We start from the raw sequence: 60,948 nt of genomic DNA, 5'->3' as shown, positions 1-60,948 counted from the left end.
GGACATTTCCAGCAATTTCCCACTGGATTCCCACTGTAATATTAAGTATATCTAATCCCAATGCAATGTACAGACTAGTTTGGGACAGTGGCACACGTAATAGAAAGCTTAATAGCAATACTTAAAAACAACACTTTTTCTAGTTCTTACATGTACTTTCTAATACTCCTATCGTTAAAGTTTAAAGTTTTGGTCAAGGGTTGTAGAGATGTACAAGAGAATAACATCACACAGTTTAATGAAGTAGGCTCCTTTCATTAAAAAATGCATAATATAAATCAGAACATTTAGGTAGACACCTGTTAAAACAATCTACTACATTTGCAGAATATAGTAGTTTTCTTAGGGGTAAAAATATTCTTTTATCATATTTCACCTTTACTACTTAGAAGAAGTATACCCGAACACTGGTAAGGTCTGACTGCTTTCATTAAACACTTACTTAAAAAATAAAACTCTTTCCTCACATCAACCTTGTGATGTATGTAGTCTTTAATTTTACAAACTGCAAAAATAGGTACAAATATTAGCCTTCCTTGGTTCACAGAGTATATCCAAACTGCTGCTATGACCTGGGTCTAAAAATATTCACACACCATCCAGTATTAAGGGTCACAAGTCAAGAGAGGTTTTCTGAGATGATTCTTTTAATTACAACTCACAGAGAAGAAATAACTTTTTATAAATTTATAAACAAAAAGCTTAGAAGCTAATACAGAACTGTTTTTTAAAATAAGTTTCCCTCCAAATGAGAGGATTATAAACGATGCAAATCTACATGTGATTTAAAATGGAAAATATAAATTATACTTAATGTGCTAGTATAAATAATGGTATCCATGACTGAAAAGTTCTTCACATGGTGTCTGGTGACCACTTGTAGAGGGGAAAGGCTTTTTCTCTAGAGTCCAAAGACAAGATAAAAAGTCTCTGATTTGAAATCAGAATCGGTCTGCCACTCTGCTAGCCACAGCACGAATATTGCCATAAACCTTTGATGGAGGATTTCCTGCAGGAGAAAATAAAAAAGCTTATCCACACGTATACATATAGATGCTACATGGAAAATGGTCTGCAACTCTACAAAGGACAGGGACATTTTCTGCTGGATCTACCTTAAATCAACAAAAGAACCATAAAGGAAACCACATAAATATTCTCCAAAGAACATTTTAAATCCTAACAGCCAAAGACACCGAGTTGTCAAAATGTTTCGAAAAGCAGCCAGTCAGACCTGGGCACAACTGACCTGGGCACTGCGGCGAGTCCCACACATTTCCCGAGCAAGCGCTACCACCCACGGCTCTGACCGCAAGTGACTGTACTTCGTGGTTTGAAACTGGGACTAAGTAAGTCAATTAAGATGACTGACTGATGCTGCTCAGCAGCTCCCTTTTGGCTGAACCTAAAACAGTGCTGCCTGCTATTCTGGAAGGGCTCCCTAGTGCACCTCATCAGGGGACGCAGCGATGATGTAAGCAATGTAATCCAATAAACCCTTTCTCTCGGGTTTGCAGATGGAATCCAAGCAAAAATATTCCTGCTTTCTCTCTGGGCCCACATTTGTCAACCCCCAAGAGTTTCTGCTTGCTACCTTTATCATCACCCTGACCCTAAAGTGACCTGCAAATGTGATCTGAGTTCCTAAATTCCCTGTTCTTTTCAGAGAAAACAACATAGGAAGAAACTGCTGTTACCCAGGATGAGGTTGCAAATAGCAGTTCTTGCCATCTTGATGTTCTGGAAAGAACCAAGGATGTGAACTTTCCTGCAAGAGATAAAGTGAGACAGGTTAGCAACAAAAAGCATTTCCTTAACTAAGTCCCATGATCCAGAAACTCTGGAAACTCACGATAGATACAGATGCCTAAATAAAGGTGGTGGTGATGGTTGCACAACTCTGTAAGTATACTGAAAACCACTCTGAAGGGGAATGATAAGTGCATTATATCCCAGCAGAAAATTATGAGGGAAAGACATAAAAATTAAAAAACAAAATTCAGTTCTTTAAGACCCTTGGTGAACAATGGCTCCTATCCACTGAGTGCTCTCCAACACGCTAGGGCTTTACATACATGTTCTCATTTAATCCTCGCATGAGCTTTATCAGGCAGAAGTTATGCCCACTTTACATACGAGGAAACAAGTTAGTGAGAAATCAGAACACCTGTCCGAGATGACACACTGGCAGAGCTGGGAATATTAAAGTACCCAGATGCAGGTAATACTGTACCTAGTTAAAACATACTTGTATTTTAACTGCAAAGCTTTCTAAACATTATTTAGGGACTTCCCTGGTGGCGCAGTGGTTAAAAATCCACCTGCCACTGCAGGGAATACGGGTTTGAGCCCTGCTCCGGGAGGATCCCACATGCCGCGGAGCAACTAAGCCTGTGCGCCACAACTCCTGCACTCTAGAGCCCCCGAGCCACAATTACTGAGCCCACGTGCCTAGAGCCCGTGCTCTGCAACAAGAGAAGCCACTGCAATGAGAAGCCCGCTTGCTGCAACTAGAGAAAGCCTGCAAGCAGCAATGAAGACCCAACACAGCCAAATATAAATAAATAAAAATAAATTAAAAGAAAAAAAAAAGATTTAAGATTCTTTAAATTTCTTCACTACTCTCTGGAGATAGATCATCCAGACCTTTTTAATGGGCATTCCTTGCCAAATGGTTCAAATTAGACTGGCAATATAGCATTTTGCTTTTCTGAGCCCATCTTCCAAAATATCAGTAAACTTAGTAAACTGACACCAAAATCTTCAGGGGGGATGTCAAACAGAACCCTCTCCCTTCCAAAGGCTCAGGCATTTCTGAAATTGGGGTAAAAATGAGGCTAAAAACAAGAGAATCAGTTAAAGTCTGTTCAGGATGATCCCCAGGTTTCCTTCCCCACTCCGGGCGACCAGGCAACCACCTTACTACCCCTCTGTAACTCTGGTAAAATTAAGGGGTGGGGCTGCTCACTGCAGAAGGTGAAAGACCTGGGGTCTGGACCAGGGGCACCAGGCACAGTGGAAGTAGGAGCACCAGGACGAAAACAGGGGCAATGCCAAGCAAACGTCTGCACAATGAGCAGCGAGACTTCCAACTGTCTTCCGTAACTGGGCTCCAAAAGTCTGTCAGCAGAGAGACTGGAGAATGCTTCTCTGGGGAACCTGGCCTGCTCATTGGGAAAGACTAAAGATACTGACATCAGGGCTTCCCCAAAGAAACAGGCTGGCAATCATCCTAAGTGAAGCCTACAGGCCACCAGCCCCCCACCCCTAGCCCACCCGCAAGCATCCTGAGCCCAGGTTTCTAGTCTGCTCCTTACGGCCCCACCCTTAACATATGACGCCCACACTGAGGAACCAGAATCCGAGGAAAGCACCCAGTGCAAAAGAGTAGAAGGCACAACCAGCAAGCGGAATAAAGCAGTACAGAAACAGAAACTGCAGGGAGAAAAGAAGAAAAACAAACCAAAACAAACCCCAGAACCAGTGAGACTAGAAAAGCAATTTTCAGGCACTCATGAATCAACAACAGGATGTTAAGAAAACTGAATAGAAGGATTAGAAGATTAAGTTGCAGGAAGGAATTCTGAATGAGAATGATTCACAACAGATTTGTACACTCGGCCAGAAGAGAAGACATCTTCCCAACCAGGTCTCACAAATGTCCTTCCTGTGCTAAGCGAGCTCCAGGACTACCTACACCACCAAAACAAGGAGGACGCAGGACAAAGAATCCAAGAACCGAGGGATTCAAACACCAGAGGGGCAATGGTGAAAGAAGGAGCCGGGATGGCAGCTGTGTGCCAGGCAGAGGGTAGCAGTGCTTCTGGAACAGAAGGCTCCAGGAGAGATTTCCAAAATGTCTGATGCATCTGAGTCCACCAAGCGGAGATACAGACAATGTATGGCTTTCTATTCAATTAGTACGCTGAAATATTGAGAAAGCACACAGAAACGTAAGAATTATTTCTTCACGTGACAACAAAGTTGCAGAGGACAGATAAAGTAACCACAGTACACCACCTGGCTCAGCTGTTAATACCCTGCGCACCGATTTCACGCTCAGGTAATACTGAGCTTGAGTCGAACCAAACCCACAGTGTAGAGGGAGGGGCAAGCAAACGGGACCGCTGGAAAGGTTGAGCATGTGGGCGGAGGTGGGGAAGTCCAAAAGAGAAATCTTCATCTTTCACAGGAGAAAAGCAACAGTGAATCTGAGGGGAAAAAATTAAGCTGCTATACAAAGCTATTTGGAAATACAGAGGAAAAATAATTTTTACAAGTTAGCTAGCTGAACTTGAAGACTTGAAATTTCCTCCCTCAGAGGAGGGGGAAATGGAAGCAGACAGGAGGAATTATTTTAAAGTATGTGTATGTGTAACTTCGATAAAAACAAAATTCTGTGAAGTACAGCATGAAAGATGAGGAGATACAGAAGCAAGGATACATACAGTGTGAGTAGTTTTGCTGCTAAAACAACCAAAGCAATGGGGCAGTAGGTGGAATGGCAAACAGGTCTCAGGACACATAGGTCACATTCTTTCCCATTCGATATCCTGAATGTATCTGGAACAAATGGTTTTCAGTTTTATATTTTGTTCACATCCTACTGTGATCTTTGCCAGGTTTTCAGCAACTCATCAAAAATAACATTTATGGGTGCATAACAGTCCATCTTATGGCTGTATCACAACTAATATAAATTGTTGAACATGTGGATTCCAATTAGCCTATTTACAGCAAAAACTGCAAGACAGTACATTTCGTTGCCAGTACTTGGCACTGAAAAAAACCTACTACTAACCCCCAACAAAATGGAGAAACTTGAAACAACACGCTAATTAAAAGAAGCCATATATCAAAGACTACATAGTGTGTATTTCCACCTATATGAATTTCGAGAAAAGGCAAAACCATAGTGACAGAAAGGATATGAGTGATTGCCTGGGAATTGGGAGGGGCTGCAAAGATGCACAAGGAACTTTTGGGTTGATGGAAATGAGCACAGTGGGATCACAGGACTGCAGAGTATTTGCCAAAAACCCATTGAATTATATACCTAAAACAGGTGACTTTGATTGTATGTAAACCACACTGTAATACAGCCGTTTAAAAAATTAGTTCAATGAGTAAATTTTAAGTTAGCCCTTAGAAATACACTGATACATTTATAAATTATAAACTTAATATGATGCGTTAACCATAACTGGACTAGCAAATCAGTTACATTTTAAAGTTTCTAAATTAACAAAAACGGTCAGGGTTGTTTATGATATTTTAAAGTGTGGTAAACATTTCAATTTTTGAAATTTCTAGTTCAAAAGAGCTTTTCCCATGGCTCCGTGGTCCCAACTCCAGGCTCAAGTCATAAAAGGTCAAAATTATAACACACCTGTCTTCAGGTAAACAGGGCCACCAATGTAGTGTTAATAGTTTTCTATTTACCGTATAAAAAAGTCTAAAATTCAGATTCGAAAATAATGGTAAGCCCCTTGGTTCAGAGCAAAGATGAGATGATTTTAAATAAAATTATTTCTGGATTTAGCAGTAGGCAGGTCCCTCCTCCTCTCAGTCAACTGCTTCGTTTCCCAACTTCACGGCATTATATAATCTCTGTGCCATCTGCCAGTAACCCCAAACTGGCAACAGAGCGGCTTCAACCTCCGGCAGGGAACGGTAATCCCAGCTTGACTTCCTGCACCCTTATTTTAAGCCTGTATCATCTTATTGATGTTCACATATAACTGCTCTCTAGTTTTTCCCACAATGTGCAATGCTCACCTTCCTTTTATGAAAGGCCTTTATATATACGTGCATGTGTGTGTATATACATTTATGTTTCTCTTTTTTAAAGGAAAGCCTCATGATGGCATTCAACACACCTACTCCTTGCTCTCCTCTACTGATTTAATAGATTCTCCTGAGATACTATTTCAATCTTCACCTGTCATGTAATTTCTTTTAACAGTGATTCTAAACATTTCCTTCATTACTAATTGAGAAAAAAGCTATAATATCTAAGATTTTCTCAACTAAATCTGTTTTCAAAGTAGGTAACTATTCACCCAGAACCATATCCTGACAAAGATTTAGTGGCTATGTTATATGTAAAATACAATCTTTATCACTTCTTGAAACCAGCAAACGATCAACTATAAATTATGACAATAATTTTCTCAAGACTACATACTTACACATCAGCCAGAACTATCCGTGTCCGTGTCACGTTCTCGATGGTGAATTTGGTTTTTCCTCCTTTGCCAGCAATTCTTCCTATTGCCCTCGACAGGTGGTCTCCCTTTAAGGGCTTAACTAAATGAGAAAAGCAAGACCTCAGGAGGGAAGCCATCCCAGCATCACCCACTTCCATGGGAAGTTTAATCATTTGCCAAATTTCCCTACTGAAGGACACAAAACACGCATTTTTGAAAAAGCTGCTAATAACACGACTCAACTAATGTGACTGGAAAGCTGAGACTCAGGTACAAGACAAAGCAATACAAAAGTGCCATCTAGTAGTTCATATGAAAAGACCACCATACACTCACCATCTGTAATTTCAAAAGACTCTAGGAAGAGGTCATCCAACCTAATGAGGGCAAGTGCGTCCTACAATACAGAAATACATACTGTGAAGCTCTTCCATTCAGGCACCTGCGAATGAGTGTTAAGCTAACTCTCAAAAATTGTAGAACTACAACACTCAAATTAAAAAAAAAAAAAAGCCCAAATCCATCAAAACAGTCATATGGCGTATTTTCCAAGCCCCCATTTCAGATATCATGAAATCACTCACCTCTACCTGAAACCCAAGAAGAAAGGCTTTCACAAAATCAGCTGCTTTTGTCAGAGCGCTAACATCTTTGGTTTCTTTACAAGTCTGTTAAAAGAAAAAAAAAAAAAAAAGGTGGGGCTAGGGAGCACAAATTATAGCTCGGAATGAAAAAGATAATATTCTAACAAACTACTAGGATTGACCTTTCCAATTATTATAATTTCCTTCACCACCACCCTTCCCCAATAGATTCTCTATGACCCAGTTTTTGGTGAGGTAAGTACCATGTTTAATTTTCAAAACAAAACTTTGCTAACTCCAGAACTGGGCAGTGCCCCCTAAAGACTGTCAAATGACTTACTGTACTCCAAGGCTGATCTGACTCTGGAGTTACCAGCAAGATTCTTCCAATGGCTCCCATTCTGAAGGACCTCCATCCTCAGCCCATCTCCACCCAAGCTGGTCCTCTTCTCTTCTCCTTCAATGCAGTCTCCCTGGGAGTCCTGATCTAATCTCCTGACTTCAACCATCATTCCTGTGCTGATTTTTCTTTCCCAAAGCAATAACTCTAGTACTAATTACCAAGAATGGTTAAAGCAGGGGATCCTACCCTCAAAGAGTTTATTCGATAATCAGATATAGGTGCTATTCATAAAATGGCCATCCCTGTAAATGATGTGTACTACAAAGGTGCTTGACACACTATAGCTCTAATCTTCATGTCAACCTAAATTTAAGTAAGATAAATACTTTTATATTTGAGGAAACTCAAGTACCAAAAAGTGAAAAAATAAGATTTGAACACAGATCTGATTCCAAAACCATCATTTCTCCTCCCCCACACAGACTCACAATCGAGTTGAGAAGACCACATATTTGACAAATTTGAAACCATACAGGGTTGTGTAATAGCACATATAAAACTAGATCCCAGGCGCAATTCTATATGTGACTTTAGGCAAGTCCCATGCATGCTCTAGGTCTTAAGTTTTCTCATCTGTAAAATAAGGAGGTTGGAATGGAAGAGTCCCTACTAGCATTGATGACTTTGGCCAAGAAACTCCTTGGCAAGTTTCCTCACATCTGTTAGATGGGGTATGTCATCTACCTCAAAGGACTGTCCTGAAGACCAAAATGATGTAGTGCCTGCCAAACCACTGCTATGTGTCTGGCACAAAGCAGTATCAACAAATGTCAGTGGAATCCAAATTGATGGTGCTGCAATTCTTAAGACAGTTAAGCACAATAAACGTTTAGGCCCTGAAGACAAGACTGAAAAATGGACTGATGGTAAAGGAGAAAGAACTTGAGCTAGACCCTGAAAGATGATGAAACTGAGGAAGAAGAAGGGAGAAGGGAGGAGAGGGCCTTCAGAGAGCAAATCCATCCATAATGACGGACAGAAAAATGTTCAAAGAGATGGTGAGAGAACTTGGGAATGAGACTCCTACTTGAAAGGCAAATTGTCAAAAACTTTTATCTTTCAGAAATACTGAAGATACCAAGATATCAATAAAACCAGTGTGGTCTGAGAAAATTAATCTGGCTCTGGCATAGAGGATGGGATGGTGAAAGGAGGTTTAAAGCAATGAGGTAAAGGACACTCAGACACTTATAAGCAAACAAGAGGTTCTGGCAGAAAGCCATAAAAACCTGAATGAAAGTGCCAATGGGAACAAAGAGGAATTCTACTGTCAAGTTCTGTATTTTAAACTTTGCCAACTATTTAGACCAGTGCCTCTTTGCTTTATTCCATTATTCTAGTCCTTCAACAGAGATGAGTCTACACCACTCCTGATAATGAATCGTTAAAAAGGAAGATATAATTACTTTTGGTCACTGATTTTGATACAAAATTGGCACCCTGAAAAAAAAACCCCGGCTTACCTGATGGTGCAGTGGTTAGGAATCTGCCTGCCAGTGCAGGGGACACGGGTTCGAGCCCTGGTCTGGGAAGTTCCCACATGCCGCGCAGCAACTAAGCCTGTGCGCCACAACTACTGAGCCTGCGCTCTAGAGCCCTGAGCCATAACTACTGAGCCCGTGTGCCACAACAACTGAGCCCATGCGCCACAACTACTGAAGCCGGCACGCCTAGAGCCCGTGCTCCCCAATAAGAGAAGCCACCACAGTGAGAAGCCCGCGCACTGCAACGAAGAGTAGCGCCCGCTCGTTGCAACTAGAGAAAGTCTGCACGCAGCAACGAAGACCCGACACAGCCAAAAATAAATAAATAAATAATAATTAAAAAATACCCCAAAGTTTACTAATTTTATTTGTCTAACTCCTAGACTGACATCATGGAATGAACAAATGAATAAGGAAATAAACACATTTATACATAATTTACACTTATTCTTAAAATAATACTTTTTTTTTCAAAAAAAATACCACTAAAATATATAGCACCTGTACTGCAGCAAGTACTTTGGTTGCTTATTTAAATACTTCTGAAACATGACAACCTCTTTACTAAGCCTTTTCTCAATTAAAACAGAACATTATTAAAAGTCTTCTAAGACACAGCTGGTACTTTAGTATGATTTCAGGCCGAACTTATGAGTTCAACTAATAATTGTGTTGCATGCAGATTCTGAAGGCATTTGAGAGGTTCAAACACTAAAATATATTAGAAAACTGGAAGAAAATCATTCAACAAAATAAGCCTCATTATTAAGTAAAGTCTATTCATGCCTTTTCATCCCCGTAGAAAAGAGAAACCGCAGTATATTTGAAAATAGTTAATATCATCCTCACCCTGATTTCTATATTCCTCGATTTCAAGTTAAAGCGTATCTGAAGTCCCAAATGCTCCACGATAGGAGTAAATATCTTCATCCAGTTCTCTTTTAAGGGAGTATATCTGTTAGCTGGGACTGGAATTTTTCTGGTTTCTTCTTTCCCACCCTATGATACAAGAAAACACAACTCAGGAGTTGTCTGGAGGAATAGGGGGTGGGTGGAGATACGAAACAACAGCTGATTATCAAAAAGCCCCCTTTAACTGGACGAATTAAACATCAGGAGAGTCACCTCTCTAAGAGCTTCACTCCAGAAGAAGCTTCAACATCACCCAGAGGCCACCGTCCTGACCCGCCTCTGGCCCCTGCCCCGTTCCTGTCCCTCGGTCCCCGCCAGTACCAGAAACCCGTCCCCGGAGAGGGGCGGGAAGACGGGCCTCTTGGCGGGCCGGGCCTCCTCGGTGTCCATGCGGGACGCGTCCCCGCCCTCCTCCGGTGCGGACAGCTGCTCAGCCTGCCGTTTCTTCGCCTGCCGGCCACCTTTTCGGGTGACCTGGGTGAAGCCGGCCTCTGCCAAGGGACTCTGTGCCTCCATCTCGGTTTGCATCCTCAAGAAACTCCAGCGCCAGCGGAAGCTTGCGGCTCGAACACGTGCGGGGCTGCATGGCGCAGGCGCGCCTCGCAGGACCCAGCCTTCGCCAACCAGCCCTAGGGCTCCGCCCCCTTTCCTAAGAAGTCCCATGCAAGGGACCTGGAGCAGGAGTTTGTGTTTGTTGGGGAGGGGGAAGGGCTGTCCTAAAATATGCCTGATTCTTATGGTCGCCCTCTGCCCCGCCGCTCGCAGCCAAAACGTTTTGTAATCTCTAACCTGTATATGTACGAAAGGTAAAAGTAAAAGCATGAACAATCTGTGTTGTTGGTGAAGAAAAATCTTCTGTGCCTTCAGTAGAGCATCCGGCATTATCTGAGACACCTAAAACCAACTTGCTAGGGCGTCTGGGGGCGCGTACGGCAAGCGGGAGGGACAAACTATCCTTGACTGTTTGGAGTCTGGTTTCCAGGTTAGTGTTTTGTCAGGGTTTGTCGGCAGTGTGCCTGTTGGCGGAGGCGAAATCAATCGGCTGGACCATGTCGGCCTTCGAGAAGCCTCAGATCATCACCCATATCCAGAAGGGCCTCAGTTACACGGCGTTTGACTGTAAGTGGGTGCCCTGCAGCGCCAAATTTGTGACCATGGGCAACTTCGCACGCGGCACCGGCGTCATTCAGCTGTACGAAATCCAGCAGGGGGACCTAAAACTGCTTCGGGAGGTAGGTGCCGGCTCGAGACTGCCCAGTTCCAAGATCTGGGACTCCCATTGGGGGGAGAGTGCGGATCTTGGGGGTCGGGGGGTCTGCATTCCTTTTGGCCAAAGCGTTTGCCCAGCGTCCCCCCAAAGCTCCGCTCGAGCTGCGCGGGAGTAGCTAAGTTGACCGAGATTGAGGAATACTTCGGAGGCAAAACGCTTTGGTTGGAGACTTGAATTCTCGTCGGGCTAGTTCATCCGCGCGCTGCGGGTCCCTTCCTCCAGCCACCCCCGAGCCACTCTCCCAGTCTAGCGCGAAGCCCGTGGAAGTGACGTAACGACTTCCTGTTTAAATTCGAGGCCCTTCTGGGCAGTGCGCAGTTGTTTGTGGAGAGTCTCTTAATAGGTACAAGTTAGTAAAATGCTTTTTCAGACAAGCAGAGCCAAAGCAGGCACTGGACTGCCTGCTATGTAATTGGAGGAGGCAATCTGACAACAATTATTCATTCAACATGTATCAGCTGATTGCCTGGTATTCCCAGGCATGTAAATGACAACGTCCCCGATATCATGGACTTCATTTTCTAGTGGGAGAGAGAATCAGTTAAAAAATCAAACCAATGATACATAAAACACAAACCGAGACGAATTCTCTAACCTAAAGGAACACGGTTCTTTGAGAGTAAGCAAAAACAAAAACAAAAAAACAGATTTGGGTTGAGTAGAAGTAACTAGGCCGAATTAGGCGTAGAGGATAGTTCCAGAGGAAGCAGCTCAGCGATGGGAGACACATTTATCTCCTTAAGAAACAGAAAGAGTAGTAAGCAGGGACCAGGCATTGCAAGAACTGTAGGTCATTTAGAAGATGTATGCCTTTTTTTGTAAGAAAAATGGGACATCACTGAAGGGCTTTAAGCAGGGTGTGGCACGATCAGGTTTACAAGTTTTGTAAAAGATTACTAGTGAAAGAATTGGAGAATAACGATATTAAATAACACTTTTATACCTGTTTACAGTTTTTAAAATGCCTTTATTTGGGTTGCCTGAAAAAAAAAAAAGATCAGTCATACTCAGATGTTTAGAGTCCTAATAGGCTGCAGGGAAGTCTGTAACTCCAGGGACCAAAAGCTACGGAGAGAATCTGCTTGGAGGAGTTAGGGCTTTTAGGGCTTAAACTGGTGGGTAAAGGATGAATACACTTGCAATAGGAAGGTTTACATTAGAAGGTACATCAGGCTCATCCCACTTTAAATTTCTATGAATGCCGCTTTTCTTGTTCAGTTCGTCTTCTCTAGCCACTCTACTCTTAAACATGGCTTGTTCTTTCCTACCTTTCCTTATGTTGTTCATCACTTAGTCACCAGTCAACACAAAGTAACTTTTCTTTACATTGCATTCCTATAGTACTTATTATCTGTGCCAGAAATATATCATTCTGTCCCATGTATCTCTAATTAGATTGTAAGCTCCCGGAGAGTAAGGACAGTAGTTCTTTCTTTAACGTGTTATGTAAGGAGCAGCTGCTCAATAAATTACTTGTTAAAAGAATGAGTAAATTTATGTCTGTAAAAAGATATAATTTGGGACATTTAAATATTGGTTTATTGATCATTAATCACTTGGGGTCAGGAGTTGGAACAAATAGGAAACATTGGAATTGCAGAAAGAAAGGTGAATTATTAGGAACAAATACTAGTCAAAGCTTAACCAGAGAGTATCTATAGACTCCTGACTTCTTTTTATAAGGCTGTATGACTTGGGTACATTTCAGGAATACACTTGTTCTGTAAAGAGAAACAGTGCTCTTTGTCTATTCTAGAGATTCTGGAAGATTCTAGCAGGTTTTTTTTTTTTAATAACTTTGCTTTTTAATGAAAGTAATGTGTGTTCATGATAGAATATACCAAAAATATAGATAGGAAAAAGGAGAAAAGTAATGTCACCCATCTCCACACTAGGAGTAAAACCACTTTTTATATTTTTGCCTGTATCCTGCGGCTCTTCTCTTTTTCTACCATAAACTGTCCATTGAGAACCTATCATTTCAAGGTACTGTGCTAAAGAAGAACCAAAGGTATTTGAAAGGTGAGTCCCTCCTCCTAAAGAACCTACTGTCTAAAGAGAAGATAAAACAAATGCACAAACAAATTTGAGAGCTTACATTGCATTTAGCTGTGATGATGCAGTGGAAAGAATATAGGTTAAATACAATCTCAGTGATTCTCAACTCTTACTGTGCATCAGGATCACCCGAATGTGTATTGCTGCTGTTGTGGGGTGTGTGTGTGTCTGTGTGTTTTAAAATATTCGTGCCTTGGTCCCACCCCTAGAAATTCTGATGCACCAGGACTCTCGCCTCTAGACTAGAGTGAGTCCTGGACATCGGTATTTTTTAAACTTCCACCAGGTGATTCTAATAAGTACTAGGGTTGACTATCATTGGGCTAGATGAATTATTTGTTAAAATATTAGGAAACATACTTGATTATATCCTTGTAGAACTCAAGCCTTGTCCAAGATAAAATGAAGGAAGCAAATGGGTATTTGTTGGTGCCTCCTTATCTTGTTACTAAGCAGATAGATAGGGAGTGAAGGCAGGGCCTTCATATATAGTTAAGCAGTTTGTTGAAGTGCACACAGGTGTCTGGCCAAGGGTTCAAGTGAGAGCTGAAATCCATCTCTGTCTCTCATCAAGCCTTGCGTGTGTGAGACTTCCCTCAGCCCATAGCGGGCACCTTTTTTTCTAATTGGCCCAAAGGACTAGGGGTGGCCCTGCAAAGTGGAATCACAGTTGGGGATGTTTACACTTTAAAAATTAGTAATAGGCTAATAAAGTTCTGCTTTTTTAGCCCCTGTGCAGCAGAGTTCCCTGCTTATTAACATTTGGGTGACTAAACCTTTTAACATTAATTAAGTAGTGCCAGGATGTGGCGGAGGAGACACTGACAAGCTGTACTAGACCCACCCACAGACAGAACAAAAATAGCTCTGCTGGGAATTATGGATCATGGGCTTCCTTAGTCAGGTTAACTTATTAGAGCAAAGAGAACCAACAGCTAGATCAAATATGCTCATCACTGATGGTGATTTTCAGTATCATATGGCAAAAGTTAATATATACTAATTTTTTTGTGAGACAAATTTCGCAAAATAGATCTTTATTTTCTTTTAACCAGTTTTCCAGCAAGAAAAGTTTTAAGTGTTTGCTGAATTATTTGCATCTTTCCTTTTCCAAAGGTAAAAGATTTAACAGGGACAGGGAGGGGGCCCTTTTATGAACTATAGAAAAAAATTAGCTTCATTCCAATGTCCTCTTAATTTAGCTACTATTATGATTTCCTTGAATGTCTAAGGAAAGAGCAAACACCTCTGCTTTTTTAAGTCCACTTGCCAGCATAGCTCAGCCTTTCTGAGCAAAGTGCAGCCCTCGCTGCAGTGCAGATGACAAGATGCTTATACATTTGAGTTTATTTTTCAGTAGGTTTCTGTATTTTGAGTTTAATTTGATTCTTGCAGAACAGACCACTAGTACCTAAAAATCTTTGATATAAATATACAAGGATAAAAGAGATTTGATTTAAGGATGAAAGAGAACATCAGGGAAGCATGAATACCATATATTTGTGTTTTATAAAGACATGAATGAAGGTAAAACCAAAGGACACAAATCTGAAAGTAGGTTTAATTCAGGCCTCATTTACTTCACCAGTCTAGTTCAGGATTGGAACATTTCTTTGGTACTTCCAGTGACTCAGGTTGACAGAATGGGGGCTATGTAAGAAAATGTTTATTTAATTGATTAACATACAGGCCTGGAGACAGCCTAGTTTAGTAGAAGAGCTTGGAATCTACTTGGCTCTGGGGACCTTGGGCAAGTCACTTAGTCCTCCCAGCCTGTTCCTCCTCTGGAAAGGGGTGTCTCAAACACTTAGTTTGCAGTTGCATGTGTTAGAAAGAGAAAGGATGGTCTAGTACAGAAGAGCATCCAGAATAGTGTCTGATACATTAGTGTTCCATGTATGGATGCCATTTTCATTATTGCTTATAAACGACACCGGAAACTGTACAGTCAGGTGAAAACATGGTGGGAGAAAGAGGAACATGACCTCTGGCAGTGGTTTCTCTCTCCCCAGCACTAGGACTGAGGGATTAATCCATGTTCATTTATACTTTCATTTAACAAATGTTGAACACCATCTACATGTTGAACAAGTTGGGCACGGCCCCGTTCCCCTGGTACTCCTTCTAGAAAGGGAGGAGATAGATAATTGAATGAATAAAAGAATTTTGTTGATAAGTGAAATGAAGATTAAAGAGGGCAAGTGATAGTGATTTGGGGGTTTCACTTCAGATTTGGAAGGGTAGGGAAGGCCTCTTAGAGGTGGTGACATTTAAACTGAAATCTGAGTTGGGAGAGGACATGATGACCTGAGAGAAGAGCAGTCCGGGCAGTGGGAACAGTAAATGCAAATTCCCTGAGGTAGAAATGACTTCAGTGAATCTGAAGAACAAAAAGCCGCAGGTGTGGCTGGAGTGTGGAAGGGGAGAAGCAGGAAATGAGGTCAAAGAGACAGGCAAGGCCAGACTTCAAAGGGCTTTGTACATTTTATATACCACAGGCCTTGGTGCTACTCTTGTGAGTCTGTGCCTCTAAAAGTAGATACATGTTGTTTCATTTCATTCATTGTATTTGCAATAAAACCCACTTTTAGAATCTGCGATGACAAATGTGAAACTAGTATAGGGCCCATCATGTAATGGAATGGTTCCCAGTTTGGTTTCTCCTAAGGTAGGAATTCTCAGGTGTGTTCAGGTGTCAGAACATCTGGACATTGTGGTGCTGTTTTTAGAACACCATGAAATATTGCAATAATCAGTTCCACCTCTGCACAAGGAAGGGTTTTCCCAGTAGAAAAATCTGACTATATTATACATACTCTTACCTTTAGATCACAAGAAGTAACCATACATAAAATTATTATTATTATTTTTTTTGCGGTACACGGGCCTCTCACTTTTGTGGCCTCTCCCGTTGCGGAGCACAGGCTCTGGATGTGCAGGCTCAGTGGCCATGGCTCACGGGCCCAGCCGCTCTGTGGCATGTGGGATCTTCCCGGACCGGGGCACGAACCCGTGTCCCCTGCATCGGCAGACGGACTCAACCACTGCGCCACCAGGGAAGCCCCATACATAAAATTTTTAATCCTCATTTCCAGGTTTTCCTATTGGTGTTTATTAGCTAGTATTTCCTAATAGACAAGCTAAAAAAATTACTAAAGAAAACTTAAATTTGAGTAAAACATATCCATTAGCTGTGTGTGTGTGTGAGAGAGAGAGAGAAAGAAAATTCATGTTGGTACTGGAAGATCAGTGGTTCCAGTTGCATGGTTTCTCTATTCCAAAGGGCCTAAAGGCAAAAGTTAGGTAAAGCCGTAACAGAGAGGAAAGCTTTTGCTTCCCAATTTTTTATTAGCAGCAGTAAACTCTTAGAACTGTGTGCTTACTGTAGGGACTGAAAAGCAGGGGTCAGCTTTTATCTCTTCCATGTCCTAAGAAGAATAGAGATCCCATCAGAGGCTCCCAGGGATAGCAGTGGAATTACAGGAAGCAGAATGCTCTAGCTGGTAGAAGAGAAGAAAATGGGTGACCAGTCTTCCCAGGGCTACTTGGGGAAGAAGTTTCCCAGAGAGTTATATCAGTGTATGGTGCAAGCCCTTCTGCAGCTCTTAATACCCGAATCCCTGGAAGCATATTCCTGTCCATCAGGGCCCACCTGTTTCTTGCCTGAGAGGCCTGTCTTCACCCTCTGCCTTAGATCATGGGAGCCATTATCAGTGACTTGGAGCTGGGGGAGACAAATGGGAGGAAGAGGTGGGTAGCTATTTTATCAGTTGGCCTCAGTTGGAAGTCTGAATTAGTTTAGCCAAAAAAAAGTGTATTCTAATAGTGTGATCAGGTGATTAGCTACAGTGATTAATTAGTTAATTAAGGATGATTAGCTATATCACTACTTTTTTTTTTTAAGCAAAGCTTTCCTTTTTTAAAAAAAATTAATTTATTTTTGGCTGTGTTGGCTCTTCGTTGTTACGTGCCGGCTTTCTCTAGTTGCGGCGAGCGGGGGCTACTCTTTGTCGCGGTGCATGGGCTTCTCATTGCGGTGGCTTCTCTTGTGGCGGAGCACGGGCTCTAGGCACATGGGCTTCAGTAGTTGTGGCACGTGGGCTCAGTAGTTGTGGCTCACGGACTGTAGAGTGCAGGCTCAGTAGTTGTGGCACACAGGCTTAGTTGCTCTGCGGCATGTGGGATCTTCCCAGACTAGGGATCAAACCTGTGTCCCCTGCATTGGCAGGCGGATTCTTAACCACTGCGCTACTAGGGAAGTCCGCTATATCACTATTAATATGTTATTTCAGGTAATTTTATTTGGGGGAGGGGATGGTGAGGAGAACATAAGTGATTTGGAGTTGGAAACTGTCTGCTTTATTAAATTGACAAAATTTTGATCTCCATGCTGCCCCATTGTGAGATAGGTTTTTCATAAAATTGGAAAAATAGCTGAAATAAATGAATATCAGTTTTCTGGTGTAGTGAATAACTGATGCTCTCTTGGACCACCTATATTAAAAAGGAGAAAAATAACATTCTGTGGTTCTGTGCTTCTCATCAATATGGTCTTTTACAACCGTGTTATTATAGGCGACTGATTAAACACAATTTAATCAAAGTTTACCGGACAATTCCAAGGAGGCTATGAATGCTTTATTTTAGACCAGGCTACATAGTAACTGCTAATTTATCCAGATCCCAAACAGGGAGAAAGCTCAGCAAGCTGGGAGTTTCCAAAGCCCTGGAGCATATGTTGATGTCTTTTGAATCATGAAAAAAAAGTTCAGTTATAGTTTGTGTTAAGTGAATTTTATTTTCTTCTTTGAAAATTGCTATGTATATCCTATGTGGAAATGCCCAACCAAACATTGAAAGTGGCAGGGAAGTTATTTTCACAAAGTATGTGAATCGGGCCAGCCCTAGTGGGGTGGGGAAGATTGGCTCAGCAACTGAAGGGTTACAAGAGGAGGTGCCCTAGAAACTGGGGAGCTCTGTGGAGGGGAAAAAAGTTCAGCCGGATATACTGCTAAGTGAAAAAACATCAAGTCAACGAACAATATATTATGACCCTCTGTATATTAAAACAAATCTATATGTGGTTGTCAATGTGTAGGAAAGGGTCTAGAAGAATGGGGATTACTTCTGAGGCATGTCGAAGGGAAACTTCTTTTCATCCTTCAGTCTTTGGTTTTGTTTGATTTTTTTTTTAATTTTATTTATTTATTTATTTAATACACCAGGTTCTTATCAGTTATCTATTTTATACATAGTAGTGTATATATGTCAATCCCAATCTCCCATTTCCCCCCCTGCCCGCTTTCCCCCCTTGGTGTCCATATGTTTGTTCTCTACATCTGTGTCTCTATTTCTGCCTTGCAAACCAGTTCATCTGTACCATTTTTCTAGATTCCACAGTTTTGTTTGAATTTTTATAGGGAACATGTATTACTTTTGTGAACATTAGGAATAAAAAAATTAAAATAAATTAATTAAAAATTTAAAAAAAAAGATTGTAAGAGACTAAATAAGAGAAATCGTTTTACCCTGTTGAGGCTGACAGTAAGTGGAAGGTGCTATTATACATCTAGAGTGTGGTGTGGGGCAGCCCTCAATTCCATATTGCCTAGAGTTTCTGGGGGGCCAAGGCAGCCGGACAGGTAGACTCCAAGAGAGACATCAGTGACTTGGGCAGGTGGAGTTTGCCTGTGGTTGTTTTACTGATGTGATTACAGTTGATCCTTGTACAGCATGGGTTTGAACTGCACGGGTCACTTATACTCAGGTATTTTTTAAGAGTAAATACTACAGTACTACACAGTTCAAGGTTGGTTGAATCCACGGTTGCAGAGGAACCTCTGATACAGAGGGCTGACTATAAGTTATATGTGGATTAACTCCTGTGCTGTTCAAGGGTCACCTGTTATATATAATACTTGGAGCAATAGTTTAGTTTTTGTTTTTGTTTTTATTTTTTGGTCGCACTGTGTGGCTTGTAGAATCTTACTTCCTCCTCCAGGGTTTAGACCCGGGCCCTCGGCACTGAAAGCGCAGAGTCCTAACCCCTGGACTGCCAGGGAATTCCCAATAGCCTTTCAAATTAAAGAAACCTCAAAAGATTGGCTAATCCATGCTGATAACAGTGCCTTTGGTACGCACAGGTATACAAATCTCTGTACTGAAGGGGTCTCAGAGGACATAACCATTCTGTTTATAGGGTTTTGCAGGGAAAACTATAAGAGACACATAAGCATTTTTGTTTCTTTAGTCACTTGGAAAGAATAATACCTTCATTTTGTCCTTATTCTTTGAGGATCTTAAAGGAGAATACCACATTAAATGCTGAAATCTGCATATTTGCAAACCAGTGAAGATGTTAGAGGTGCCAGCATTTGAATGTCTCATTAGCGAGGTGAGAGGAAAGGCAAAACCCATTCTTTGGACATACAGGCATACCTCCTTTTATCGCACTTCTCTTTATTGCATTCGCAGATACGGCATTTTTTACAAATTGAGGGGTTTTGGTAACCCTGTGTTGACCAAGTCTATCGACTCCATTTTTCCAATAGCACTTGCTCACTTTGTGTCTCTGTGTCACATTTTGGTAATTCTCACAATATATTTGTTACGGTGATCTGGGATCAGTGATCTTTGATGTTACTGTTGTAATTGTTTCGGGGCGCCACGAATCACACCCCGACAAGACTGCAAACTTAATTGGTAAATGTTGTATGTGTTCCGACTGCTCCACTGACTGGCCTTTCCCTGTCCCTCTCCCTCTCCTTGGGCTCCTTATTCCCTGAGACACAACAATATTGAAATTAGCCCCTCAATGGCCTCTAAGTGTTCAGGTGAAAGGAAGAGTCATAGGTCTCTCACTTTAAATCAAAAACTAAGAATGTTTAAGCTCAGGGAGGAAGGCATGTTGAAAGCCGAAATAGGCCAAAAGCTGGGCCTCTTTCACCAAACAGCCAAGTTGTGAACGCAAAGGAAAAGTCCTCGAAGGAAATTAAAAGTTCTCCAGTGAACACACGAAGGTCTCCATAACATAAAAGTACAAGATGCAGCAGCTAGTGTTGATGTAGAAGCTACAGCAAGTTATCTAGAAGATCTAGCTGAGATAATTCATGAAGGAGGGTGCACTAAACAACAGATTTTCAGTGTAGATGAAGCAGCATTCTATTGGAAAAAGATGCCATGTAGGACTTTCATAGCTAGAAAGGAGAAGTCAATGCCTGGCTTCAGAGGACAAGCTGACTTTCTTGTTAGGGGCTAATACAGCTGGTGACTCTAATTTTAAACCAGTGCTCATTGACCATTCTGAAAATCCTAGTGCCTTTAAGAATTATGCTAAATCTATTCTGGCTGTGCTGTATAAATGGGACAATAAAGCCTGGATAACAGCACATCTGTTTACAACATATTTTACTGAGTATTTTATGCCCACTGTTGAGACCTACTGCTCAGGGAAAAAATGCCTTTCAAAATACTACTGCTCATTGACAATTCACCTGGTCACCCAAGAGCTCTGATAGAGATGTACCCATGAGGTTAACATTATTTTCATGCCTGCTAGCACAACATCCATTTTGCAGCCCATGAATTAAGGAGTAATTCCAACTTTCAAGTCTTATTATTTAAGAAATACATTTCGTAAGGCTATAGCTGCCATAGCTAATGATTCCTCTGATGGATCTGGACAAAGTAAATTGAAAACCTTCTGGAAAGGATTCACCATTCTAAATGCCATTAAGAACGTTAGTGATTCATGGAAGGAGGTCAGAATATCAACATGAACAGGAGTTTGAAAGAAGTTGATTCCAACCCTCATGGATGACCTTGGGGGGTTCAGGACTTCAGTGGAGGAAGTAATTGCAGTTGTGGTGGAAATAGCAAGAGAACTAGAATTAGAAATGGAGCCTGAAGATGTGACTGAATTGCTGCAATCTTATGAGAGAACATTAATGGATAAGGAGTTGCTTCTTATGGATGAGCAAAGAAAGTGGTTAGCATTTTTTATCAATAAAGTATTTTTTAATTAAGGTATGTACATTGTCTTTTTAGACATAATGCTGTTGCACGGCTACAGTATAGTATAAACATAACTTTTACATGCACTGAGAAACTAAAAAAGTCATGTGACTTGCTTTATTGCAACATTTGCTTCATTGTGGTGTTCTGGAACCGAACTTGCAATTTCTCTGAGGTCTGCCTGTACTTTTAAACTATACAAAAATGACTAAAGGAAAAGCATGATCATTTTTTTAATCAGAAAACGTTTTAATTGCCTTTTTTATTGTGTGCCTTATTTGATTCCCATAATAGAGCCATAAATATCGTGGATTATGGATAGCTGCTTACATAAATAATGTATCCTCTCTCTTTCCCTTCTATCAAGATTGAAAAGGCCAAACCCATTAAATGTGGAACATTTGGTGCCACATCTTTACAGCAGAGGTACTTAGCTACTGGAGATTTTGCTGGAAACCTTCATATATGGTAAGATTATTTCATCAGTGTTAAGACATGAGATAAGCAATTTTTTTGATAGTCGTGTTACTCTTCCTCTGAAAGAATTCTAACTTTGAAATGTCTTTTGTTAAATTTTAAATTTATAAGAATATGACAGTTACCGCATATATATTTTTAGATTTCATGTTCAATATCCATTTTAAAATACTAACATATTTTTCTTTAGCTATTTCAAATAATGTTTTTAATATTTATTTCCACACATGCTGTTTGGTGCTAGCATTTAATACCCATATTTGTAAATAAAGGGCTCTTCCCCTCCACCATGAAGGATACAACATATAAAAATGCTCGTGTATAACACTAAAAAATTAGATATCATTTACATTTTTAAAAGATACTTGGCATTACAGAATGAAACACTGTATTTTTGTATGTTTTAATTTTTTAACATAGAACTCTCAGTTCATTAAATGTTTTTCTTTTAATGCTTTAGCTGAACACAAGTTTTTAGGAACACATGTGTTGAGTAAATCAAGATAAACCTGTTTCGAATGAGCAAAATCACAATTGTGCCAAATGCTTTTATAATGTTTTTTTAAATAAATTTATTTATTTTTGGCTGCATTGGGTCTTTGTTGCTGCATGCAGGCTTTCTCTAGCTGTGGCAGGCGGGGGCTGCTCTTCGTTGCGGTGCACGGGCTTCTCATTAAGTTGGCTTCTCATTGCAGTGGCTTCTTTTGTTGCGGAGCACTGGCTCTAGGTGCGCAGGCTCAGTAGTTGCGGCACTTGGGCTTAGTTGCTCTGTGGCATGTGGGATCTTCCCAGACCAGGGCTCGAACCCGTGTCCCCTGCATTGGCAGGTGGATTCTCAACCACTGCGCCACCAGGGAAATCCCCCAAGTGCTTTTAATTTTCGTGTTTTACCTAGAGTTATTTCCTCATATTTAAATTAGAGTTGAATGAATTGAAATTCCTCTGTAATTACTTTTCAACAATATCTCTTAATCATGTAAAGTATACAGTAATGTTCTAGAGGAACTGTCTTCTCTACATTATGTTTTTTTTTTTTTTTTTTTTTTTTTTTTTTGCGGTACGGGGGCCTCTCACTGCTGTGGCCTCTCCCGCTGCGGAGCACAGGCTCCGGACACGCAGGCTCAGCAGCCATGGCTCACGGGCCCAGCCGCTCCACGGCATGTGGGATCTTCCCGGACCGGGGCACGAACCCATGTCCCTTGCATCGGCAGGCGGACTCTCAACCACTGCGCCACCAGGAAAGCCCTCTACATTATGTTTTTTATTGTGACCTTTCTTGATTCTAACTTAGAATTTGCTATTTGTAATTAAATTACATTGATATATTTATCTGTCTTAGAGTCATAATATAACATAGAATGAAGCTATTTTAATTCTCCTTGCTTTAACTACTTAATAATTAAGTTAGCATTTATTAGAATGCATTAGTTTTTACCTGCTGTGTCATAAACTTTCAAAGAACTTGGGAGAGAGACCAGTCTGAGTGTTATTTTTTAAAATAAATATATTACAACACAAGAATATGCAACAAATATAATGGTTGACTATCTCCCTAATAGAGCTTCCTAGTAGAGTGCACGTATTACTGCTTTATTTTCATTGGTAAGTCATAATTTCATGTTAAAAGAAGTGATGTTTCAAAGTCTGTGGAAACAGTAAAACAGTTCTTTAAATAGATCCTCAGTCCTGTTTAGTCTCTTGATGCTTCCACAATTACGCCACAAAGATAAACATCATCTCTAAACTAGGTTGAACTTCTCAAATTTTGATTTGCAAGATTTTACTGATAAATCTGGGCCCAGTAATAAATTGGGATTACGTGTCATGAAGAGCTACGTTCATTAAAAAAGAAGAAACATAAGTTGTTAAAAACTGACTTGTTAAAAAGAAATGTGGAAGGAGGCTCCAGTAGAAAGGCAGAAGAGGGGGGAAGGGCTGGGAGGCAAGAGAAGGGTGTATTAGCATAACCTACTTCAGCCACTCACCCAGCCCTGTAGTGTAGTCTTCAGACACACATAGGAGTGGGTGCTTTCCTGCATTCCCTTCACTTAATTAACCTAGAATTAGACAAACTTCATCCAGTCTGACTATAATATTTATTGTGACCAGCATGATGATAAACTGAAAAACATAACTAGTTGAAAATCAGTGTGGAACTCAGTGAGAAAATAATATATTATTAAGGAAGAAAGGTATACAAAGTAAACACTGCTCATATTTTAATCTCTCAAAAGATCCCAAGATCAAGCTACCAAGACTACTTTGGAAATATTCTATATCACTTTGCATTTACTCTATATTTAAAGCAGTGATTATCAGACCTCAGTGTACCAGAAAGTCAGCAGATTTGGGGCCCCATCCCAGAGATACTTATTCATTATGTCTGGGGAGGAGCCCGTTAATCTGCATTTATTAACAAGCATACGTGGTAATTCATGTGCAGAGGTCCTAGATCGATCGATCATCTTTGAGGACCACTGAGTAAAGTGGGCTCAGGATTTAGAATTCCAAGTTGAATGATGACAACTCTCATTGAGGCCTTGAAAGAAGCTAAAGTGGAGAGGAAAATTTGGAAGTAAGTGTGTAAATTACCTTGAGTGCAAAACCCTTATTTTTAAACAAAAATCTCAATATGGCATGCATTCTTAAATTTGAGTAGTATACTAAACATTCGGGGCATGTGTAAGTAAGAAGCTGTGTTCTGTTGTTTATGAATTTGGAAGCTCCAGAGATCCCAGTATATTCTGTACAGGGCCATAAAGAAATTATAAATACTATAGATGGTGTAGGTGGACTCGGAATCGGGGAAGGGGCCCCTGAAATTGTGACTGGCAGCCGAGACGGTAAGTCAGAATATTCTGTGTATTTTAATTTTTTTATTTTTAGGTAAGTCTCTGTGCAACAGTATATTCTATGTGGAAATCTTCCTCAATCCTTGATCCCCTAAATCTAACATTCTGCTTTTTTGATAGGCAGGTTTGATTGCATATCCCTCAATTGTTTCAGACTTTGGGGGTATCTCAAGTTAGAGGCATAGCACTTACTATTTTAGTTTTGAGCTAGTTCAACTATTAACAACCATAGTTTCCTCTGAACCTTGAGGATTTAAAATGTCTCTACAGGTTTTTGAGGCAGCTGATGATGTACTGTGGGTGGCAGCTTTTTTCTTTTTTTGAAAAGCAGAATTAGTACTTGTGAAAATGGTCATATTGCCAGCTGGCTGAACACTGCAGTTCTGTGGTCTTTCCGCTGAGCATTGTAGAAAGCTCCAAGAGCGCCAACTCTGCTTTTCCCCCCTGCAGTGACGAACAAGGGACAGGTCTTTCGGTGTCCTGAGCTGTTCTGAATGTAACAGAGTCAGAATTTTTGTTGCTTCACAAGGGTTATGTAAGTGATTTGGTACCTTAGTTGGTTCAGCTAGTTTTTTAGTGGCTGCTCAAGACCATGAGGAAATTGTTTTCAAAGAAAAGTGGAATTTGATTTTCTAATAGTTTCTCAAGAGCAGCTGTGTTTTAGAAATCAGGTATTTTTTTTTCCAATCATGGAAACAGTGTGGAATATAGAAGGAAAAATAACAGTCTGCTACACCAGCATAACTATTAGATTTGTTTTCCTTTCCAGTCATAGATACAATTTTATGTGTATTATCAGTGTTAATACGATTTTGTATCTTAACCTTTTTATTTATTTAATGTTTTGTCCTTATGTAAATATTGCTGTTTCCACGTGGTTTTCATAATTATCATTTTAATGACTTCATAATATTCCATCCTATGGATGTGTCACAGTGTCCTTAGCCATGCCCCTGTTAATGAGCATTCAATTTGCTTTAAGTTTTTCTTTATTGTTTTGGGAGAGTGACTTTAAAATAATGAAGAAATGAGTATCATGTATATAGCTCTTTTGGAATAATCATACTTTATGATTTTAAAAAAATTGTCAAACTTTCCAAAGTACCTGTTTACCTTTTCAGCTACAGTAGATGAGGTAGATTTCCAGTCTACCCTACCAGCATTGATTTCCTTTCCCCCCCCCCCTAATTTTAGAGATAAAATGGTATTCCATTCCGACTTCTGTTAACTTCTTTCTATATTTGTTTATTAGTTAATTTTGCTTTGTGAATTGTTTATTTGTGTTCTTTTCTCATTTAACTGTTACAGACTTAATATAAACGTTATCAATTTGTATGAACCCTGTAGAATGATGTAACTCTTGTCACATTTGTAGGAAATGTATTTCTCCTTGAAGCAGCCTTTTTAATGACCAACTTTATTTTATCCCTGATGATAAGTCTAGTGGAATATCTTCCCTTTTCCTGGATTTATTACCCTTTTTTAATAATTTTTTTACCCTTTTCCTGTTCTCACTTAGGCCTTTTAGCCATTTTATTACATCTTTGTGTTTCTCAAAGTTAGTGACACTAGCTAGTTAGTTATCCTGTAATTTGCATTAAAATGTGGGAGTTGAAATTAAATTGAGAAGAATTATTTGTTACTTTTATTAACTCCTTCTCTCTTCTTTATTGCCACGGGGAAATTAAACTTAATTGTATATGAAATGGTATTCTAAAACTCCAGATAAGAAATCATAGATGTAAAAATTACTTTATTCATCTGCATAAGAAAAATGGCAATGATTATATGAGTAGTAAGGAAAAAACATTAAAATGACACTGGCTTTATTCTAAATAAATACCACATTTGTTTTAGTCTTAAACCAAGAAAGTAAGGCATGATTTGAATTACATAACATTTGTGTTTGCCTTGTCAATCATATCTTGTTGATGATGACTTAGGAACAGTTGTTGGCTTTTGTGTGTATCTATTAATTGGAAATCAAATCAGGCAGTAACATGTGGGTTATATCTCTGATATTAAGTGCAACTTGCCCAATTGGAAGTCAGAAAGATGTGAATATTTTTCAGATATTTTTTTTTTTTTTTTTCTTTTTGTGGTATGCGGGCCTCTCACTGTTGTGGCCTCTCCCGTTGCGGAGCACAGGCTCCGGATGCGCAGGCCCAGCGGCCATGGCTCACGGGCCCAGCCGCTCCGCGGCATATGGGATCCTCCCAGACCGGGGCACGAACCCGTATCCCCTGCATCGGCAGGCGGACTCTCAACCACTGCGCCACCAGGGAGGCCCTTCAGATATTATAACATCTATAATATCTCCATGTCCATAGGAAGCCATATGAAGAGAATGCAGAGAGAAATGTCATCATTCACTATTGAATTTTGCCAACTCACTTTTTTTATTGTCAGGAACCGTGAAGGTGTGGGACCCAAGGCAAAAAGATGATCCTGTTGCTAATATGGAACCTGTACAAGGAGAAAACAAGAGAGACTGTTGGACGGTGGCATTTGGTAAATTACTGAAGTACCCTTGCATTTGAAGTATCAGGTTGTAAAAAGGCCAGTGCTTCACGAAAGTCCTAATAGTCTCTTTACAGTCTGTTTTGTGGATTATCTGACAGTTTATTGAGGCAAATAGACATGGTGTTTAATGGCAGCCTCTGGGGCCTAGGTTTGAATCATCACTGTGCTATGATTGGTTGCGTGACCTGGGGCAGGTTATCAAGCATCTCTGTTTTTTGCTTGCTTCATTTATAAAATGGAAGTAATAAATAATAGTGTTGTTATGAGGATTCAGTTAATACATGTAAAGTGCTTAGAATTGTGCTTAGATATTAAGTGCTCAGAAATATTTGCTATTATTATGTACTTCTGTTTAACTTGGTAATATTGACCTAGTTTAGGACCAAATGCCATTAGTGAAACTAAGTAGAGCCTCAGATGCGAATGGTAACCTAACAAATCCTACATTTTAGTATATACGGAGTATGTTTATTTTCTAGGAAATAGTTATGCCATTACAGAATTATTTCTTATAAAGTTGTTAACCATGTTCCTCTAGTAGTATACTTAAAATGCATATTGATCTTGTAGGACTGATTGATGTTTGCCCTTGTATCTCTTACTGAGCACCAAAATTACAATCATTTTTGCTACTAAAGGATATGGACTTCCCTGGTGGTCTGGTGGTTAAGACTCTGCCCTCCCAGTGCAGGGGGCACAGGTTTGATCCCCTGGTCCAGGAACTAAGATCCCACATGCCACACAGTGCAGCCAAAGATTTTTTTTAAAAAAAAAAAAAAAAAGGAAGAAAGGATATGGGCCATATTTCACTTTAAACCTTTATTTTCTTTCCCCTTTTTCTTACATAATCCAGTGTAGATAACAGACATAAAAGTGAGATTAAATGATATATGTGAACTGTTTAGCTTTTTATGTTATTTTTAAATTGAATTGTTATTTAATCAGAGGAAAGTTTTAGATTTCCGATCTTAAAAATAAATTACCACTGAAATTGAGAGGAGATTTCATTGTGTGTGTATATTATAATTACTATGTGTGTATATATATTACAAGCAATAATATAAACTGAAGACATGCACACTTGTGCAGAAATTTCAGAGTTAGTGTTTAGAATCATCATATAAAAATTTATGTAATAACTAAAAAGTAATTAACTTTGGGTCCATTAAAGCCTTTTTATCATTGATCTAAGGGACATAAGTGCCTTTTTTTTTTTTTTTTTTTTTTTTTGTGGTACGCGGGCCTCTCACTGTTGTGGCCTCTCCCATTGTGGAGCACAGGCTCCCGACGTGCAGGCTCAGCGGCCATGGCTCACGGGCCCAGCCGCTCCACGGCATGAGGGATCTTCCCGGACCGGGGCACAAACCCGTGTCCCCCGCATCGGCAGGCTGACTCTCAACCACTGCGCCACCAGGGAAGCCCATAAGTGCCATTTTAAATATAGGACATTAAATTTAAAGAAAGAACATTTATCCATTGATTTGACCATCTTTTGTTTGTTTGTTTGTTTTTGTAAATGCCAAGTACGTGCATAGCTGTGGTCATACAAAGGTGAAACAGACTCATATTCTTGCCTCAAGAAGCTTGTAATTTTAATAAAGAGGGCATGCTATCTACATGAATTATAGTACGAGGTAGGAGTGATAAAAGGTCACAGAAGCTTGGATAAATGCAGAAGGAATCCCAAGGGAGTGATAACTGGAGAGGAAGAACATACTAACCTCAGAGCAAGGATATGTAGCATTTGAACCACTGAAATTGGGAGGGGATTGCAAGCATTGGGAGGAAAGTACAGAGAAGGAATGGTGGTAGGAATAGCCTTAAAGATGGCACAGGGCCATGGCCAGAGGTGTTTCGATGGTCTGGAGGTAGTGGTAAACCTTTGGAGGCTTTTGCAAGGATGAGATATGATCAGAGCTTTGGGAAAACTGAACTGGTGTCATGTAGGGGAGAGAGGTGAGTGACAGAGGGAAGCTCTTTGCAGTATTCCAGGAAACACGTAGGTTAGATGCAATAAGAAGGGGACAGAGCAGGTCGATTCAGAAGATGATATTGTGGCAAAAGACATAAAATTTGGCAGGTTTTTTGAGATGAGGAACGAGGGAAAGGATTATGTCCAAGGTGACTGAATTTTGAGGCTGAATGTAGGGTGAATGATGTTATTAATTGAAGAAGTGCCACGGAGGATATGATGGTTTGTAAAGGAAGATGGTGAGGTCAGCTTGAGACATGAGTTTCAGATGCTGTCCTGTCAACTCGGTGGAGCCTACAGTGGAAATGCAGGGCTGGAGTTTATAAGAAAAAGGGAGTTGCAAGCAGCAGAGAACAAAGGCATTGGGTTAAGATGCCCACAGAGCCTGGCACAGTTAACAGGGGCTTCCCTCTCACCTAACACATTTTCCTCAGCAAGAGGTACTCTGGAAAAAAAAAAAATCCCTGGATCCGAGCAGGATGTGTTTCACTGCAGATTATAGATTTACTTTGGGTGCAATCATCCATACAACTAAAAATACATCACAGTGCACCCACCACAGCTTATCTGAGGTTTCCTTGCAAAGACGAGATAACACCAGAACAACATTTTGCAAAATACAAATAAGTTTAAAGTAGTTTCTATTGGCATTCAAATATAGTTACTGCCAAAGAAAGCAATGGAAGCCTAGCTGTATTTATTCTACCAAATCCTACTACCATTTGAACTGTTAGTCTTTGCAAATAGAGAATAGAGAGAATTTGAAATCCAATAAACACTTTATATATCTCTTGAGTATACAATCTCAATGAATGAGCTTTTTCTTGTAAACAATATTAGATACCAAATTAATAATCTTGCTGTCCTGTCAGGGTTAATAAAATGAGATTCTACCTAATGTGATTTCTTCACCTGATTTGACACAAGTTATCTGTGTAGTTTCGTAAGTTTTTTTTTAACAGTCTTCATATGAGCATTTATGAAGGTCTGAAATGTTGTTTTGATTTCCAGGCAATGCTTACAATCAAGAGGAACGTGTAGTGTGTGCTGGCTATGACAACGGAGATATCAAGCTGTTTGATCTCAGAAATATGTCTTTACGGTGGGAGGCAAATATAAAAAATGGGGTAACATACATTTGGATTCTTTCCAGATTCTCTGAATGTGTTTTTACCCACCCTGAACTACTACAAAAGGAAAGCTCCTCTGATAACTCATTTCAGTAAAACCCCTCTGTGCATGCATGGTTTTAACCTTTTGGGGCTTAACCTTGGAGGGTCTGATAAAAATCAAGGATGCTCTCTTCAGAAAGTGAACACACACCCAGATGTGGTGTGATGTCCAGGTGAGTCACTACGCCTGTGGCCCATCTGTGGACTCCTGTGGGCCATCAGTGTGGCATTAAAATGACCTAGTAAGAGGCCTTCTTCTGCTAATATCAGGAAGCTTGAACTTGTAATAGCCTCCCAAGTACTTTCAGGTTTTTGGTTCCCAGGTTGTACATCTTTAGTGAAGAATGTGGTTCCCTCCTGTTTTCTCTAGTCAGCCTTGACTTAACTTTATAAAATAATTACATAATAACAGTAAAAAGCTAAATTATGGCTTTCCAAATGTACCCACGAGAACAGGGTACCCTAGATGATTTTGTGGATCTTACTAACCAAGAAGAAATTTATATAGTTACAAGTATTTGATATATGGATTCAAAGATAAAGTGATTATTTAAAATGCTTTCACATGAGCTGATAATGTTAAAGTTGTTTTACTTAGTTTGAAAGAACCTCTTGAATAATAATCATTATTAAATGAATGATCACTACTAAATATTCTCTATTTTCAGGTATGTAGCTTGGAGTTTGATAGAAAAGACATAAGTATGAATAAGTTAGTAGCTACGTCTCTGGAAGGAAAGTTTCATGTTTTTGACATGAGAACACAGCATCCAACCAAAGGTTTTGCTTCTGTTTCAGAAAAGGTAAATATGAGGGAAATGTCTTTCTATGAAGAGGAATATTCGCTATAGCTTGTTTTAGACTGATAAATAGAATGAGTCACCAAGTTCCTTCCAGGTTTTTATATGAAGGGAGCTATTTTTAATATATTCTTGTAGGATCTTGACAAGTTTTTCTGTGCAAAGAGTACCTTTCTAAACTTTGTCAATTTTAGGCTTTTTTTTTTTTTTTTGAAGTATAGTTGATTTACAATGTTGTGCCACTCTCTGCTAGACTTCTTGATTATAATAAAGGCCTCAGTTGGTAATGACTCTTATTTTGTAGTTTAGGAGCAATCACAAGAAAACTAGCTGGTTTAGGAATTTGGTCAACAAAACCTAGCCTGGTGTTTCCTAATAAATATATATTTGTATTAATAGCTAATACTTTATATTCCAGTTTGATATATTAAATGAGATTATTTAAAGTGCTAATCATTGTGATTGGTACATAGTAGCAATGTAAATATAAATTTATTTATTCATGCATACATATATGCATACTTTGCCTTGTTCCAAATTGTATTTTAGGTAGCTTAGAGGGAAACATTTGGTATTACAACGTTAGAAAAATTGATGAAGAAAGCTGCACAAATGGAAAACACTGGTTTAAAAAACTGAAGTTGATGTCTGGAGTAAGGGGATTGCATAAAATTCATGCTGAAACATCCTGTCATTTGCAAGAGATGGGTTGGAAATGTCACTCTGAGCTTTCTTGAATATAAAAATAAAGAAAAATCAGTTATAGATTGGTAGTTTCCATAAGATTAAAATATGTAAGTTGCTCAGGAAATAAAAATTCACTCCCTTGCTCCCTTTCCCTATGTCATGGAGTCAGTAGTGCTTCCCAAACCTTCCTATTTTGTCTTATTTCATTATTAAAATAATTGTTATTGCACATAAATTACTGTTACTGCCTGATGAACTATATTCTTAAGGTAACTAACTATACACTATAATATTGTTTTGCCTTTGTCATTTCAGAAGTATCTATCCACAACATAAAGCACTTACTAAATTGTTCCAAATACAAGTGCAACACATTTCTCATTAACTGGAAATTATAGTGTGTCTCCAAAATTTTTCTGTTACATTTAGTTAATCCAGTAATTGCTAAATCTGTCAAATAAATGACTGGTGTATTTTAACAAGTCATTTCCCCTCTTTTTGCTTTTTATCAACTTCCAGGAGAAAAAGAGAAGTTTAAGCTACAAAACAAATTAAGGTTTAATAGCTTGAACCTAATCACTTGAGGACTCTCACACACTTAAAGTGTGCATTTTGAGATATGTGTTTTTCTCTGCTAATGGTAATTCTCTTCAAAGACTATTAAAATCAAATGTCAAGACTGATCATCAACTAAAATGCAAAGTGTCTTATGTGTGGCTTAGCTCAAGTTGGCTGGTCTCATTGCTTCTATAAAGCAGAAGTCTTTCCTCCCTCCCTCCCTCCCTCCCTCTCTCTCTCTCTCCCCCACTCCCTGTCTTGTTAACTTCTCCACAGTGAATGTAGCATTATTAGGATTGATTTACAAGCTGTTAACCTTCATCCAGCTGCCATTTCTATCTTTTTGTTTAATATGACTGATAAAGGCCTGGGCTTATAACCATAAACACCGTCTGTAAGTCCTCCTGGTACTTACTTTGAAGACTAGACAAGTCAAATAGTGTAAATTGAAGATAAGACTCTGAGAGCTTTACATCAGAATTCATTCTGTTTATGGGAACTCTCAGTACTTTCCACTCAGTTTTGCTGTGAACATAAAACTGCTCTAAAAAAATAAAGTCTATTAAAAAGAAGTTCAGTCTATCCTTTTTTTCCCTTTAGGAAGAAGTATTTCTTTGTATTTTGAGGCTTTTTTCCTCCTTAGAGTGAGCTAGAGATATTTAAATGTATAAAATCTATTTGTGTAATTTGTATGATACTATAAGGTTAAATGTTAAGACTTTTAATCTGATAATCTTTTTTTTTAATCCAGCAGAACTTTGTTTTGTAAAACAGTAAGGAGGAATGATGGTTCTTTTCCTAATTCCTGATGGGCCCCTGTAACTCTCTGTAGCCATTATAAAGAGAAGTGCCAGAAAATAGTTAACTTTTATAATAGTAACTATAATTGAAGTGACAGAAGCTGTTGAAATTGTTGTTGAAGTGATAGAGGTAAACATCTTTTTTTTACAGGTTTCTCTTCTACGACAGTCTTTTTTTTTTTTCTTCCTCTATTTTATTGAAGTGTAGTTGATTTACAGTGTTGTGCTAATTCCTGCTGTACAGCAAGGTGATTCAGTTAACATATATATACATTCTTTTTCACATTATTTTCCATTATGGTTTATCACAGGATATTGAATATAGTTCCCTGCACTATACAGTAGGACCTTGTTGTTTACCATCCTGTATATAATAGTTTGCATCTGCTAATCCCAAACTCCCAATCCTTCCCTCCCCCACCCCTCTTCTCCCTTGGCAACCACAAATCTGTTCTCTGTGTAGGATAGTCTTTCTTTATCATATAAACTTATAAACCACTTGTGTGCCTCTCATTCTGTTCAGGCTCATAAATCTACTGTGTGGCAGGTCCGACACCTACCACAGAACAGAGAGCTCTTCCTGACAGCGGGAGGCACCGGCAGCCTGCACCTCTGGAAGTAGTAAGTCCCTACCAGTGCACAGTGCTCCTTTTTAAGTTACTTGTGGGTGTAAAGTAGGATTCGATTGAACTTTTTGTCTGTTTTTCCTCCTTTGACTTGGTTCATTTTGATATGATTTTAAATTTCATGGTATTACATAAGCATTACTCTCTAAGCCTTTTTTTAATAATATACTTATTTTATACTTTTTAGATATTAACATTCTTTTGACACACCAAATATGTTTTTTAGTGACATCTTCCATATATTAGAGTAGCTCATGAACAATTCTTTTCATAGATTTGAAATCATGGTTTTTGCTAGTTTTTTTAAAAAATAGGAAAGCTTTGACCAAAGGCTTTTGTGAAATATTATAATTCAGCCATTAGAGCAGTACCTCTAGAAGAAAGGAAAAGGGTTGAAATTCTTAGTTTTGGTTCCTGATAACTGACTTGCCCAAGTTCAGGTAACATCACTATGATAGAACAGACACAGAGCATGAGGACCCTGATTGGTCTCCAGGAAAAGCCTTGTCATTGCGTTTGAGCGTCAGCCCTTGATATATATTTGCCTTTTCCAGTGGGATTTTCTCTTTCCTATAGATTCTTCCTTCTTTTCCACTTAGAAAAGACCCTTTAACATTTCTTTTAAGGTAGACTTAGTATTGATGAACTCTTTAAGTTTTTGCTTGTCTGAGAAGTTTTTTTTATCTCTCCTTCTATTCTAAATGATAATCTTGCTGGGTAGAGTATCCTAGGTTGCAGATTTTTCCCTTGCAGAACCTTGACTATATCACTCCCTTCTGACCTGCAAAGTTTCTGCAGAAAAATGAGCTGCTAGCCTTATGGGGATTCCCTTGTATATGACTTTTTGTTTTTCTCTTGCTGCCTTTAGAATGTTTGTATACTTAATGTTATCCCAGAGATCTCTTAAACTGTTTTCATTTTTTAAAATAAATTTATTTATTTTATTTATTTATTTTTGGCTACATTGGGTCTTCATTGCTGCGTGCGGGCTTTCTCTAGTTGTGGCGAGCGGGGGCTGCTCTTTGTTGCGGTGCGCGGGCTTCTCATTGCGGTGGCTTCTCTTGTCGCGGAGCGTGGGCTCTAGACGCGCGGGCTTCAGTAGTTGTGGCTCATGGGCTCTAGAGCACAGGCTCAGTAGTTGTGGCACATGGGCTTAGTTGCTCCGCGGCATGTGGGATCTTTCCGGACCGGGGCACAAACCCGTGTCCCCTGTATCGGCAGGCGGACCCTCAACCACTGCGCCACCAGGGAAGCCCCTGTGTTATCTTTTAAATACTAAATAACTGCAGCCTCTGCCAAGAGACATGAAAAATGTTCTGTAACCTGTTTATCCATCTGAATGTTTTATTCCCTTTAAGAAATCAAAAGAAGGTGTAGGGTCTGTGAGGAAGAAAGAATAGAATGTTATCTGCTTATCACTACTTCTGTTTCTGTTCTGCTTCTGAGTTGCTTCATGCCTTTTAAGTCTTGGTCTTTATTAGCACTTTTGAAATAAAGGTAGTATCATAGTTGATACCTAACAGGCTTTAAAAGACCTTCTGAGAAGGAATACCCCTGTATCCCTCCATAGGGGAGGGGTGTTCCATTTTTCCCTCTCTCAAATCTAGACCAAGTCATAGTTATGAGCTGTTAACCTTCAGCCCTTCTTATTTTATAAATTTATATTTTCAGCTGATAGAAAATCAAATGTTCTAGGAATCACTGTTTTCTTTTTTGAGGCAGTGATGTCTAGAGCACCGAGTCAATTTATTAAAGAATGCTAGATCAACCTAGAACTTTCATAGTAAAAGAAAAGATACCTACTCATGCTGAACAGAAATGATGTTTAAACGTTTTTAGTAGATCGAATGCTTCTTTATGAGACTTTGGGGGGTTGGGATTGAGGTTGAAATACTGTCTCCTTATTTCCATACAACTCAGTATTAGAAAGGTGCCTTAAGTATTTATCAGTTCCAGTAGTCAAGTGAGAAATAAAAATAGTTATTGGAGTATATGTATAAGAATAAAATGACGAATGCTAAGACTTATCTCCTCTTACCACTTTGATCTTGTTTTCAGCGAATACCCAATTCAGCGGTCAAAGAAAGATTCCGAGGGTGTAGAGATGGGAGTTGCGGGTTCGGTCAGCCTTCTGCAGAATGTTACATTGTCTTCCCAGCCCATTTCAAATTTGGACTGGAGTCCAGATAAGAGGGGTCTGTGCATCTGTAGTTCATTTGATCAAATGGTAAGAGTACTGATTGTTACAAAACTCAACAAAATTTGATCTGAAGACTTTGGACTTGAAACCTTCCAAAGCAACACTCAAGAGGATTTAGACTACGTTCTGGGATCCTCTGATTCTTATTGAACAAAGTGGGATTTGACTGATGAAAAAAGGACCCAGATGCAAACCTCTGGGCCAGCATCCCTCCGGGTGAAAGGCCACACGGTGTGTCCAGCGACCTGACTGGATGGTGGTTTGCTGTGGCACATGGGGGCACCACAGTCTCCAGCGCCAACTCTGTTCCTCTCCCCTCCATTTCTAGTAAAAAGTTGAAAGTTTTCTATATTTAATTATTTTAAATTTGTTTTGTATCCCCAAAGTTCCATATTCTATAATAATACTTGTGTTGCATTTTAGAGTTTACAATTTTGTAGCAGTGACTTAATTTGGTTTAAAATAGTTTGCCTTGGTAAGACTATTGTGAATTAACCTTCATAAATAAATACACTTTGAGACATTTCAGTGTCAGTAAATCTCTGTAAAGAACATTACTTTATAAAATACCAAAATGGCATGATCACCCGAGATTTAGGCCATTGTTTTCGACCGTTTAATTCATAAAATGAAATAGTATGATTGACAAAGACCTCTTTTTTAACTTAAAAAACAGGAGTTGAATTCCTGAGACTTTCTGGTTGTTGACTGTGGTTATGTTGTTTGAGATGTATAATATTGTGGGGCTTTTGGTAGCCCTGTGTTTTGTCAAACTTTTTAATATATTTTGTGAATAAATTTTGTTTTTGAAATCTGTAGAAGTTTTGATGCTTTTTTTTTAATATAAATTTATTTATTTTATTTTTGTCTGCGTTGGGTCTTCGTTGCTGCGCGCTGGCTATCTCTAGTTGCGGAGAGCAGGGGCTACTCTTTGTTGCAGCGCGCGGGCTTCTCATTGCCGTGTCTTCTCTTATTGCAGAGCACGGGCTCTAGAGCGCAGGCTCAGCAGTTGTGGCTCATGGGCTTAGTTGCTCCGTGGCATGTGGGATCTTCCCGGACCAGGGCTTAAACCTGTGTCCCCTGCATTGGCAGGTGGATTCTTAACCACTGCTCCACCAGGGAAGCCCTAGAAGTTTTGATTCTTTTAACAGGAGTAATAAAGCCAACACAATCCCTTCTTTTGCTTTATAAATGCTTAATAGGTACCTCTTAAGTCACTTTGTTTCTCCAGTGCCCACCATGTCTGTAGCTAAGCTCAGAGGAATTGAATTCATCACCCTTTAATTAAGCACTGCCCCCTTTCAAGAGACAGAACCACCTAAAACATTCATAAAATTCATATGATTTCGGGGGTTCTTGGAAAGTCACTTGTTTGGAATATAAAATTAAGAAAATTAAACTTTAAAAGAAATTCCCAAAGTGTTTATAGAGCAATACTATGGACATAATTATGAAAGTAAAAATTAAATTGAACTTTAAAAAAGCCTATCCCTGATGGGTTTTGTTTTTGTTTTTAATTTTCAAAGAAAAAATGAAAAATTTGTGAAATTCTTTTAGAACACTTATATTTGGTGATATAATTAGAGAAGCTTAAGTCAAAAACAATAAAACACTTGAATTTCATTAAATCTAAGATGTCATTGATTGTGAGGTTATCTTATACCACTGAGAAAAATACTGCCAATGAAACTGATACAATGCTTTCTTATCGCTTAGCATTTCTTTAATATTCATTGAATGTTCTTTTAAACTTATTTAGATGTAGGTGTTTTTCATTATATTGTACGTCCTTTAAAAGGAAAATATATACAAAATAAATTGCGTATGGTATTCCTCAAATTTCTTCCTAATCAGAGGAAGAAGTTTTTGAACTGAGTCATTAATGTTCGTGTTTTTTCTTATAATACTGCCAAATTGTTGGTGATGGAACACTTCTTTAAAACATGCTTCTCTGTTGTCTTCAGGGAGTCTCTTGGACATCAGGCACATTTTTACTGCAAGTTTGTCTCCACTCTTCTTTTGTGTTAACATGTGGCACTTGACTAGGTGTGGTGGTAAATTATGGAATGTTTTGGTAAGGAACCCCAGGAATAATTCTCATCATGGGGCCTAGGCCCTTGCAGGCAAGAGCTGCTTCATAGAGAAATGTTTTTCCTTTGGTCACCAGATTGTCCCCTGAAGTAGGTGAAGCATGTAGGCTTTGGATTTTATAAAGCTGGCTTGTGCAACATGAGTATAATACCACCATCTGCATTCAGATGCTATGGCTAGTTTGGAAAATAAGTGGGCCATTGGCTTTTAGCTCTATCTAAAAGGGACTGGTTGCTTCTTTTTGCCCAGGAAGCCTCCTCCCGGACTGTCATTGTGTTATGCAGCCCCACCTTGTTACTGTGGATGAGATGAGGCTGCTAGGCCCCTGTTTGCACGGAGCTCTCCCTTAGAGCTAGGCTGGACCCAGCAGGCCCTGTAGGTTGTATAATAATTCCCTATGAGGGCCTGATCCTGATCCTGAGAGAGCCTGAGCATTGGGCACATGCTGCTCTCAGATCTGTTGGGACTTGCTGACAGAAGTCCTGTCCCTCATCCAGCCTGCTAAGGACTCAAGGCTGCTAGAAGATGTCCCCTACCCCACTTGACCTCACACCCCTGGAGTGGTGAGAAATCGTTTGGCCCGTGGACTCCCCACTCCATCTTCCCTATGGGGCTAGCGTGGACAAGGGACAGCACGAGAACTCATTTATTTAGAATCTGTTTAGGGATCTAGAGGGAAAATGACCTGCCTGTCCTCAACCTAGAACCAGAAAAGTGGTTCTTAATTAGAACAGCACAGAGGGAGCAGATGCATCTTGGCCTCACGATGCCACAGCCGTTAATTCAGTATGCATGGGTTTTGCATGTTTTGTATCAAACATCAGCCTTGAAGGGAGGAACAGGCTTTTGACTTTGTGTTCTTAAATCACAAAGAGAAAGTCAGGATAAACACAACCTCTACTCCCAGGGAAAACACAGCTACGGCTGTGACCACATATAGCGGCATTTATACAGTAGTGCTGGAGCAATTTTCTTGAAGGATTTTTTTTAACAACTGACCTTTGCTTATGGTGTCCTGATCCAGCTCCATCCTTAAGGATAACACCAGGTCACCCAGCGTTGTCCTTCACGCAATGTTCAGTTAAGCGTTGATTGGTGATAAAAATTATGAAATAATGACAAAATGAGTAAAAATTCCATCTTCTGTTTTCTCAAGATAACTCTACTGATGTAGAGATTCAGCTGCAGGTAACTAAGAACACAAAATATTTGTATTTTTCTTTTTTATAAAAATCTAGGTAGGCAGTCCAGGCTGCTATGATGGCTCCATAATGATGAGAGACCTGGGTTTCTCTTGTTTTTCCACCCTCCTCATGATCCACCTTTCTCCTCGACACCCAGTGTGTCTGCTCCCGCTCCAACCATCACATCCACATTTCAACCATCAGGAAAGTAACGCCCTGCCACTTTAAAGAACACCATTTCTGCTTTCATCCCACTGGCCACGGCTTGGTTACACCTACAGAGTAAGTCTGAGAAACATAGACTTTTTTTCTTTCTTTTTTTTTTTTTTGTGGTATGCGGGCCTCTCACTGTTGTGGCCTCTCCCGTTGTGGAGCACAGGCTCCGGACGTGAGGCTCAGCAGCCATGGCTCACGGGCCTAGCCACTCCGCGGCATGTGGGATCTTCCCGGACCGGGGCACGAACCCATGTCCCCTGCATCGGCAGGCGGACTCTCAACCACTGCGCCACCAGGGAAGCCCAAGAAACATCAACTTTATTCTCTGCAGTGATATACTCAGCTGACAGCTGGGAACTCTGAGGAGGACAGGGAAATGGGCATTAGGAGACATAAGTGGATTCTGCCACATAGTCAAGCATAAAGTCCCCCTGGCTAAGTTCTCCCATGAAGTGAAAACTATGGAGTGATCAATTCACGTTGCTTTAGGCCAGATCTGGGTCTTGGCACCTAATAGGCCCTTTGGTTTCTCCTTCAGCTGGTATAGACAAGATACAGTAGAATCACTTGTTTTCCTGACCTGTTGAATCATTTTATTATCCTTTACATACATTCAATGGAAGTACAGCCCAGTACAAAAATATGAAAGGAAAATGCCCCCTAAAAAAACCCCAAAGAGCAAAACTCGAATTTTCTACCCTAAATTTCTTTTCTTGGGAATTTATTTTTACTCAGTAACAATTTACTTCAAGGCTTAAGCACTCTTTCCATCCAGGGCTTGTCCAAAGACACAAGCACTGGAACACGAATGAATTAACTCATGCATTTCTATAAATTCACAAAAGAAACTTGAAGGGAAAACAATATGTTTATGATTCAGTGTGTGTTGGTATCTACCTAAAATCACATTTGTTGATGACTTAGGTGGACAAATTTTGTATTTATATAGGAAAAATAATTTGTTTCTGTCTAAGGAATGTCCATCACGCAAAATGATTTCATCCTTTCTCTGCAGGAGAACAGCCAAAAGTTTCCTGGCAAATATTGTACTTCAGGCTTTCGGTTTGCCAAGGCACCATCAGATCTGCCTCTGCTCAACTTTTAGTGAATTGTCTTCCCTGGGGAAGGAGGCACTCTCGCCCAAGGCTGTGCATTCCCAACCCCAGGCCTTTGCTGTAACTAACTACACTGTGGCACGCTTCCGCCTTGTGGAAGAAGGTGGGCATTGCAGACCTTTCATCACAGAAGAAAATGGATTTTGCTTTCACATGCACCTGAAAAATCTTCACTGTTCAATTCACAGTAGGCACACAAGTCACATTGGACCTTGAGAAAGACATTATCTTACAGAAATTTATCCCCCAAATGTGAGTGTGTTTATTACAAAAAACCAAAACACTTTGTATATAACACTGCATAACATGGCTGTTTGTTTTACACAATGGTTAAATACTCAAAAGTTGTCTAATTAGCTTTATTATAGTGTCAACCTTACTTTTAGTGCATCATGAGAGCTGACTTCCAAGAGGAGACATCTGGCTTTTTATAAAGTGAGGAATCATCTTATTAAGTAAATAAATAGTATATGCCTCCACCACCCACCACCAGTTCATTCTGTAAGTTCTGTTTGTAACGTGAAGTATTTCTTAAAGTAAGGAGTTCTTTATGCCATTACTTAACTTCCTGCCATCATTCTAGAATTTTCCCCCACCTTGTTTGGGATTTGCTTGGGATATAGTCATTGTTTTTACAAGCTATTTCTTTCTCTTTTTTGTTTGCTTTTTTTTTTTTTGCTGTACGCGGGCCTCTCACTGTTGTGGCCTCTCCTGTTGCGGAGCACAGGCTCCGGACGCGCAGGCTCAGCGGCCATGGCTCACGGGCCCAGCCATTCCGTGGCATGTGGGATCCTCCCGGACCGGGGCATGAACCGTGTCCCCTGCATCAGCAGGGGAACTCTCAACCACTGCGCCACCAGGGAAGCCCATCTTTTTCTTTTTTTTTGCCACATCTTGTGGCTTACGGGATCTTAGTTCCCCAACCAGGGATTGAACCTGGGCCCATGGCAGTGAAAGTGCCAAGTCCTAACCACTGGACTGCCAGGGAATTTCCCTACAAGCTATTTCTGAATGAATAAGTCGATGAGCGGGAGGCCTCCACCTGCCCACTTTCGGCGCCGTGGACCACACAAGCTAAAACAAGCAACATCAAATCCACAGTGCGGTCAAGAGGGACTCACGGTTTTCCCTCACTAGGAGGCTGAAGACACTCCCACTTCCTGCTCCTCATTTTAAATCTTCTTCAACTTTTCTTCCTTGGCCTGTTGACTGAAAGAAAGCCCACCACCTAAAATTTGAGAATGATGTTTTATTTGGGGGACTTTCTGAGGACTCAAGCCCAGGAGGCAGCCTCTCACGCGCTCTGAGGGACTCTGCCCCGAGAGGTAAGGGAGTAGCCAGGATACACAGGAGTTCTGCAACAAAGACGGGTTGTTGGAGCATCAAAAGGCTGCTGTTAATTCAAGAAAACCAGACATCTCAAATGAAGTTAGTACTTTTTTTTGTACGGGAAGGTGCAAGAGTCTGGGCTTATTGAACTCATTCCTTTGACACGCACCTTAAGTATCTAGGGCCAGTATTGTGCCCTTCTCCATCCTGAATCCCCTCAGAGTGCACAGTCTGGGCAGCTGCAGTGGCTGAGGGTTTGATGGCTGCAACATCCGTTGTTTACTGATAGGGCAGGCGACACTCCTCATCCACAGGCCCTAAGAATGCTCACACTGGGCCTTTTGTAGTAAATCAGAATGTTGGCTCTGGAAGAAGTGTCAGACACCGCTGAGCCCAATCCCATCATTTAGAGACAGACTGGGTGCTGCATGTCCTGACCCCTGGCCCAGGGCTCTTCTCCCTGCACTGTCCGAGGAGGCCGCTCCACACTCCAGTCCCCTAGAAGCAGGGCACCTCTCAGGCCACAAACCAGAATCTGAGATCCGGTGTGCAAACCACACCACGGTCAGAGGCGATAAGGGTAGCGAATAAACGACCTGGAGGAACAGAAGCAGAGACTTGGCGCTCAGCAGCCTGCAGATAAGCAAGTGTTTGACCTGGGCTGAGCACATCCCTTATCTGGTGACAGATAACATTCACACTCGAGGAAGCCTGTGCCTGCAGTAAGAATGGAGCTGGCCTGGTCCTCACAGCCACAGAACAATGGCTCTGAACAATGGACTCGGGAACAATAGATGAGGGGAAATGTTAACACCCGCCCAGGGGGTGCTGAGCTCCTGGAGGTGGGTGGTCACAGGCTAAGAGGACATACCCAGAAGTCTCAGGAGGGGAGTGCTTGCGGCCACAGTCCCTACTTATCTGCAAAGGGCCATCAGGCTTGCTCTGTATTTCCCAGATCTGCTCAGTAAAGCTTAGGAGAAGCGTCAGAAGCCTCATTCTCTTTCTCACTGTTCAGGCTACTGAAACTGAAGAAGCCCGTAAAGGGTGAACCCAGAGGGAAAACCATTAGCTTGCTTCTAGAGAGACTTGACCGAGATAACATATATAAAGATAATATTGATAATAATAGCAGCTGATATTTACTGTGCACTATACTGTCTCCCCTCCTGCATTACATTCTTCAGTCCTCACCACAGAACTTTGAGGTCAGCACTATCGTTGTGGACACTGGCAATTGAGGGACAGTCTTCAAGAGGCTAGGAGGTTTGCCCAAAGCCCCACGGCCAGGAAGCAGGAACTGGAAACATGGTTTGTCCATCTCTAGAACCCAAACTCTGAACCTCACCTGGTGGAAGCTGGTGGTGCATTTTTTTTCCCATCAATTTTGCCACTTTAACTTAAGGATATAAGTCCTATTAAAAAGTGTTATCAGGGCTTCCCTGGTGGCGCAGTGGTTGAGAGTCCGCCTGCTGATGCAGGGGGCACGGGTTCGTGCCCTGGTCTGGGAAGATCCCACATGCCGCGGAGCGGCTGGGCCCGTGAGCCATGGCCGCTGAGCTGCGTGTCTGGAGCCTGTGCTCCGCAATGGGAGAGGCCACAACAGTGAGAGGCCCACATACCGCAAAAAAAAAAAAAAAAAAAAAAAAGAAATTGCATAGAGATTATAGGTTGAACTTAGTAAATTAGTTTCAAGCAGGTTATCCTGAATTATCTTTCTCAATATAAGATCCTTGTTTCTCCATGCAATTAAATGTGAATTATAATTTAAAATGTGAATAAAACACTTATTCATCCAAATAAAATTTGTGGTCCATTTAAACAAACAGAGCCCATCAGTGGAAATGATGAAAGGGCAGCTAACCAGTACAATGTGGATGAAATTTAGAAACATAATGTTGAGTAAAAAAAAGGCAAGTCACGGAAGATTGTATATAATATAACCCCATTTTTGAAGCTCAAAACCAAACTAAACTTAATTTTAAGGATATATACCTATTAGATAAAAGCTGTTTTACAACGCAAAGAGAGTGATAAACACAAAATCCCAGAATGGTGGTTTCTGCTGGGGGTAGGCAGGAGATGGGACATATGGAAACACGTGGCTCACTTCAAAGATATTGGTAGTGACACATCTTTTAAGTTGCATGGTGGGTTTATGAGTATTTATGTTACTACTACACTTTGTAACATATGTGCCATATATATATATATATATATATATATATATATATGTTGCAAGTATCAATTATTATAGGATAAAATAAAAAATAGAGTAGGGCTGGCTTCAAGGTCAGATTGCCTGTGTTTCGGTCCTGCCACTGCTACTTAACTGGTTGTATGACCTTGGGTAAATCACTTAGCTCTTCAAGCCTCAGTATTCTCACCCTTAAAATGGGGGCAATAAGTTCCTATCTCTTAGAGGCTTATATAATACTTTTAGAGCACTTAGTAAATGCTCAGAAAATGTAAGGAGCAATTATTATTATTACTTTTATTTCTGGATATTCCCTCCCTCTGGTCACTGTGTGCAATCAAGTTCATCGATGGTCATGTGTCAGGGTGTAATCCATTCATTTTCACCTCTAGGTCCCCAGTGCATCTCAGCTTTAATGCCAGTAGACAGACCCTCTCCTCTCCACGCCCCCCTCACAAATATCAGCATGAGCGATAGTCAGGGCTTGTCTGACAAAGCATTTAAAAGCACATATATGGATGCCAAGAAGGGAATTCTAAGTATGAAGGGCCAGAATCTTTGTGTTAATGCCCAGCAGATGTGGCTTGTGCGTCAGAATGTTTTTGGATGGTTCATTCTGAATGCGTAATGTCTAAGTGAAGCATCCTGAGGGCTCCAGCCAAGTCATTCAGGTCTGATGAAATTAAATCAAGAGACATCCCTGTAGGAGGATTTGGTTGCTGATGGAGTCTGAATGGGTTGTGGAAAATGCCTAAGAAATTGGGATTCCCAAGCAATAATGCATGTGCCGATGACTGGGGCATTCTGAAAAACCTTGCTAGAATCTCGGCAGTAAAAGTCTCCAGCTAAAACTGTTTGTGCCCTTGGGACTGGAGGAAAGTAAGTACAAAGCCACCCTCTGCCCCCACTTTCTTTTTTTAGCTCCGGTACAGCATCTGGCTCAGGAACTGGGCATTTTGCGGCACATTTTAGAGCGCTTCCCTTTGTGTTCTTTGGAATTGCAGTTGGCTTCCTCTGCTGGAGACAGACAGAAATAGAAGCTCATATCTAGTCGCCTTCACTCTCCTTCAAACCCTTAACTTCAGGAAGTACGATCCACGGCCTGATGTCTGATGCCTGATGTGGTCCTCTGTCCATGGCTTCCAGCTCCCAACTCTTCCTCAGATTTTTTTTTTTTTTTTTTTTTTTGTGGTATGTGGGCCTCTCACTGTTGTGGCCTCTCCCGTTGTGGAGCACAGGCTCCGGATGCGCAGGCTCAGCGGCCATGACTCATGGGCCCAGCCGCTCCACAGCATGTGGAATCTTCCTGGACCGGGGCACGAACCCGTGTCCCCTGCATCGGCAGGCGGACTCTCAACCACTGCGCCACCAGGGAAGCCCTCTTCCTCAGATTTTTATCTTCTCTGGCTGTTGTCATGTAATGAATGATTGATTTGTGCCCCCCTAAAAAAGATATGTTGAAGTCTGTATTAGTCAGGGTTCTCCAGAGGAAGAGAACTAATAGGATCTATAGAGATAGAGATTTAGTATGAGGGGTTGGGTCACATGATTATGGAGACTGAAAAATCCCACCATCTACCCTCTGCAAGCTGGAAGCCCAGAAGAGCTGGTGGGGTAGTTCCAGTCCCAGCCCAAAGGCCTGAGAACGGGGGGAGACAATGGTGAAAGTCCCAGTCTGAGTCCAAAGGCCCAAGAGCACTGAAGTCCAAAGGCAGGAGAAGATGGACATCCCAGCTCAAGCGGAAAAAGCAAGTTCACCTTCGCTCCACCATTTGGTTCTATTCAGGCTGTCAACAGATTGGATGATGCCCACCTGCACTGGTGAGGATGACCTTTTTTACTCAGCCTACCAAATTCTTCCAGAAACAGTCTCACAGACACATCCAGAAATAATGTTTTACCATCTATTTGGACATCCTGTCACCCAGTCAAGTTGACACATAGAATTAACCATCACTCCCCTTGATGGCATCCTTACAACCCTACAAGTTAGGTGCAATCATTAACCCTACTTGGTAGATGAGGAAACAAAGGTTAAGGGTTTAAGTAGCTTGCTGTTGGTCACCCAGCTATAAAGTGGTACAGTAAGTCCCCTACATACAAACGAGCTCTGTTCCGAGAGTGAGTTCATAAGTCCAATTTGTTCGTATGTCCAACAATGTTAGCCTAGGTACCCAACAAACACAATCGGCTATATAGTACTGTACTGTAATAGGTTTAGAATACTTTTTGCACAAATACTACATAAAAAACAAACACAAAAAGTAAAGCCAACATTTTTAATCTTACAGTACAGTACCTTAAAAAGTACAGTAGTGTGGTACAGCAGCTGGCACTTCTTAGCAGTACCAGCTACATCACTGCTGTTTTTATGCTTGTTTCCCGACATCCTGGGCTTGAAATAAAGACACTGTACTACTGTACTCTATATAGTCCTGTACAGGAAACTACACAAAAACACAACCACTTGTAGAGGATGCACACAAGTGACAATGTATGCCAGATACGTGAACTAACTTACGTGATTGGACATGACAATACACGTTAGCATCTTTGAAAGTTTGCAACTTGAAGGTTCTTATGTAGTGGACTAACTGTAGTGAGACAGGAGGGAAGGGGGCAGGGCACAACCTTGAAAAGAATGACATAGCCATTGACTACATGACAAAATCTAGTTAGAACTGATTAGGCCCACGATGCAGAAGATTCGACTTCCAATAGACCTTTGGCTTCATTATATGCTCATTGTAATACATTAGTTAATGCCCCATCAACAGGTGCCATGAAAGTTCCAAGGCAGACCATAAAAGGCCTAAAAGTGGGTGGTGGCCCAATTCCTGGAAATTTCTGCCCCTTCTCCAAAATAGTTGGAATAATCCTCCCACTTATTAGCGTATGAAATTACCCAGCCCATAAAAAAACTAACCAACCCCTATTTCAGGGCCGCTCTCTCCTTTTGAGATGGTCCACACTCTGTTTATGGATTGTTTATCTCTCAGTAAATATACTTCTTACCTATCACTTTGCCTCTTGCTGAATTCTTTCTGCGCTGAGACATAAAGAACCTGAACTTCTTAAGTCCTAAGACCAGGTGTGTGATTTCAATTAAAACAGGGGTCCCCAACCCCAGGACCGAGGACAGGTGCTGGTCCAAGGCCTGTTAGGGATCCCACCGCCCAGCGGGAGGTGAGCGGCAGACGAGCAAGCGAAGCTTCATCTGCCTGCCCCCATCGCTCCCCACCACTTGCATTACCTCTCGCATGATTCCCAACCCACCCACCCCCCCATCTATGGAAAAATTGTCTTCCACGAAACCAGTCCCTGGTGCCAAAAAGTATGGGGGCTGAATTAAAAGACAGTGGGTTTGAGTCCCAGCCTGTGGGTTCAAGTCCCATTCTGAGTTCCGGCTGCGTTCGAATGCCATCTGAGTTGTGTGGTTTCAGTAGAGCCAAGATTCAAGCCAGCATATCTGACTTCAGAGCTAGTGCTCTTGGCCCATTCTGCTGTGAGGTCCATCAAAGCTGATGGACTGCGGTCGGCCCTCAGAATCTGTCTTAGCTGACAGCTATGCAGTAGCCTGTGCAGCCCGTCCAGAGTGGTCCTTTTCTCAGACCTGGGTATATGTAAGAATCACCTGGGGGAGAAGGACAGCTGCTGATGCAAATTTTTACCCTCCCAGAAACTCGCTTGCAGTAGGTCTGGAGTCAGCACAGGAGTCTTCATTTTGAACCAAGGGGTTCAACAGGATATCTGCAAAGTTGGGAATTATAGGATAAACTTACTGTTAATTTACTAAAAGGATTGTTACCAATTCCAACATGAGAAGGGGGTTTCCTCCACACCACCAAGCAATGCTCTGGACACCAGCTGGGTGTCCTGACAATTCAACACAATTCTAAAAAAAAAAAAAAATGTAATATAATAGTCCCCCCTTATCTAGCGGATGCTTGAGATCGTGGATAGCACCAAACCCTATATATATTATACCATGTTTTTTCCCATACATGCCTACCTATGATAAAGTTTAATTTATAAATTAGGCACAGTTAGAGATTAAAACAGTAACGAATAATAAAATAGGACCATTATAACAATATACTGTAATAAAAGTTATGTGAATGCGGCCTCTCAAAATATCTTATTGTACTGGACGCACTGCACTTCATGATGATGTGAGATGACAAAATGCTTACTTGATGAGATAAAGTGAGGTGCATGATGTAGGCATTGTGACGGAGAGTTAGGCTACTATTGACCTTCTAAAAATACATCACAAGGAGGATCCGTCGACTTTGGGTGATCCTGGATCATTAAGACATGATGATGTTGATGGTTACATATCAGGAGCAGATGATGTTGGTGGTTGGGGACCCCTGGGCAGGACGGGGAGGGATGGTGTGAGATTTCATCATGCTACTCAGAATGGCATGCAATTTAAAATTTAGGAATTGTTTATTGCTAGGATTTTCCATTTAACATTTCCAGACCTCAGGTGACCGAGGTAACTGAAACCTCAAAAAGAAAAACCATGGATAAGGCGGGAAACTACTGTGAATACATTCCAGAAATTCCAAAGGGTGTTCACAAGTCTGAGAAACACATTAAAAATGGAGTTCTTTCTGCAATTCTGTTCAAAATTGGACCCCGGATTTTAAAAAATTGGGCCCATTGCTTTAAATTCAGAGATATTTCACCTGAAAACATACTGAGCTGATTCTTAAAAAAGTAACTAATAGGACTGTTTAAAGTTTATCCTGTTATTTCCAATTTTCGAACACCTTGCATTTTGTGTGGTCTCAGACCACAGTCTTTGAAGAATATGTTTATTTCCATGACCTTATGGACCAGTCTACAGGCAGAGCCTCTGCAGTGAGGTTGCTTCTCATACCTGGGGCCACACCCAGGGCCATCGTAAATCCCAGGGGAGATACTCCGGAACCAGATGAAATGTTGTTCACTGTGCTGCAAAAGAGAATCCAGAGGCTTTCCTTTGCACTTTTTTGTAGGAGGAGAGTTCATTACTGTCCTATCCCCCATCCAGATTTCTTTTCTCCTGGGCTGGTGACTAGGAAGTTTCTTTGTCCAGACAATTGGCGGTTCTACACTGCCCTCCTTGTCTCACCCCACTTGCTTTATCTATTTCTTCCTTCTTTCTGTGGACAAACCTAGCCGTTATCATACAGATGGAGTGTCCTGTTCTGATACAAATCCCCAGACTGGATGCCTGGTTGATGGCAAAGGAGCTCCACTGGAGAAGAGTAAGGGAAAGCAAGAGGGAGAAGTGAATGCAGCATATATCTGGGCAACGTTGAAAACATTTTAAGTGTGTCCCATTTGGCTTTCCTAAGAGAGGGTGAGATTTTCTGTATGTGGCTCTGTCTTTTTAAACCCATGCACAGAATCGGTTAATCTACAAATTGGCAGACTTCCCACCCCACTCCCCGCCTCACTCCCAAATGTGGAGTGGAGCTTAAGGGAAGTGAAATACCTTGTCAAAAGTGACCCATCTAGGAAGTGGCTGAGTGGGATTCCAGTCTAGCCCACCTAATCCCACCGACTTCTTTTTTTCCAGCCCATCACACTCCTTCCAAAGAAATAGTGTCATGACAGTTGGAAAGCCATAGGTTTTAAACCAATTCACTATTTAATGTAAATGAGGGTAGCTGTAATTTTTCTTGTTTTAATTCACGCTTATTGATAATCTATTGCACACCTACTCCATGGCAGGCTGTGCGGGGCATCCACGTGAACAATATTATTTGACCTTAAAATCCTCTGTAAGGCAGACACGTTTAATTGTTTGGAAACATTTGTTCTAAATTATTTTGTTTCTAATCTCACTTAAAATTAATCATTTGCACTTTATTTTGTGTAGATAATATAGGCACAAAATTTAAGTGTATGAAAAAGTATACAGCAAGAGTAAGAGTCAATCTCTCCCCTCTTCTATTCCTGAGGAAACTATATAGTTGCCCTCCTCACAGACATCCACCTGTTCACTGTTATCAGTTGATTTTGCAACTTTCCAGAACTGTTCCATGCACTTGCAACATGTGTGTGTATTTTCTTTTCCCCTTATACGTGATAGTATACACTGTACTGCATCTAGTTTTTTTCACTTTATAAAATTTCTTGGGGATCTTTCCACTTCAATCTAGAACTGCCTCATTTTATTTTTTAGTTGATTTATGGCTTTATTGTCATGCATGTTCAATTTTTAGTACAATTTTTAAAGGTTGCACTCCATTTACAGTTATTACAAAATATTGGCTATCGTCTCTGTGTTGTCCAATACATCCTTATAGCTTATCTTATACCCAATAGTTTGTACCTCTTACTGCCCCACTCCTATATTACCCCTCCCCACCTCCCCACTGGTAACCACTAGTTTGTAGAACTGCCTCTTATTATTTTTTTTAATAGCTACCTTTGAGTAGACAAAATTAATTTCCAATATTTTGCTATATTAAAAAATATTGCGATTCCCTGGTGGCGCAGTGGTTGAGAGTCCGCCTGCCGATGCAGGGGACATGGGTTCGTACCCTGGTCCGAGAAGATCCCACATGCCGCGGAGCGGCTGGGCCCGTGAGCCATGGCTGCTGAGCCTGCGCGTCCGGGGCCTGTGCTCCACAACAGGAAAGGCCACAACAGTGAGAGGCCCGTGTACTGCAAAAAAAAAAAAAAAAAAAAAAAAAAAAAAATATATATATATATATATATTGCAATGAATACCCCTGTGTGTATGTATATATTTACTTAATATTTGTGTGGATATACAATTAAATTTTACACATAAATGGGTAAAGCTCACTGCTTTTAAACTAAATTAAAAAATGATTTAAGGGTTTCCCTGGTGGCGCAGTGGTTGAGAGTCCGCCTGCCGATGCAGGGGACACGGGTTCGTGCCCCGGTCCGGGAAGATCCCACATGCCGCGGAGAGGCTGGGCCCGTGAGCCATGGCCTCTGGGCCTGCGCGCCTGGGGCCTGTGCTCTGCAATGGGAGAGGCCACAACAGTGAGAGGCCCACATACCGCAAAAAAAAAAAAAAAAAAAAAAAAAGATTTAAAAATTAATTTAATTATCTTTAAAAGCCATGAACCAAACTGTACTCTTTTCACGGGCCAGTCTCCTTTCCCAGTTGCAGACAGCCTATGCCATCTGAAAATGGGCCGACTTTTGCACACAGGCCCAAACACACACACGAATGGATAGCTCACTACCTCAAATCTTGCTGTTTTGATAGACAGCAGGTCACACTGGTTAAGTCAGCTGGAGGAGATTTTGGAAATAGACATCACAGAGCTTAAGAATTTTAGAGCTTGAGGGGTTTTTAGAGATTAAGTAGTTCTAGATGAGGCCCCAGAAGACAAACTTATTTGTCCTTGTTCACAGAACTCATTCCTGATATACTGACATATGGACAGATTTTAAGTTAAGGCCATGGTTGGAACTGCAATACCCGATACGTGACAGCAAGCACTTGAAAAGTGGCTAGCCTGGGGAACTATACTTAATGTTTTGTAATAACCTATAAGGGAAAAAAATCTGAAGAAGAAGAAAAGATATATATGTATGTATAACTGAATCACTTTGTTGTACACCTGAAACTAACACAACATTGTAAATCAACTACACTCTGATTAAACAAAAAATGTGGCTACTCTGAATTGAGCTGTATTCTTAATGTAAATCACACACTGGATTGTGAAGGTCTAATATGATAAAAACAATGTAACATGTCTCATTAATAATTTTTTATAGTGATTGCATGTTGAAGTGATAATATTTTGGATATATTGGGTTAATTAAAATCCACTATTAAAATTAAATTCACCTGTTTCATTTTATTTTTTTTAAATGTGACTACCAGAAAATGTTAAATCACATAAGTGGCTTGCATTACATTTCTATCGGACAGCTCCGTGTTGAAATATTCAGGAAGAGGAAAGCACTCATTGGTAAACTCACAGGAAAGACTTAGGTACAGAAAGTGGAGGCAGAAGTCATGCCAAACAACAGCAAGCAGGCTCCCGGTAAAGCGCAGGGGATAACTGGATTTCCTCTGTTGGATATTTAGTTCCTGTTAAGGATGAAAAAGTTGACATTGAGACTATGGCTCATCTTCAACCATCAGTCAGGTAGGTGCTTTCACACCCAGGGCACTTACTGTTCTGCTCCACCGGCAGCTAGGCTCAGCTAGGCCTCTCATCTCCCACATCCGGGCATCACATGCCTCCTGCAGAGACTCACACTCCTCAGTCACAATCTTGGGCAATTTAAAACTACTTCACCGTGAGTAAGTCAGAAAGAGAAAAACAAATATCGTATATTAATGCATGTATGTGGAACCTAGAAAAATGGTACAGATGAACCGGTTTGCAGGGCAGAAATTGAGACACAGATGTAGAGAACAAACAGTATGGACACCAAGGGGGCAAAGTGGGTGGGGAGATGGTGGTGTGATGAATTGGGAGATTGGGATTGACATGTGTACACTAATATGTATAAAATGGATAACTAATGAGAACCTGCTGTGTAAAAAATAAATAAAATAAAATTCAAAAACAAACAAACAAACCAGCAAGAAAACTACTTCACTGTGGTCCCAGAAAGCTTTTGATTTTACAAAAGCCTGGCGCATTGACCTTATGGGCCTGTGCTTTAGAAAGCAAGCACGCATGAGTATCTTTTAGAGTAAGGACATCTAAGGCTTCCAAATGTTAATGCTTAGTTGTTGGTTTACGGTGAGCCTAGAGCTGAAAGCAACAGAGATGGTGTCTTGGATAGAATTCCCTGGAAGCAGAGCTTGACACAGGGATTTGGGTGCATATGACTCATTGAGGGAGCGCTCTTCAGAAAATAAATAAAGCATCTCGTGGGAGTGAAACCAACACCTGCCTCAGAGCAGCAGCTGCTCCGCGGCCGCCAAGGGTTTCTCTGGCCAGTGTTGCTGCCGTCCTTCTACGACACGGGGAATATCTTTGCAAACCTCTTCAAGGGCCTTTTTGGCAAAAAAGAAACGTGCATTCTCATGGTGGGTCTAGATGCTGCGGGAAAGACCACCGTCCTGTACAGACTGAAGCTGGGTGAAATCGTGACCACCGTTTCCACTACAGGCTTCAACGTGGAGACCGTGGAATGCAAGAGCATCAGCTTCACTGTGTGGGACGTCGGCGGCCAGGACAAGATCTGGCCTCTGTGACACCACTACTTCCAGAACACACAAGGTCTCACCTTTGTGGTTGACGGCAATGACAGAGAGCATGTGAACGAGGCCCGTACGGAGCTAACGAGGATGCTGGCAGAAGACAAGCTCTGGGATGCCATTCTCCTCATGTTTGCTAACCAACAGGACCTCCCCAATGCCATGAATGCAGCCGAGATCACCGACAAGCTGGGTCTACGCTCTCTGCACCACAGGAACTGGTACATTCAGGCCACCTGTGCCACCAGCGGGGACGGGCTCTATGAGGGACCGGACTAGCTGTCCAATCAGCTCTGGAACCAGAAGTGAGTTGTACTGCTCTCTCCTCCCCTCTCACTCCCTCCTTCTACCCTCACATTATTCTCATGTGGCAAACGTGCCCCTGGGGTGTGAGTGCCAGAAGCTGTCTCCATGGTCAGTCACAGTGTGCTTCACCATGCTGTAAATGTGCAGACGCAGCCTGCAACTGGGTTTTTATCTAATGTAAATAGTTTTTGTTTCCTATGAGGCAGTTTCTGGTACTCCTATGCAATATTACTCAGCTTTTTTTATTGCAAAAAGAAAATCAACCCACTGTTTAGTACTGAGAAGGGATTTTAGGCACACGGGTCATCCGGGAATTGCTGTGTCAGACGAGCCCGATGCTCCTCCTCTGGGGTTTAGGTCTGTGTAGAGATCCATTCTGGTGGTTGGTTTTTAACCCAAACTCAGTGCATTTTTAAAAACAGTTACAAATACAAGATAAGGAGAAGACTTGAACACACAGAAGGGAGAAATGTGCGTAGTGTAGGTTCTGCAGTAATGGCCTGAGTCCAGTCCACCAGTGGTCTGCTTCCCGTTGGGAAGGTGAAACGGGGCAGAACCAGCCATGATCCACTCTGCATGGTCACAGTGGGGTCCCTGTGATTTGCCCTGTCTCGGGTCATCCCACACACCGCAGCATTTGCGCTTGTATCTGTGCTTACATGGCCGCCCGGGAGATGGGCTGGAGGCTGCAGCCACCGCTCTCAGACCCCTTGGAGGAACCCGAGCCTTTTCTTGGGTCAGCATGGGCACTTTGGTTGGAACATTCTGGTTGGAATGGGAGCCCTGCAGTCCCCTTGCTTGCCTGCTCCGGGCTCTCTGGGGTCTCACCAGCAGGAGCACGGGTGGTCATCCTTAAGCCCCAGCCCTTGGGAACCCCTGTCTACCTGTGCTTTCACTCCCTTAGCCTGCAAGCGTCAGATTTGCCATCAAAAACGATAACCTCTACTTTTTTCTTTTGTATTTGGATAAACACCGAAGAAGCTGGAGCTGTTAAACTTTATCTTGGGGAAAACCTCCCAGCTGGTTTATTTGGTGTCGTGGAACCTCTTACGGCTTTCAATACACAATTAGTAATCAACTGTTTTGTATACTTGTTTTCAGTTTTCATTTCGACAAACAAGCACTATAATTACAGCTATTGGAATAAAATCTCTTAACTATTAAAAAACAAAGAAGATAAATAAAAAAATACAGGGGAGGCAGGGAAGTCAGATATGGAAGCAGGACAGGCCTTTGTGTGATCCATAGGGGTAGACTCTGGAGCAGTGCTGTCCAGTAGAAGTTACTGCACTGAGGAGAATGTTCTATGTAATTGGCACAATCCAGTACAGTTACCACTATCTACATAGGACCATCGAGCATTTGAAATATGGCTGGTGTAACTGACATACAATTTTTAATTAAATTAAATTAAAATGTAAATAGTTACATAAGAGTCATGGCTACTGTTGGACAACGCAGTCCTGGAGTATAAACCCCAAGTCAGAATTGAGAAGAAGGGATGAGCATCTTATGCTCTCATTGGCTATGGGCTGCCCTGGCTTTGGTGGGAGGGTGGGTAGAGCATAATTTCCCAGGCAAAACTGTTAGCGGTGCTTTTCACTCTACGTTTCTCTCCTTAATCAACAGATGCCTTTCTACGTCTGTGAGTCTATTTATGTTTTGTAAATAAGTTATAGAAGACAAACTTATGGTTACCAAGGGGGAAGGGGAAAAGGGATATATTAGGAGTTTGGGATTAAAATATACACACTGCTATATATAAAATAGGTAACTAACAAGGAGCTACTGTATAGCACAGGGAACTATACTCAACATCTTGTAATAATCTATAATGGAATAGAATGTAAAAAAGGAATATATTTATATATGTGTATAACCGAATCACTTTGCTGTACATCTGAAACTAGCACAACATTGTAAATCAACCCGATTTCTATAAAAATTAAAAAAAAAAAACCCTGTTAGCAGTGGACATTCAGACAGTTGAGGGGTGTGGGGTGTGCGTTCTGGCCAAGTAAAGCGGATGAGGCACTAGCGCGCCCCCTGCAGGTCACAGGATGATCAACAGGGTCATCCTGACGCCCTATTTTCATCCTACCTCACAGATTCTCTAAGAACTGAATTACAGTCCCAGAATAACCTGAAGCCAACAACTGGCCACTGACTTCATGGAGCAGAACAAACTTCCCAGTCCCCAGAGATGTTGGTTTCTCTCCCACCTCATTCTCAAATCATCCCTGGCAGTTCTGCTGGTTTGCTGGTTCCAAGAGGAGGGTCATGAAGTATTTTGCACAAGTAGGACACGGAGGAAACTTTTCTGTGAGCTTCTGATTATTGGCTGTTTCAGCCACAGAGAGGAAATCTAATTTTACCCCGTCTGCTACCGCCTTTGAGATGGCTAGCCCAACAGCTCTAAAAAAGAAAAAACAAATTTGCCCTTTCTACCCTGGAGCGTCATAGATATGAAGTTATAAATAAGGAAACCCACGTTCATGTTTTATTTATACCTATTACACAGGATTTATGGTGTTGAAAAACACATTCAGCTTAATTTATGCAGGAATTAACTTTGGTAGAGATTAATTTTTGATCTACGGCCCCTCCCTAAAATATATTATCTCTATTCATGATCTTGGCTTGCAGACAGAGATGATAGTGAGTGAAAGAAAACAACAACAAAATGAAAAAACTTCCAAAGGGAGATACTTTAAGTCCTGATAATGAAGATAACAGGATGTTTTTAAAATTAGAATCCCTTGGAGTTCACTGGCAGAGCCAGAATTTAGAATTAACCTAACAGTCTTTTCTACTGAGTCTGGACATTCAGTAGAGAGTTTTACATGAAAATACATAAAACAGAAGAAAATAAAAAACAGGACCTTGGCATATATTTTTTATTTTTTTTTTATTTTATTATTATTATTATTTTTTCTATTCTTTTTGCGGTATGCGGGCCTCTCACTGTTGTGGCCTCTCCCGTTGCGGAGCACAGGCTCCGGATGCGCAGGCCCAGCGGCCGTGGCTCACGGGCCCAGCCGCTCCGCGGCATATGGGATCCTCCCAGACCGGGGCACGAACCCGTATCCCCTGCATCAGCAGGCGGACTCTCAACCACTGCGCCACCAGGGAGGCCCCCTTGGCATATATTAATGCTTAATAAAAAGGAATTAAGAACTCTGAAATACTTAACCAGTATTACTCCTATGTTATCTATGTCACGTCTTTACAGACTACCAAACAGGTGTGTATGTGTGTGTGTGTGTGTGTGTGTGTGTGTGTGTGTGTATGGGAGAGGAAGAGGATGGGAAGGAGAGGGAAAAAAATCAAAGGGAAAATCAAAAAATCAAAGAGAAGCACAGAATATAGCTTTGAGCCTCTGGACAGTCAAGAGGAAAAGGGAATGCTGAATGTCATGCCTACAAGAAAGTATATTAGTTTGCCAAGAAGCACTAATTTTGGTTTTGTTTCAGAAAGTTGTCTTTATTTTAACAAACAAACAAATAACACAGTAGATGTCGTCTTTTTTTTCTTTTCTCTTCTAGACCCCAGCCATCTTTACAGCCTTACACCTCACCGACTGAGGTGAGTCACTCCCTGACATTACCTGCCTGACCCCAGTCGACGCTTGTGTTGAGACCCCTGGTCCTGAGGATGCTGTTGAGAGCTCATCACGCCTGCCTCTTCCTGTGGAAGCCTCAGGCCGGTCAGAGTGCCACCAGGTGGGTAGAGGAGAAGACCAAATAAGTTGTCTCCCACCCTTCCTATGGCAGGTGACACCCTCTCTCCACAGCTATTAGTGTTTCCGTGACTCTTCTCTCCTAAGCCCCCCTGTACTGTCATCACTGCAGCCTCCAGCCAGTGCCCAAATATCCAGGCCATCACTGGTTATGGGATCGGGTACCACAGGAGTGTCTGGGGAGAGGGCACCCAAAGGCGTCCCTCATAGGAGGGGTCTTGCCTCTTTAGTTTTTACTGGTAGAAAAAAATGCAGGGACATTCTCCCAGGCTATGTGTTTTGCTGGACCAAAGCAGAGAGTATATACTATGAAGTCATTGTCCTGGAGAGTATCTGACCAAGGGAGTTGGCTTCGAGACTGTGTCCTTGGCAGTGGCATGATTTAGTTCTGAAGGGAGAACAAATCTCTCTCCTACACCAGCCCTCACGAAAAGCAATGCAAGAAGCTTAGTCAAGTGTGCAAATCTCTACTGTGAACTTTTCTGCCACATCTGGGGGAATTACTGGCCCTTGAAATCTCTCACAGACAGATAAGAAGCAAGGTTATAACGTGATTTGACACGGAGTTTGGAAGGCTCCCTTCAGAAATGTGGAAAGTGTGGCTTTCAAGGCACCATTTCAGGAGATTAAGATTTGAAATTGTGTTGCTTTATCTTACCGTTTTCTTTCATAGGCTTTTCCTTAGGCCTTGCCTTGGAGCTTTTTTTTTTCATCCTTTCTTTCCCCAGTGTACATATGAAGGTTTGCAACACTTCACGCTTGAAGACTTGAGGAAAACTGAGTCAATTCAATACGACCGACTTCAGCGTCACTGGCTTCACATGCATTTACTTGCTGTGAAGAGAAAAGCATGTGAGGAAAATATATTGCCCCTGGAGGAACGGATCTGTCTTACGTATAATGGCTCATTTTTATCCATCCCTCGTGTCTTACTAGAATGGGTTACTAAAGAGGCTGGCCCCACGGCACAGAGGCCTCTCAGCCTGAGCTCTGCAGATGGCCCTCAGCCCCAGGCCTCCTTGCCTTTGCTGGGCTCACCCCTCCTCCCTGACATTCTTGAGCTTCTCCCAGGTCATGAGCCCCCGGGCTCTTGGCAGCTGAAACAAAAGCTGAAAGAAACCCACTGGGCTCTGCAATCAGTGTGCTGAAGCCCCCGTCCATAGCAAGGGGCCAAACGCTTCCATTTCCAGTCCTGCGGAGGCTGGAGCCACTGAGCTCAGATCTGTTGGTTAATAGAGTTGGAGAAGTTGAGACCAGACTCTAGGTCCAGAAGGAAAGAGCAGATTCAGGCCCAGCCCAAAGCTGCTTCTATTTCCTGAGAAGAAACGAAGAAGCAACCGCTCTCTTCAGACTTTCTGGAGCAATCCTCTTTCGAGCACCCTTATTTTGTGGTGGATACAAGTTCTATCTGATGAGAGCATCTGTTCTAACTGTGGCAGGGGTGGGTGGAAGAGAGGTTGGGAAAAATGTACGTCTAGGAGCAAACAGAAGTTGAAGTTGGAGAACTGTTCATGGGGTTTCTGGGGAGTCCTGTACAATTAGCACAATGTGTTACTAAGAATGGCCGTGGACCGGGGCTGCCGTGGAGGCTTGTTTATCTGTTTGGCCCATTCTCAATCTCGTCCTGGACAGAAATCGGGACTCTGATGAGTGGTAAGGGAAGAAGAATGGCAGGGCATGGAGCTGGGAGCACAAGTGAGGGCCTGAAGTCTCTGGCAGTATAACACTGGGTGTCCTGTACAGGCAGAGGCTTCCAGGTGGCCTTGGGGACCTAGGTTAGGAGGGACAGGAAGACTCATCAAAATGAAGGACTGGGACAAGCTTTGCCTGTCCCCCTGTCTCCGTTAAGCCAACCTTAATCCCTGGGGTTTGTGGACGAAGAATGTCACCTGCCCTATCAGTAAACAAAGGATGGTTCAGCCATCAAACTATCAGCCACTGCAGCCGCCCCCAACTGTGCACCCACCCTGAGGGGATTCAGGATGGAGAAAAGCAGGACAGTGGTCCTAGGTAGTTAAGGTGCATATCAAAGGAATGATTTCAATGAGCCCAGACTCTCGCATCTTCCCATACAGAGAAAAGTGCTAAATTCATTACTTTGAGATATCTGCTTTTTCTTTAATTAACAGTAATTAATTTTTGATGTTCTGACCACCTGTTTTTTATTGCAAAACCTCCAATATATCCTGGCCCCTCCATGACCTCTTTGGAACATTCCCTCAGAGCTATCTGAGAGGCTGTATCCCAAGCTTAAGTCCTCAGCAAGTCTGCTGAATAAAATATAATTCTCAACTTTTAGTTGTGCACCTTTTTTCAGTTGACAGGTTGAACTTCTGAATAATGAATTAAAAATCTTACCAGGAATAAATATTGACCTAACATATTGATAGCAGTGATGAGACACATTGCTGGGGCTTTTGATCAGTTCTTAGCAGTCTTGCTGGCATGTGTGTTAGCAGAAGAAAAAATACCACTCTGGTGTGACCCTGAGGGTTTGGACGATCTGGCCCCAGTCTATCTTTCCCAGTTCATCTTTTCCCACTTTCCCATCAATTCCTTGCTTTTGTCCTTCTGAACTCTTCCCAATTCCCAGGCACACCCTGCACTTACACAGCTGTGCTGAGGGTATTCTCACTGCCTGGTAGAAATCCTTCTCTCTCAACTCTTTGGAAAAAATTTTTTTTTTTTTTTTTTTTTTCTTTTTGCGGTATGCGGGCCTCTCACTGTCGTGGCCTCTCCCGTTGCGGAGCACAGGCTCCGGACGCGCAGGCCCAGCGGCCATGGCTCACGGGCCCAGCCGCTCCGCGGCATATGGGATCCTCCCAGACCGGGGCACGAACCCGCACCCCCTGCATCGGCAGGCGGACTCCCAACCACTGCGCCACCAGGGAGGACCGGAAAAATTTTATTACCCATTCATTATGTTCCCAGGCAAGTTTCTTCTATAATGATTTTTCTAGCTCCCCAGATAAAATTAATCCTATCCTTCTCTGAAATTTCATTTTCATGCTACAATAGCATATGTTGAATTATAATTATTCCTTCATTGGTGTCACTCTGCTGGATCACGTATGCTTTAACTGGGGAGACCAAAGTTAAACTGAATTGCCTTGCCGTTAAACTGAATTGCCTTGTCCTGCATTAAACTAAATGAAAAGTCTAAGATAGGCAAGTACAGTCTCAGTATCTGGTGGGTGTTTATAAAAGAGGGAAGGGAATGGAGGTGGAGAAGCTCTATCTCTGTTATCAGTGTTGCGTGCTGGCATATACACACACACACATACACACATATGTGTCTATACACACACACATATACAGATAGATAGAACTACTTACTATGTACCATATACTGTACATACAGGGATATTTTAATTTAATCTTCATAAGGAAAGAGAAATGATTAAAGGTTTAAGTAATTTGCCCAAGGTCACATAACTAGTAACAGAGCATAAGTTCAAATTCAGATAGTCTGACTTCAGAGCCCAAGACTTCATCTGTTATTATTAACGACCTCCCTTTATCACACATCTCATGGACACCTGTCATTTCCTTGGCGACCTGCCTCCTATTTTAGAAGCTGAAAAGCCCAGACATTGTCCCATCCTCTCTTGCAGCTAGAATTCAGGCAGGTGACCCAGGCTTGACTGAACAGATGCCTCTGCTAGAGACTCTGAGTTGGGAGCTGGTGACATAAAGAGGCAGAGACAGTGGAGAATCCAGAGGCGCCAAGGGGGTGGTAGCAGGAGCAGCAGCATCCAAAGTCCGGTGTCTGTGGTTGCCAGGCAATCTGTGGCTTCCATTTTTCAATGGTGGGTCAGTGGTGGTGGTTTCCCTACTAGCTGGGTTAGGTGATGTGTTTTGGCTGGGGTCCACCTGCGGCAAAGCTTCCCTTGTCTGGTTTCCTTTTCTTGCTTGGTTCCAGTCATGTTGGAAAGTCCTGGAACTATTTCACAACTCACCAACGCATGC

At 41.4% G+C, this 60,948-nt stretch overlaps 3 protein-coding genes across 3 annotated transcripts; 2 read left to right on the top strand and 1 right to left on the bottom strand.

Moving 5' to 3' along the window:
• Positions 1 to 544: 544 nt before the first annotated feature.
• PNO1 (partner of NOB1 homolog) lies at positions 545 to 10,192 on the bottom strand. The gene is made up of 7 exons (XM_082641854.1): positions 9,914 to 10,192; positions 9,530 to 9,679; positions 6,794 to 6,877; positions 6,546 to 6,606; positions 6,192 to 6,309; positions 1,698 to 1,768; positions 545 to 1,009 (listed from the first exon to the last, which is right to left on the bottom strand). Exons 1-7 carry the CDS (start codon positions 10,118 to 10,120, stop codon positions 942 to 944), a joined length of 759 nt encoding a protein of 252 aa, XP_082497980.1. The 5' UTR covers positions 10,121 to 10,192; the 3' UTR covers positions 545 to 941.
• Positions 10,193 to 10,428: 236 nt separating this feature from the next.
• DNAAF10 (dynein axonemal assembly factor 10) lies at positions 10,429 to 36,421 on the top strand. The gene is made up of 8 exons (XM_082642594.1): positions 10,429 to 10,824; positions 21,301 to 21,402; positions 24,124 to 24,253; positions 26,672 to 26,773; positions 29,769 to 29,884; positions 30,598 to 30,732; positions 33,298 to 33,395; positions 35,459 to 36,421. The coding sequence occupies exons 1-8, from the start codon at positions 10,642 to 10,644 to the stop codon at positions 35,664 to 35,666; spliced, it is 1,074 nt and encodes a 357-aa protein (XP_082498720.1). The 5' UTR covers positions 10,429 to 10,641; the 3' UTR covers positions 35,667 to 36,421.
• A 16,284-nt stretch (positions 36,422 to 52,705) lies between these two features.
• LOC309815767 (ADP-ribosylation factor 3-like) lies at positions 52,706 to 53,543 on the top strand. The gene is made up of 2 exons (XM_082642765.1): positions 52,706 to 52,835; positions 52,947 to 53,543. Exons 1-2 carry the CDS (start codon positions 52,761 to 52,763, stop codon positions 53,211 to 53,213), a joined length of 342 nt encoding a protein of 113 aa, XP_082498891.1. The 5' UTR covers positions 52,706 to 52,760; the 3' UTR covers positions 53,214 to 53,543.
• The last annotated feature ends 7,405 nt before the right edge of the window (positions 53,544 to 60,948 follow it).

Source organism: Mesoplodon mirus (assembly GCF_964341445.2).
Source record: "Mesoplodon mirus genome assembly, chromosome: 14".
Classification (NCBI taxonomy): domain Eukaryota; kingdom Metazoa; phylum Chordata; class Mammalia; order Artiodactyla; family Ziphiidae; genus Mesoplodon; species Mesoplodon mirus.
This window is presented reverse-complemented; position numbering and strand designations above follow the sequence as displayed.

Excerpts from the sequence above, each read along its gene's own strand:
- PNO1 (XM_082641854.1), bottom strand. The coding sequence starts at position 10,120 with ATGCAAACCGAGATGGAGGCACAGAGTCCCTTGGCAGAGGCCGGCTTC. Across the intron at positions 6,607-6,793 it reads TTCTTGGGTTTCAGGTAGAG|GACGCACTTGCCCTCATTAG; the intron begins GTGAGTGATTTC and ends TCTGTATTGTAG. Across the intron at positions 1,769-6,191 it reads CGGATAGTTCTGGCTGATGT|GAAAGTTCACATCCTTGGTT; the intron begins GTAAGTATGTAG and ends TATCTCTTGCAG.
- DNAAF10 (XM_082642594.1), top strand. The coding sequence starts at position 10,642 with ATGTCGGCCTTCGAGAAGCCTCAGATCATCACCCATATCCAGAAGGGC. Across the intron at positions 21,403-24,123 it reads CTGGAAACCTTCATATATGG|AATTTGGAAGCTCCAGAGAT; the intron begins TAAGATTATTTC and ends CTGTTGTTTATG. Across the intron at positions 33,396-35,458 it reads AGCCTGCACCTCTGGAAGTA|CGAATACCCAATTCAGCGGT; the intron begins GTAAGTCCCTAC and ends TCTTGTTTTCAG.
- LOC309815767 (XM_082642765.1), top strand. The coding sequence starts at position 52,761 with ATGGTGGGTCTAGATGCTGCGGGAAAGACCACCGTCCTGTACAGACTG. Across the intron at positions 52,836-52,946 it reads GTGAAATCGTGACCACCGTT|AACACACAAGGTCTCACCTT; the intron begins TCCACTACAGGC and ends CACTACTTCCAG.